At 35.2% G+C, this 72,089-nt stretch overlaps 4 protein-coding genes and 2 pseudogenes across 4 annotated transcripts; 4 read left to right on the forward strand and 2 right to left on the reverse strand.

Moving 5' to 3' along the window:
* Positions 1 to 13,541: 13,541 nt before the first annotated feature.
* On the reverse strand, positions 13,542 to 14,710 carry LOC132637308 (uncharacterized). The gene is made up of 2 exons (XM_060354420.1): positions 14,360 to 14,710; positions 13,542 to 13,982 (listed from the first exon to the last, which is right to left on the reverse strand). The coding sequence occupies exons 1-2, from the start codon at positions 14,708 to 14,710 to the stop codon at positions 13,542 to 13,544; spliced, it is 792 nt and encodes a 263-aa protein (XP_060210403.1).
* An 8,819-nt stretch (positions 14,711 to 23,529) lies between these two features.
* On the forward strand, positions 23,530 to 24,156 carry LOC132637309 (uncharacterized). Its single transcript, XM_060354421.1, has one exon. The coding sequence runs from the start codon at positions 23,530 to 23,532 to the stop codon at positions 24,154 to 24,156; it is 627 nt and encodes a 208-aa protein (XP_060210404.1).
* Positions 24,157 to 26,000: 1,844 nt separating this feature from the next.
* On the forward strand, positions 26,001 to 29,487 carry LOC132638296 (aspartyl protease family protein At5g10770-like; annotated as a pseudogene).
* Positions 28,850 to 33,175, forward strand: LOC132637310 (aspartyl protease family protein At5g10770-like; annotated as a pseudogene).
* A 3,423-nt stretch (positions 33,176 to 36,598) lies between these two features.
* Positions 36,599 to 39,425, forward strand: LOC132635612 (aspartyl protease AED1-like). Its single transcript, XM_060352071.1, has 2 exons — positions 36,599 to 37,184; positions 38,098 to 39,425. The coding sequence occupies exons 1-2, from the start codon at positions 37,043 to 37,045 to the stop codon at positions 39,288 to 39,290; spliced, it is 1,335 nt and encodes a 444-aa protein (XP_060208054.1). The 5' UTR covers positions 36,599 to 37,042; the 3' UTR covers positions 39,291 to 39,425.
* A 4,534-nt stretch (positions 39,426 to 43,959) lies between these two features.
* On the reverse strand, positions 43,960 to 45,017 carry LOC132635614 (putative germin-like protein 2-1). The gene is made up of 2 exons (XM_060352072.1): positions 44,814 to 45,017; positions 43,960 to 44,695 (listed from the first exon to the last, which is right to left on the reverse strand). Exons 1-2 carry the CDS (start codon positions 44,935 to 44,937, stop codon positions 44,133 to 44,135), a joined length of 687 nt encoding a protein of 228 aa, XP_060208055.1. The 5' UTR covers positions 44,938 to 45,017; the 3' UTR covers positions 43,960 to 44,132.
* Positions 45,018 to 72,089: the final 27,072 nt, after the last annotated feature.

Here is a 72,089-nt window from a genome sequence, read left to right on the forward strand (position 1 = left end):
ATTCACACCACTTGCGTATTGAAATCTTTTGTGTCGTGATTGATGTGCAACTTCAAGAGCTTAATGATTGTTTTGATGTAGCGCGTAGTGATTTGGTTCTTGGGATGGGTAGCTTGAATCCAATCAATTCTTTTGCTAATTTTGATAAAGGTAGAATCATGACTTTAGCAAAGTGTTAACCAGATGAGTTTGATGAAGTATGAATTCGAGATTTGAGTTACCAACTCGATACTTTCATATTTCATATACGAAGTGGTAATCCCAAGTTCTCCAACTTGCAAGGAATTCGTGATTTGGCAAAAGCATTGGTTGAGACAAATCTTGTGGATACTTATTCACTTGTTTATTTACTTGTGAAGTTAACTCTGATCTTACTTGTTGCTACCTCAACTGTGGAGAGAGCATTCTCATCCATGAAGCGGATCAAAAATGAAGTGCGGATAGCATTGGTGATCAATATTAGAATGAATGTTTAGTATGTTACATATAGAGTGATGTATTTAAAAATGTAAGTAATGATGTCTTCATTGATCATTTTCAGAAGATGAAACCTTATCGAGGACAATTGTAAATGAATGATGGATATTTATGATATTAGTAATATTATTGAAAATTTTATGCTTTTCTCTTCTGTATATTGCTATAAGCAAATGATTCATCGGAAAAGACGAATAACCCGAATCAAAGCCCGAAAAGATCAATAATCCGACTCGAAGCCCAAATTGATGGAATGATGCATGGCACCCGAATTAACTTTAAATCTTGGATCCGCCTCTATACGCAGATTAGCTGGATTTTATACGTTTTGCAGAACTAGTATTGCTATACTTCGTTAAACACTATGATTGGGAATAAGAGTCATTAATGTTGCTATATATGAAGTGAGGAAATAGAGGTTTTAGTCCCTGAGTTATAGTTATATTTCACTTTTGGTCCTTGTGTAATTTGAATGAGCCTATTTAACCTTCAATTAATATAAACGTGTGATTTTCATCCCTCAAACTAGAGAAAGTTAAAAAACTTAACGAAATCAATATTTAAAATAATTAAATAAAAAAGAGAACAAAAATAAAAAATGAGGAGATTAATAAGTAAGTTTATACTATTTTCAATCTTAGTAGAAATTTTTAGGCAATGAGAAGAGCTCAGTGGGAGCTAGATTCATTTGACAGCTTCTGTCGAATTTAAATAGTCGAAAAGTAAAGAAAGACTGAAGCTTCTTAATTAATCCTTGCATATTAAAATTATTCTTATTTGTGCTTTCTGTGGTGGATCTAACTTATCAAGAAAGAATAATAAATTAGAAAATTGTAACAGAAGGAAATGAATAGAAAGCGGCGAGAAAGAAACTTTTCTGTACCAATTTGATTTCGAGTATCATTTGAAAAGGATGAGTTGACAAGGCGGCCTGGCCTTTCCTAACCTTCTCTCTCTTCTTTTTTTTTTTTGCCTTTTTTTTCAAAATAAGAAATATTGATTCCGTTAAATTTTTAACTTCCGTTAATTTGAGGGATCAAAATCACACGTTTATATTAATTGAATGTTAAATCTGCTCAGTCGAATTATGCAGGGACCAAAAGTGAAATATAGTTATGATTCAAGGCAGGGGCGGAACCAGAATATTTGATAAGGGGGTTCAAGAAAATTAAAAAATAAACATGCGAAGAAATCAAAACAAACACAATTCTCTATTGAAAGTGCAAGTATATTACTACAACTGTACACGACGAGGTTTCATTCCTTGAAATGTTTTTATAATAACATTATTAGAGATCCTATTAAACACATCTTTTTCTACATAAGGCACCAAGCAACCACTAAAATAACTCTCATTCATTCGACTCCGCAAGTCATTCTTGATAAACTTCATTGCCGAAAAAGTTCTTTCAACGGATGCAGTCACAATTTCTTTTTGAATCATTGGAGAAGTCATCAGATCATTTTGTGGAGCATGTTTCAATACAAAATCTTTAATGTTATCACACCTTTCAGAATACCATGAAAGAATTTCAAGAAAATTACCTCTGCTAAGTGATGATTTAGATTCATCATGACCCCAAAATGTCAATCCTTGATTCAAAAGAAGCCTTACAACATCAACTAAAGCAGTTAAGCGAAGCCAATACTCATGCTTAAATTGAGAATCTTGCCTCACAAGTGCAGATTGAATAGATTGTTCTTGTGGCACTAGATCTTCACAATTCTTTCTTGCCTAATTATGAATGCTATTTCCGCCACCAACATGTTTTTTAAGACTCTTCTTTTTTTGCCAACTCCTAAACCCTATGGCCGAAAATACATCACCCCCTCCTTGATGAATATTATCGTTTGCAAATAGATAGCAATTCAAACAAAAGACTGCATCTTTACTTTCACTATACTCTAACCAATTAGAATACTCACTAAACCACTGAGGATTAAAACGACGCATGTCTCTAGAAACTTTTGTTTTAGGATACTCTTTAAGCCAAGGTTGACAAGGACCTCTCGTAAGGTATTCTCTTCGAATGACATCACGATGATTTGGATGAAAGTCCAAGATTTGAGTTCTTTCACCCGGATCATGCTTTAAAGAATTCAAATTAAATTCCTGAGAAGAAAGCAATGGTACTTCTGAGTGGTTGACATTTTCTTCTAGATTAGGTTGATCATGAGAGCCCAAACTTGATTTTGGAACTTTGGTAAAATAATTCTTCACTGACTTTTGAGACTGAATTATAATAAAAAAATTAGTTAGAATTAAAGACACAATGTCAATCTTAAAAGCCAATAAAATAAAGCCTATTTAAGAGCATCTAACTGTGAGAATAAAAACTCAATCTTGTATATAGCAATACAACAAAAAACAATTAGTAACCTTAACTCCTTAAGCATATCCCATTTCAAAAACTATACCAAATGTCTCAATAAGCAAGAAAACAACTTAACCACAATCCAACACACATAAAAGGGAATTGATTACTAAATAAAAAGCTACACTTTGATTCTTTTATTAGCTAAAAATAAATATCTAGAAGACCAATTTTGCAAACAAACAACATTTAAAAATTAAAACAATCAAGGCTTGGGGTTCATGGATGGAAAATGGGTCAGCTACCCATTTCACAAAATGGGTTGATTAACAACTAACAAGAAACAATAATGGATTTATTGTGATTTTAAGTATGGTTAAAAAAAAAAAGAGGGAAAAAAAAGAAATGACAGAGTAGGAGGCGCAGTAGAACAAATGAACAATGTTAACACAATGAAAAAAGTAAAAAAACGTGTCGTTGCCGAGAATCGAACTTGATTTTGGAACTTTGGTAAAATAATTCTTCACTGACTTTTGAGACTGAATTATAATAAAAAAATTAGTTAGAATTAAAGACACAATGTCAATCTTAAAAGCCAATAAAATAAAGCCTATTTAAGAGCATCTAACTGTGAGAATAAAAACTCAATCTTGTATATAGCAATACAACAAAAAACAATTAGTAACCTTAACTCCTTAAGCATATCCCATTTCAAAAACTATACCAAATGTCTCAATAAGCAAGAAAACAACTTAACCACAATCCAACACACATAAAAGGGAATTGATTACTAAATAAAAAGCTACACTTTGATTCTTTTATTAGCTAAAAATAAATATCTAGAAGACCAATTTTGCAAACAAACAACATTTAAAAATTAAAACAATCAAGGCTTGGGGTTCATGGATGGAAAATGGGTCAGCTACCCATTTCACAAAATGGGTTGATTAACAACTAACAAGAAACAATAATGGATTTATTGTGATTTTAAGTATGGTTAAAAAAAAAAAGAGGGAAAAAAAAGAAATGACAGAGTAGGAGGCGCAGTAGAACAAATGAACAATGTTAACACAATGAAAAAAGTAAAAAAACGTGTCGTTGCCGAGAATCGAACCCGCGACCGCGGGCCCAATCACAGGCGCCTTATCCACTGATCCACAATCTCCATTTGTTAAGGGGATGCAAAAATAATATTTGTACATGCATAAAAAAATTCGCAGTATATATATAGTGCAATTTTCCGACGAACGGGGTTCGGTTGCCACCCCTCGCACCCCAGTAGCTCCGCCCCTGATTCAAGGTAACTGTTGTTTGCCCTTATGAAATATTCCCTCTAAATTTTGAATAATCACGGTAAGTATTACTTCTTCACCCCACAAAAAATGAAGGAATTAGAATGAGGGCAGAAACTTCTAATTCTCACTGTAAATTCGTATATTCATTATGAAATTTACATAATTAGAATCTAAACTGTTTATTACAATTTTTCAATTCAAAAATATTTAAAAGGAAAACTGAGACACATGTACTATTGCTAAAAGCATAACCAGCATTCTAGCTAAGGATTAATATTAGCAAGTGTAGCACAAATAAAATTGGAATCTAATAGCCAAATCACTCAAAAAAGGATGGAATTATACGAAGATGTCAATATTCTCACTCATACAATAAGCCATAAAATTCTCAAGGTAGTTCTGCATCGCGGGGAAAAAGCTAGGTCCCTGAAAAGCTCCATTTCTACACATTTTTTGTACAATATTGATTCTATTTTCTATTCTAAAAGTATGTTTCTTTGTCTTTTTAAGTGTGTGGTAGTAGTTCATTAGAAACACCCGGACAAGATTATATACAAAATTTGAGAATAAATGAAAGTAATTTAGACATTATTTGAAGTCAAAATTCAAATATGAAGAATGACACTGCGACAATGTATACCACGTGTGTATGTTGTCTATATCAAATATAAATTTTTCGGATATACATGGGGATAACCTGATACAAAATCTACTAGGCTTAATACCTAAATAGCTCCCTAAACTTGACATGTTTTGTAAGATAAACATATAAACTTATAAAGTGACCAGATAGACACTTAAATTTGTCCAAAATGTAATTTTTAAACACATTTGTCCATCCTAGCAATTCACGTGTTTTGTATTTTGGAATGAGCGCGTGAAACTTTTGCAAAATTGCTGAGTCAACAAAATAACAGTAATTTTTTTTGGCATACCTGCTTTTTTTTTTTTTTTTTTGTGGGCATAATTGTCTCTTTAGTTTCTAACCTTTACACTTGAGAAAAAAAAAAAAAAAAAGGTAAGATCTCATCTAATATAATGATGTACTTTCTACACTATAAACTCAAATTGATTAGATTTTGGTAAAATAAAATGTAATTTAATATAATAGCTTATTCAAACTTTTTCTAAATTTTCTCATAATTTGTTATAGTATTTCGTCTTTCAAAGGTAGGAAATAGAAGTTCAAAATATTTTTGAGTTTCTTAGGAATAAAATTTAAAAATGATGTTGAAAAGAGTGAACAGTTGCTCTCTTTTTTTCTTATAAATAAGAAATACATGCTTGAATTTTTTGCTTTTTTCTAGACGTTTGATGTTATTATTAATGAACAAAGCAAATATGTTATATGTGCACCGCTGGAAAAAATATCAATATACTCTGTCTTCAGTAAAAGATTCTCTAACCACTGAACTACTTCGCTTATTTCTTTCTTCCCCAAAATAATTATTACTATTTCAGTTCATTATTCAAAAAAAGTATACTTTAACAAATCGTTTTAGCTGAAGTTATTACAATTACGAATTAATTACCATAGTTATCAAAGTCTTTCTTGTTTAGATTGAATCTAAAAAGCACTCAGAAAACAATACAAGAAAAATCAATTAGCAATGCAACATTATTGTGCTTTTGAAGCCATATTTTAGAGAACTTAATTTGCCTGAGAAAGGAAGGGACAGCATGGGGGGATGAAGAAATGGAGGGAGTGACCTGGCAGTGGTGGGGGTGAGAAGTGGTTTTAATATTGTCAATTCTTTTGAAAATTACACGTGTCATTTAATAATTAGTGTATTTAACACATGAAAGCAAGTGTACTCCACGCACTAGGCCTTATGTGCATAAGTGTTTAAAAGATACACTTTTACCAAGTTCAAGTGTCTATCTGATCACTATGTAAGTTTAAGTGTCTATGTTATAAAAGGTGTCAATTTTAAGGGGTTATCTAGGTATTTAGCCAAATCTACTATAACCCCAAAAATTCGACGAAAACCGCTCCAATCTTCTCCAAATGAGCTCAATTTCAAATTTAGCTTCCCAAAGATATTTTCAAGCTATTGCAACAACACATGTTCAATTTAAAATTTTCAATCTTCAGACCCCCATTTAAACTTCAATAGCAGAGTTTTTTCAATTTTCCTTCTCTTTTACTCTTTACAAAATATCCGCAACAAGAAAAAGATGCAAATTCAATAGCGACAGAAGAAGAGAGAGATGATTAAGTGGCAAGAACATGCACTTCAAATAGAGAGGGAGAAAAGATGGGGTTTTAGAGTTTGTATATAATTAGCTATATCATATCAATCTTCTTAGTTAAATCGTTGATTTTCTGTTGTATCGTATCAATTTTCGTACTTAAATTGTTAATTTTCTATTGGGTGCCAATTGCCATTAATAGAAAAATGATGGAATTTTTACTGGTTATAGCTTCTTATAAGACATATTTAATGATAATAACTACCATTTTATTTATTTATATTTAGTAACTAATTTACTTTTTTTATTTATCATCTATAACTACATCAGTAAATTACAGTTATTGGTAAATATACACAGTTAAATACACTTAGTAACTGACCGTATTAGACGCTACCATATTCCCATATCCCAAGTTTAACGGATACATCATTATTCAACTTGATTTCTCTCTCATTCTTCATTAATTTTCACCGTTTTTTTTCTCCATTACCTCCTTCACGATCAACATTAGCAAAAGAATCTTCCGTGATTTTTGGGGAATGTATATTTCTTTAGAATTTTTCTTGCTCTAATAGTGTATTTTCATATTTTAGTCTTTTCTTTCCACCAAATTCAAGTCAATTGAAGTATTAAATTGCTAGGGTTTCAAGCAATTGGAAGTTAAATGCTTATACATTAATGGTAGACGGAACAAAATCAAACATGGTTACTCGAGGTATACATTCTACTCTTCAAAATTTTGGTTATCCTTCTTTTGATTTGGGGATTTCTCAACAACAACATGATGTTGTTGCAGGTTCGGCTGAGAGAATCATTGCTGAAAGAAGGACAAAAAATAAGCATGATCCTTCCCACATGCAAAGGCATAAAAAACCGGTAGTCACAAAATCAACAAAGAAAATAGATTCCGGAAAAGAGATGAAGAGGAAAAACGTCGTACAACATGAAGCATGAGAAGAGGAAGAGTTTGACCCAGCGATGAAGGAGGTATTTTTGAACTTCGGAATATTTTTTATGTATGTTATGTATTGATGTATGATATGTAATGGTGTATGTTATGTATTGATGAATGTATTTGATATATGTTATGTATTGATGAAGAGTGTTTTTTCGTATTTTTTGAATGTATGTTATGTATTTAGAAAATTGATGAACTGAGAATCATATTTTGTTTTGTGTATCTTATGTTATGTATTTGGAAAATTGGAAAATTGATGAACTGGGAATCACATATTTGGAAATTTGCTGAGTATTTGGAAAATTGATGAACTGAGAATCGTATTTTTTTGAATGTATGTTGTGTATTTGAAAAATTGATGAACTGAGAATCATATTTTGTTCTGTGTATCTTATGTTATGTATTTGGAAAATTGGAAAATTGATGACCTGAGAATCACATATTTGGAAATTTGCTGAGTATTTGAAAAGGTTGGTGAACTGAGAATCATGTATTTGAATTTGGAAAATTGAAGAACCTGGAACCATTTTCAATGTATGTGATGTATTTTAGAAAATTGATGAATTGAGAACCACATACTTAAGCAATTTTACTGTGTATCTGAAAAGGGTGATGAACTGAGAGTCATATATTTTGGAATGTATACATGGTTATTTAATCATTTGTGTACATATTTGTTGTAGTTATGTATGGTTCACTCTAATTTTCTTCATCAGTTTCATATGATATTCGTATACATATATTCGTTGTGTCTTCTTTTTAATTAACTACTTGTATTTATACAGGATGTTAAATTCTTTGTCCAATATCCTCCCAATCATGCAATACGATATGCTTCTTACATGAACCCGAATGTTAAAAAAGAATTGAAGGACAAGCTTACGGATAGACAGTTTGAACTCTTTTCCGAGACTATATTTGGGAAATACCTCGACATGCAGCATTGTGAAGTTCAACCACAGATGTTCAGGTGTTTTATGGTTAGAGAGCTGAAAAAAGTACCCTACTGCCTTTGTTATTGATGTCAATGGTTTCGAATTGACATTCCAGCTTTTCGATTTTGCATTAATGACTGGGTTGAAGTGTTTTGGGGAAAAAATTGTTGTTAACTCTAAGAAAAACAGACTGTTGGATACATGTTTCGGGGGTTCCAACAAAAGTGTGAAAAAAGGTGAATTGCTTGAATGCTTTGAGGATCAGAATTGGGGCGTTGACGATGATGCAGACGGAGATGCTGTAAAGATTGCATTACTGTATTTTATCCATACATACATCCTATCCGGTGAGAAAAACAATGTAGTGATTCCAAGGCTCCATTTTGACTTGGTAGAGAGTGGGCGGTACGTAGACTATACATGGGGAAAGGAAGCGTTTGATGATTTGGTCAAAAGAATTCACCATAAGAAGGATAAGACAAAACAGTATTATTGCCTTCGTGGTTTTTCGTTTGCTATGCAAGCATGGCTATACGAGTGCTGCTCCAACTTGGGACCAAAATTGGCAGAATTTGCACTCATTATTTTTAATGCAAAATTACATGGATGCTCAAATTAAGACAACGTACTTTTCAACATGTATTTGAATCATAATTATCTATTTTGATAAAAAACACTGAACTGTCAATCAGATTGTGAGTTTTTTTTCAAATGTATATCCACATGTATCTGGAGTATAATTATGTATTTGAACTATGTATATGAAATTATGTATTTGAACCTATGTATATGAAATTATTCATAGGCTCAATATACATGAAAATAAGTGTATATCTACATGTATCTGAACATATGTCAATCAGATACATGTATCTGAACCTATGTCAATTAGATTACTAGTCATTTACAAATGTATAACCACATGTATCTGAACATAATTATGTATTTTCAACCTATGTATATTAAAATAAACATAAGTTCAAATACATGAAAAAAATTCTGAAATATTTGATATTTTTGTATCTGACTTATTTAAGTACGATATTTTTGCAGGACCGTCGTACTTATAGGAATATTGTGCCGATCATCAGTGAGATTGAGGAACTTGGATTGCGTCCATATCTCTTCGGTAATTCTGTCTCGACAGGTCAACAACAGGTGGTAGATGACTATGATGATTTTAGTTCGACACCACCACATGTTTCTGCGGCCAAGCAGCCTCAAAATAAAGGTGTATCACAATCTCCACCTCACAAGAAGCCTAGACAGATACCAATGGTACCATCGCCATTGACGAAGACCGCATCTCCAATTACACGTGTTGGTAGTCATCCGAGTGGTGGACGATTGACCAGACATCATGGGTTTGCATCAACTGGGCATGCTCCAGCAGTGGAAAAGGAATCAGCTCCAATACCTACCCCCCGTCTGCTGTTCCTGTTGACGTCCCATCTACCAGCAAATCCTAGGATATCTCTAGTCTGAGGGAGGAACTCAATGAGTTTAAGTATAAAGTAAGACTTATTATTTCTTCTTTATCATATTTTTTTGTTTGTATTATATTACTGTTTATTAAGGTATGCAGTTTTATGTTTATATTGTTTGAAATTTTAGGTTTACGCCAAATTCAAGGATCTTCACAAAGCCATCAACGACAACTTTGCCAAGGTTTTTGAATATATGAAAGTGAATCAAACTACAGAAAAGGTATTAAAGATCCATACATATACAATTATTTGAAATTTTGAAATACAACGGATAAATAAAAGTTATCAATAAAAATATTTTTATCGGGTGCTGACAGTACGGTCCCGGTTCAGCCAGCCGACGAGTACATTCCACGGGAAGCTGGAGTACAAATGCAAACCGACACGGGTCATGCAGCGTCAACAGAGGTAATTTGTTGGTGAATTCGATGTATTGAAACTGTACATGTATTTTCTGATTGACATAATTGGATTTTTTTTTAATGTTGAGTTGTGTTTTGAATGTATTTGTTTTCCATCAAAATACTTTGTTGTATATCTGAGTGTATTTTATGTATCTGTAAAACTATCCAGTGTATTTGGTTCAAGTTTCTTCTGACATATTTTGAATTTACATTCCATGTATCTGGTTGCCTTTTTTTCAAATACACCGCAATTTTCACTGCGTCATGTGTTTATTGGGTATCTTGAATTACACTTTCATGTACATGGATGTACGTTGAAAATACTTATATTTTATTGATGTATTTTCCTTATTTATTTATTTAATTTCGCTATTTTTTTTCAAAGGGAGTTGCCATGCAACAGTTTGATATGCCTGATATTGGAATGGATCATCGCAACGAAAGTGGGGAAACATTAAAGGCATCTACTGAAGAACTTCAGCAAGGTGGTGATAATTCTGGAGAACAAAAAGAATCGACGGTATGCATAGATCAAATACATCTGACTGTTTCATAATATATATTGTGTACTTAATGTATTTCCATTTCTTGAATAGGAATACATAGTTGAGTTTCCCGACGACACCGTATCTGTCAAATCGCCAGTCGTATCAACAAACTCTGCTGACATAGCAGAGGTACTAGCCGATATTTCTCGCACAGGCTGGTCTTCGGGTCCCTCTCATGACAAGAGTGCTGTATTGCAGGAAGATCGTCATATTTTCGAGAAAGAGCCCAAAGTTGGTGAGAATGTGATTCCCTTATCTCAGTTTCTTTTGCCTGACGAGCTGTTTCCAAGCCAAACTCCCAAAAGAAGAATGGTTTTGCATTCATCAGTAGCCCGGAACAGGCGTCCTAGTAAATACCAAGTTTCCCCTTTCATGGAGAATTACGAGTCTGCTTCAGGAAAGTATATATAAAAAAGCATTAATGCATTTAATTTTTTGTATTGCAAAGCATTTTATATTGATCATATGTATTTTGAATATTTTCAGCTGGTTCAAAACACATCACTGTCCGCATTTTTAAGAAGAAGCATCCATTCGCGGAAGATCCTATGACTGGCCCAATCGACACAGAGCTTTTTGATAAATACTTGGAGTGGATTCGCAAGGGACTGCTTGTCCGGCATGAAAATAAGTATGTTCTTCATGTAATTTTTGTTGATACATTTACTGTTTAATATAAATATCAGCCATTTATTTTCATATTAACTAACTGTATGTATTTTGCATAATTCTTTCGTAGAAAGAACAATAAAGACTGTTACAGAAAGAAGATGGCAGCTTTGGAAAATGATGCAGCTTATACTTATAATTTTGGCATCACAGTAGTAGAGAACAAAAACTGGTTCTACCAGTTATTAATGAGTGGCCAGCCGTGGAATGATGAGGTTCAATAAAGATATAGATACATAAAATACAATATTCCATTTTTTTTAAGATTTATCTTTTTGATGTTTTTAATGTTTATGTGTTTCGATTTTCAGCACATTGACATGATTTTCTACTACTTGCGAAAGAAAGAAAAGTATGACAGAAGGAGCACTTTCAAATACACAACAATTGACTGTCTCTTCATGCGAACAGTTGATCAAACATATCTTGCATACAACAACGGAAACTGGACCCAATGTAGCCAACGAAGAAGACGATATATGTCAATATGTTAAGGGCTACAGATTGCATGCAAATGTCCCGTGTCATTCAGTTGACAATATTTTTATACCTGTCAACATCAAAGAGGACAATCATTGGATTTTGGTCGTACTCTCATTCAATGACAGGTATTTTATGTATATATCTTTTATTAGTTAAGTATTTTCAGTTTCGACTGTGTTTTAATGAATCATATATTTACGTATACTCTTTTCGGATAATCATTATTGGCATTCAGAGTGTACTTTATGTATCTGTAAAACTATCCAGTGTATTTGGTTCAAGTTATTGATATTTTTGGAATTTACATTCCATGTATCCGGTTGCCTTTTTTTTCAAATACAACACAGTTTTCAATCTGTCATGTGTTTCTTTTCGGTACGACAGGCGACTTTATGTGTACAACTCATACTGAGGCAGCGTAGGCCACTATGCGGTTGTTAGAAAGGAAGTGCAAAAGCTTGTTGCCCTCCTGCCACATTATCTACACATAAGTGGATTCTACACTAAAAGACATGGCATAAATTGGCAGAATCACCCAGCTAATACGGACATGACACAGAATGAGAACCTTCAAGTGGAGTATGTAGAAAATCTGCCGCAGCAAGACACTACCAGCATGTACGTATATTTTAATGTATTGCAATTTTTCATATACGGGGTTCATTCTAATAATTCTACTTCTTTTATAACTTTTCAGGGATTGTGGTGTATACGTAGCAGCGTTCGCTGAATATCTAAGCACTAGTGAAGGTATCCCAGCACAAATTGATGCAACAATGCTACGCAATAGGTATGGCGCACTCCTTTGGGACTATGCTACACGGAAGATCGATGAACATCCTATGAGTGACATTGAGGCGCCACCAAAACCAGTTAGGCCAATAGTGGATTATGGCAAAGTTGACAGAATTGATATTACTTAGGATTGATGTAGGAATATTTAATTGTAATTTCAGACTATGGCTATTTTGATAGCAAATATTTTAGATTTAGTTAGTTTAAGACTATCTTATCATTTTACTTAAGTTTTAACTGGAACATTTAAGCTTATTCTAATTTATCAAAGTTGTGTGATTTTTTTTTGGGGAATTTAGATGGATGTGTATATCTAGCTATATCTTGGATGCGGCTAAGTGAGGTACACTATAAATACGTACGCGTATTTAGATATTGAAACAAGGGGGTTATATGTATTTGAAATCGCCAAACCCATAAACATTAACATATTTCAAATACATCTGCAACTTTTTCAGATACACTGTTTAAATTACAAGTATTTGATGTATGTTGGAATCAATACTACATTTTAATATATAGTGACCTTTTTTTGGATGAATGTGTAAATCTGCCTACATTCTAATATACAGTGACCATTGTGTGATTTTGTTTTTTGAATTTATATGAATGTGTATATCTTGCTATATGGGTTATATGTATTTGAATTCGCCAAACCCATTAACATCAACATATTTCAAATACATCTGTAATTAAGATGACAGAGTTAGATACACTTTTTACATTATATATATTTGCAGTATTTTGGCACCAATAGTACATATTAAAATATAATAACTATTTTTTTTTAAAGAACTGATGCTGCCTTTTATATTCATTTGTGAATGAATTTAAAGATAACTATTCAATACAATTCTAAATGAAGATATCACACAAGTAGTATGTGAAACAGATTTCGTTTTTCATTCAAAAAAAAAAAAAATGCAAACCAACAGTGTATTTAGTGTAACAAATCTAAACTTCTACAAACAAAAAATAATTATTTCCTTCTAGGATCATTATTACAAGATCGTCTATTGTGTCCAGTCTGTCCACAAGTACTGCAAGCATGTCTCTTTTTTCCAAGAAGCAATTCAAATAACGGCTTATCACGCTTTTTCTTCGGCCTACCAAGAGGTCTCTTGTATCTTGGTGGCAAAACAACATCCTCTGATATGTATGTTGGAATCTTCCATTCCCGCTCGTCAGGGAGAGGATCCACGGCGACATCATACGTCTTCACCACGGTGTGCGGTTTGAACAATTCAGAACAGTAATCATCAGCCATTAGATTTTTCTTCTTAATGACAACCCATGCATGTGGGCATGGAATTTCGTCTATTTGAAACATCCGACAACTGCAAGTTTTGTTGTCCAAGTTAACGATGAAACGCCTTCTGGCATCATATACTGTGTACAAGTATTCGGTTGATGGTTCGACCTACAACAGATCAGTCAAATTCAACAAAAACATACTTCACGTAAATTCAAATACACATAAGTTCATGATTGCAGAGATTAAACCATTATAGTCATAAACATATTGCTAATTATTTTTCACAGCTGACTAATTGTATTTGATCAATCTAGTCAAATACACCAAATATGTGAAAATATTTGACACATATATCCAGACAACATATAATTAAATACAACAAATACAGTAACGTAATAGAATCAAAATACTTATTCAACTAATAAATACATGTTATCATTTTCATATAGATCTCACAGATTCCATATGATAAATATATCAAATACAACGAACATAACTGAATCTCAATCGACCATACTTAAGCAATTTGAAAAGAAACATACCGTCATACGTAAACATAGATACTCATTTATTGACAACATCTCCTGAAACTTTTTACCGAGTGTTGTGAACGTGTATGCACCATTTTTCCGGTTATTATAATTCCATCTTCCAAACATCTTCCTCACTTCTTCTAGAAAATCAAATATAGGAATCTCTCTTGCTGCTACAAGGTGATGATTAATAAATTCTGCTATGTTTGAAGTCATTGTCCACCCTCGGTTAGCAGTTGCATACACTCTAGCCCACTTCTCTCTTCCAGCCAATTCCAAATACTCTGCCAGCCGAAAATCTACCTTCCCAACTTTCCCCATAAGCTCATCAAAATCTTCCTGCGTGTACGCTTTTGCCATTGCATAAAACACGGGACTCAACACATCATGGCTCTTCTTATACTTCTTACATACGTTACCCAAAGATGTCATATGCATGCATAATGCGGCACATTCTGATAGATTCTAGAAATAACTTTGTTTATGCTTTCATGCCTATCGGAAACAATACACATGTTCTCTCTCACACCATACGCTTCCCTGAATCGCTCAAAGAACCACGTTCAAGACCTGTCATTTTCTGAATCTATTATTCCATATGCTAAAGGAAGTATATTACTTGCACATACCGCGACAATTAAAAAAAATCAGTTCTACATATTCATTCTTTAGTATAATCAAGCTGAAACGTGTATTTGACTTACCTGCACCGTCTAACGTGCTTGCTGAAACGAACGTTACGTTGTATGCTGTTTTGAGGTGGCTCCCGTCAACTACAACAATTGGCCTACAACAATCAAACCCTTTGATGAATACATACAATGCTATAAACAAATACAGAAACTCATTTTCGTCGGATTTTCGCATTCTTATATGTGAACCTGGATACGTTTTATCCAAGATGTATAGGTACCCAGGTAATTTTTTGTAAGAATCTGATGGTTCACCCATTAAATACTTCATTGCTTTTTCCTTAGCCGGCTAAGCGACCATATAGGACACATCCATTCCAAGATCATTTCTTACATCCTCCGCTATATCTTTAGGTGTGTATTTCCTCTTATGGTTGGCTACTTTTGGTTTTACAATTCCACCTATAAACCAACTTGTCGCATGGCGTTGTGAATACACCTTATCTTTTAGCGACATGTATGCTTGTCACGAAACTCCCTAACCCTGAACATTTCCGATTTACCAACGCTCGATGCCCTAAATTTTCAATCACACTCTTCAGACACACATACTAGTGTATAGCTTCAAATACAAACATGAAAACAAATACATTAGTTGACAATATATTAGATAACTACATTAAATTTAAAATATAATAGTTTAGAACATTTAAACACACCTTATAGCATTAGACCTCTCGGCACGAAAATTGAACCTGTTGGAAATTGCATAATTCGCCATAACAGCCTTTAGTGTATCTTTGTCCTTGTAAACTTGATCAACAACAACATCTTTTTGGTTCTTATCTCATATAACCAGATTTGTGTCGTTTTCGAATACAACAACGGCATTGCCACAACTTGAAGAAGCTAAGTCTCCACTCACTACTGTTTCCATAGCATTTGTTTGTTTTATGTAACCAATTTGCAAAACTCCTACTTCAATACAACTTTCACCAGATACACAATTATCAACGCTTTTATCAGTTGTAGTTATGCACAAAGGATACATCGCTAACTGTTTGTTCTCTTTCTTCAATTCCAGATACACCCTAACACTCATATCATTATGTATTTTCATTGGTGTATCGTTACCTTCAACGATATATTTGATGTATATGTTTTTCAGTTGCATGTCTATATTCAGCTGAGTTGCAACTGCTTGTAATAAATCTATATATGTCGAATATTCTCTGAAAGCCACTGCATCGATTTTGAAATTCACATAGCAGTTTTCATTGTTCCAATTACCCGAGTGTCTTAGCAACGACGATACATTGGACATTCTTTTACTCAAAATGAATGAATTAGTTGAGATTGATTACAACCTGAAATACATTATAAAATAATATACAAAATTAATACAAAAACCAACTACATACATATTTTCAAATACATTAACATTTATGCATCTGAGATAGGTAAAACACTATCTCAGATACATAAATACACACAGACATATATACATATCTGAAACATATTTCAAGCAGAAACTGTGTTTATCAAATATGCACATACATTCAAATACACCAGTACATATGATAATGAACACATGAAACAGTCTACCAAATACATAAATACCTATAGAATTATATATATAGCAATCCATTCTATACATTATGCCAAATACATTAACACTCGTGACAAACACAAGAGATATACAATACACTGTCTCAAATACAAAAATACATACAGAGACATCGTATGTATTTATGTATTTAGGATGGGAAAACAACAACATAGCAAAAAATCCAAGAATTGTGTATTCACAAATTGAAACAAACTATATAAATACGAAAACTGAATGTATATGTTTTCAACACACAATTGATCACTGGTCAAATACCCAACCAAGATACAACACAAAAATACTACATTCAGTTTTTTTTCCGAACATATAACACATTTATTTGAAGCTCGTCACTGAAGAGGAATTCAAAGACGAAGGAACTTAGGAAGGTTTGACAAATAAGAAGTAAAAAAAACTACAAAAATCAATGGCAATATGAAATACATTTTCAGTGTTTTTATTAAAAAAAAAACCACGTACTTTCGAATTACCATCAGAATGATCGTATTTTGCTGTGTTGTTGTTTTTCCTCTACAGTTGATTGGTTTGAATTTTTGAATTTTACGTTGCATTTGAAAAAGAATGGTGGAGAGAAGGAGAATCGTGAAGAATATGGAAATGGAAGCTAAATTTGTGGATCAGATTATGAAAGATGTTATTATGAAATATATTTTCCTATTTAAGACCAAATTAAATGCCTATTTCTAAGGGATCTGTTTTTAAAGATACAACTTCTGATTCTTTTTACTATACCGTAAATACATGCAATACATATGGTAATTAACTAAAAAGGTAGCTACGAAATGTAATAAATAAAATGGTAGTTACCAATGGTAAGAACCTATAATAAGGTAGTCATTCCTGTAAATTTGCCAAAATTGATACTGCTACCATGCCAATTGGCCCAACAGCAACTATCCTCAATCCACTACCAAGAGCCCGCTTGGATTGACTTATAAGTTGGTCAAACCAGTTTATAAGACAATTTAACTTATTTGGGTGTTTGACAAAAATAGAAAACAGCTTAAATTAAGTTAAAAAGTCTTTAAAATAAGCCGAAACCAAGAAGTTGCTCGGCCCCAACTTATTTTTTTTGGGCTTAAAAGTCATTTTGGTTTGACCAACAACTTTACCCTTTTATTCCTTATATTTTCTGTTAATTCCAATACTACCCTTACTTGTAAAAATCCTTTAAGCACTTTTATCCAAAACGTAACTGCTTATTTATAAAATAACTTTCAATAATTAAAAAGTACTTTAATCACTTATGCTTAAAAGCTACTTTTTTTCCAGCTAATCCAAACGGGCTCCAAGTCATTTGATATAATGATGAGGGATATGAACCCTCAAAATAAAATGTGAAATTATCTTAAATCGCGTTTGGTTGAATTTTTTACTCCGATCTCCAATATAAGCAGTATTAGGATTATTCATAGCATATTTGAAGTATTATTGGGTGGCAAAACTAGTCCAAACCCATTTGATCCGCCCAAATTTTAATGGGTTTCGACTAGAGTAATTTTGAAGAGGAGCTGATTTGGACTAGCCCAACTTGACTCATTATAAATCATCAACCCAAGCTGACCCATTAAATGAGCCAAAACTGACACATCAATTGCCATTTGTTCAAAAGTATAAAACCTACAAAACATGATTTAATCTTTTTTAATCATTTTTTTTACATTTTTAATTTTTTTAAGAATTATTTTCTTATAATTTTTATTTTTAAAATTTAATTTAATTTTTAAAAAATTTTATTTCTCTATTTCCAAAATTTATTTAGATATCATTTTCAAAATGTCGTTTATTTGGAAAAGCATGAGCGAGAGAATATTTGCAGTTAAAAAATATCAATATTTAATGTTTCAAAATATTTTAAAAGTGGGTTAAGTTGGGCGGGTTGGATTATGCCCCATCATTTAGCCCATCTTGATCCGGCCTATTTTAGCCCAAAGAAGCTTTGAGCAGAGTTGGACATTTGCCCATCTATTGTTTCAACCATCTTGACCTGCCCAACTTTAGCCCAAACAGCCCATGTGTCAGACCTTACACTACACTCAATGTGAGATATTATTAATCGTAGGATAAAATAACAAATGATAATTTGTTCTTCTACAAAGCAAAGTCAAAGTTAAAATTGAAAATACAAATCTATCTTTTTTTATTATTTTTTATAATAAAGCAGCCACTACATTTTTTTGCACGGATTTCCCTTCTTTTGGGGTGGTCTTTAAATTTTGCCCCTCATATTTGTGTTCTTTAAGTTTTGCCCCTCATATTTGTGTTCTTTAAGTTTTGCCCTTCGCTTGGATACCTGAGGTTCTGGGTTCGAACCCCCGCTCAGACATAAAATAAAAAAATAATTTCGCAAGGCAAGGCTGGGGGGAGTGTATGCCGGATCCGGCATACAATCCTTAAGGAAAAACTAATGTTATGCCGAAGGGGGCAGACTTTGCCTTGAGACATTTTTTTATTTTATTTTTATTTTTTTTTACTTTTCAAGGCAAACTTTTAATTATGCCTTAAGGAAAAGTTCCGCCTTATGGGGCATACTTTTATTTATGCCTTAACTAAAAGTGTGTCCCATAAAATATAACTAAAAGTATGCCCCATAAGACGGAAATTTTCCTTAAGGCATAACTAAAAGTTTGCCTTAAGGAAAAGTTCTGCCTTATGAGGCATACTTTTGGTTATGCCTTAATTAAAAGTCTGTCCCATAAGGTATAGTTCCTTAAGGAAAAGTTTTGCCCCATAAGGCATAACTAAACTATGCCCTGAGGAAAAGTTATGCCCCCTCCGGCATAACTTTAGTTTTTCCTTAAGGACTTTATGCCGGATCCGGCATACAATCCTTAAGGAAAAACTAAAGTTATGCGGGAGGGGGCAGACTTTGCCTTGAGACATATATTTTTTTTTTTATTTTTTACTTTTCAAGGCAAACTTTTAATTATGCCTTAAGGAAAAGTTCCGCCTTATGGGGCATACTTTTAGTTATGCCATAACTAAAAGTGTGCCCCATAAAATATAACTAAAAGTATACCCCATAAGGCGGAACTTTTCCTCAAGGCATAACTAAAAGTTTGCCTTATGAGTCATACTTTTGGTTATGCCTTAATTAAAAGTCTGCCCCATAAGACATAGTTCCTTAAGGAAAAGTTTTTCCCCATAAGGCATAACTAAAATTGCCTTGAGGAAAAGTTATGCCCCCTCCGGCATAACTTTAGTTTTTTTCCTTAAGAACTTTATGCCGGATCCGGCATACACTCCCTTCAGCCCTGCCTTGCGAAATTATTTTTTTATTTTATGCCTGAGTGGGGGTTCGAATCCAGAATCTCAGGTATCCAAGCTAAGGGCAAAACTTAAAGACCACAAATATGAGGGACAAAATTTAAAGACCACCTAAAAGAAGGACAATTCTGCGAATTGGCCCAGCCACTAAGCATACACTTAGTGACTTTTATTTTATTCATAAATAAAGTGGGTCCGGTCCTTACATCAAAAGCCAAGAATCTCAAATAAGCAACTACACAAACACAACACCCAACCCGACATATACAGAGCTTCAAACAAAAATAGGGTTTCTTCATCTTCAAATTCGCTTAATCTAGATGGTAACTCTTCAATCCAGCAACAAATCTTTCAATGAATCAACTCCGGCTGATGAAAAACATAGTTCGTGTGACAGCAAGGCTCAGACGAGTGGTTTATGACCTCAAGAAACTCATTCAAAACGTACTTGTGATTCTTTGATTCCTCTCCTAGCTTATGAAATTGATTTCCTGTGTTGTAAACATACTTGTGCTAGCTACAAATCTTGAAAAATCTCCTTTGAATCTCTGCATCTGCTCCGATAAAGTGCTGTTATTTGTTGTGTTTCGAATTTCTAGCTTTTCCATCTTGGGTCTCAACAAATCAAGAGTATCCCTGTAATTTAACAGATTTCATGTGTCTTGAGTAAGTAGTAATCAGGTAGCCTGTGGTCGACCCCATATATATGTCCCTCTAAGCTCTCACCAGAGACATGGTTAACAACCACCTCGAGATTTTCTCTAGGCGCTGAAAATTAACTAAATAAACAAGATGACAATTTTCTGCATTCGACAGGGATGGTACTGTGCTAGAAACTAGAGAAATAGGATTCGGAAATTAAAACTAAGACCTCTAAATTACAGTGCAAGTTACTTCCCAACTATTGCTAACCCTTCAATAGGATGAGCCATAGAGCTAATACCACACATTGAAATGTTGTCAATAGATAGGTTGCTAATTACACTTATAATCCATTAGATCTGATAGCTTTAGCATTTCTAATCCTCAGACTGGGAATTTCCTGCTGGTCCAAATTAAGTATTTTCCTCCCTACACAAGGTAATTCATTAAAAGTAGAAAACTTCGATGTACATGCAAATTCAAAAACATAGTTAGTTAAAAAATTAGCCAAGTTGTTCCCCTCTCTATATACATGTTGTATTTTCACATTGAAGTTGTCCGTTAGCTTCTTAATTCAATCCACTTCTGTGATAATACACCATGGTGGCTCCCACTGTCCTTCCACCACCTTCTTTAACACTAATGAATCAGTTACCAAAATCAAAGGGTGATACTCATTCTCTACACAAATCTTCAGCCCTTCCAATATTGCTTTTGCTTCTGCCATCACATGTATTTGTAGAAGATCCTATTTCAGCACATTGAGCAAAAATTAAATTCCCTTGCCAGTCCCTCACACAAAACCCATAGGAACTAGGTCCAGGGTTCCCTCTTGATGGCCCATCTGTATTACACTTGTACCACCTTTCCAAAGGCATCTTCCATTGAACAATTTTGTGATTATCCTAGGCTGAATATTTTCCAGATGGTTGACCAACTCAGGCCATATAAATGGTAAATTATTCAGCCAAGGATATTTCATTCTAGTGAAATAATACAAATTATTGTTCACCTCATGCACCACCCTTCTAAAGCTCACATATCCTCCCATGCCTTATTGTATTTCTTCTTTTCCACAGTTCCCAAGTAATCATTGCTGGCATAGCTTGAATTATTGGTTTGACTTTTTCATCACATTTTACTGCCCACACTGCCCTGATAGTTTGTTGTAGTTGCACCATCTTAATCTGTAAGCCTGCTGCCTCTAAGAAAAATCTCCATACTCCCACTGCAAAGTTGCTTGTTAGGAAAAGGTGTTTGCATGGTTTCCTGATGAGGACTTGTACAGCAATAGCACCTAGAAACTATAACAATCCTCATCCTTATTAAATTATCATCTGTAGGAATTATCCATTTCCATAGTTTCCATAGAAAAAATGAAATCTTGAAAGGAATTCCTTTCCTCCACAAATGTTTAAAATCATCCTGAACATGCCCCTTCTGTCTTAAGATTTCCCAAGCACTGTTCCCAGTAAATTTTCCTGTGCTTGTTGGCATCCACCAAGGTCTGTCCCATACCCCATTAAGCTGCTCTATATGAATTTTAGACTTGATGTGCTCTACAATATCTGCTGGAAATTTTGCTGTAAAACTCCATCTTTCCACCTACCTTCCTCAATCAATTCTGAAACATCACCCATGGATTCATTAATTGGATAGTTATTGGGTACCACATAGTGTAATCTACTGTGTAATATAACACATATTTTATATTATATTCCGTGTATTTCATTTTAATCCAATAAATCAAACATCTATCAATAGAAACCTATTACCTAAATAATCCCTTATTATTTAAGCCTGCATAAAATTCTCACATTATAAACCCAATATAACCCATTCCCACACCAAATTACCCTTCAAAAACTTCCCTCAATGCCAAAGTCTTCACAAAATATCCTCAACGTCAAGGAAAGAAAAGGACAGAAATATGTAGAATTGTAAATGGCAAATTTCCACCATGCAAATTAACGTATGTTCTGGTTTCAATGAAAGACTTGGACTACTAGTGGACTGACCTGGTATTCAATTAAAATTGGGTCGTCAAATGTTTTCTAGCCAAATTACTTGATGTGGATAATTTTATAACATAAATTATCTTGATATTTATTTCTTTATTTTCCAATTTCCTTATATGCGAATGTAAATAAAACTTAATTTAATAGTTATGTTCAGGGCTAATTACTCGCTCACTACCTATTTTTGGTGGAGCTTCAGCTTAATAATATGTAACTAGTGCTAACTAATTATAACATAAGTGCAGGGGCGGAGCTATAGTTATATAGGGGGGTTCGGCCGAACCCCCCAGGTTTTTCGTAGACCCTGTATTTGTATTAGAAAAATTAGTAAATATAGATAATATTTACTTGCAAACCCCCATATATAAGCAAGCAAATGGTTCAGTGGCTGGGTAGTGCCTAGCGAAGTACTATCCCACTCGTGATGCAGGTTCGAATCCTGCTAGCACCCATTGCTTTCTTTTTTGTTTTCTTTGATATAAAGCACTGCTTTCTTTTTTCCCTTTTTTTTTTTTAAATAAGGCCCCAAAAGGGGTTGATTTTATTGATATTAAAACAAAGGGTCCACAAGACAAAAAAAACAAAACATAAAGCAAAAAAAACAAAAGGGAAAGAGCAGTTCAACGAACCACAAAAAAATGAAATCTAAATCTATAGAAATTCTCCCATCTAAGCTCAGCTATTTGAGTTTCTTTCTTCAAGCTACTCCAGATCGGTACCCATTTAGCTCGAATGTTGCAGCTGAAGAACCCATTTTGCGTTTGTGTCATCCAGATTGTGCAAATATCCAGTACTGTATCCATTGTTATCTTCAATTTCCTCTTGTTTCTCTTTGAAATTGTTGTCTTATCCAGCAATTGTTGTTCCCTTGTTGTTTGTTGTAGCTCCGAATTCCTGAATTTGACATGTATCAGTATGATATTTATCTACATGTATGATATTTATCTGCATATAAATTGTACCAACATAGAGTGCAATATGTTTCCTGAAATGAATGAGAAGTATGGTCTTGGAAAGTCGAAGCGTAAAAGCTTAAGTGTTATATATTCTCATCATTTGCGTGTGGAAGTTTTTTATGCTGTTATTGATTTGCAACTTTCAGAGCTTAACAATCGTTTTAGTGAAGTGAATACTGATCTACTTCTTGGCATGGCTAGTTTGAGTCCCGAGAATTCTCTTGCAAATTATGATAAAAATAGGATCATGAAGCTTGCTACTTATTATCCAAATGAGTTCGGTGCTTCCAAGCTTGATGATCTTAGTTTTGATCTTGACAATTATATTTACTATGTGAGAGAAGTGGACAAAGCTTTTTCAAATTTGAAAGGACTTGGAGATCTTTCGATGGCGTTGGTTAAATCAAATATGCACAAGACATGGGGACTTATTTATTTGCTTGTGAAGTTAAGCTTGATATTACCTGTGGCTACTGCAACAGTGGAAAGAGCTTTTTCCTCAATGAAGTTTATTAAAAATGGCTTGCGAAGTAGAATTAGTGATGGCTTTTTGAATGATTGTTTAGTTTATTATATAGAGGATGAAGTATTTGAAAGTGTACCTAATGATGCGATCATTGATCGTTTTCAAAAGATGACAACTCGTCGAGTGCAATTGTAATGATAATGCTTATATTTATGTAGTGTATAAGTAGTTTGTCGCCTTTTTGAATATATTAAATACCGATACTTATTCGTTAGTTTAACGGTTGTTATACATTAGCTTGAGGTCGTTGTCCTGTCTTATGATTCGAACCCCTAGACTTGAAATCCTGGCTCTGCCTCTGCATAAGTGCCTAATTGCTACTTAAACAATTAGATGTATATTCTGGTCTGATTCCAGTGACCATCTGTCAGACAAAAGAGAGACCCCATTGATTTGGACTACTAGTGGAGTGACCTGGTCGTAAATTATAATTAGGTTAAAGGTTCTCTAGCCTATCACTTTGCATGATAAGGTTTGTATCAGACATTTTCGGTTTATTTTTTATTTTTTTAAAATTATGTGTGTTTTCAAGTGTCCATTACGTAGATAAGTTAAACCTCTTAAAATATGTAGCTTTTTTTTTACTATATGTATTAGCTTCAATAAGTCATAAAACCTCAGATTTTTTCCAATTCAGGTTGATGTGTGAAATGACATATTTTAAAGAGTTAACTTAATCACCAAATAAACGCTTGAGAAAACGCGCAAAAGTTTTTTCAAAATTTGAATCGAAAGTGTCTAATAATATGTATTTATGTGCTCAATTTGAATAAATTGTAATACGATTGTCTAAAAAAAAAGGGGGGGAAAAGGATATATATGGCCGGGCAGGTGAAACTTATTCCACCTGGTGGCCAAAGTCCTTCTAAACCCAAATTATACCCACTAAACTAATTTCATCCATTAGCCAAAACTTAAATAAGACAATTCTCAAATAAAAATACAAATACAAAAATGTTTGAGGCGATTTTTATATATAATATGTGTCATTTGTGTATAAAATATGTATTAGTACCTATCTGTAATGTATATAAACTGTATAAAATATGAATCACTAAGGTATGTACCATTTTTGTATATAATGTGTATCATTTGTGTATATAATGTGTATTAGCACAGTGCAACTGCCCTGTATAGAATAGAACATTGTATCATTTTTGTATATAATATGTATCATTTTTGTATAGAAAGTGTATATATAATTCTAGCATGTGTATATAAATTGTATCAGTCTTGTATAGAAAGTATACCATACGTACAAAAATTGTATTATAGAAACCGTATCATTGTGGTATATAATATGTATCACTATCGTATATGTAAAAAAAATCATATAATTATTGCATAATATGTGTATAATAAATGTATAATTAACGTATAATTTATGTATAATAAATGTATGATTAATTCCGGCATATGTATATAAACTGTATAATTCTTGTATATAAAGTGTATATATAATGCAAACATATGTACATATGTTGTAGCATCCCTTTAGTCGCGACTTAGTCGCCACAAAAAGTCTTTTTTTTTAAAGTGCCTGGGCTGTTGGGCCGGCTAACCTTGACATTATTTTGGACCGTCCGACTATTTTTTGGCATTAATTTGGGCCGACCAGACACCTAGTGAAATTAAACCCAAAAAGTAATTAAATGTAGGATTAGTTTGGCTGAAAAAAATTACTGAGAAATTTAAGGGGGTTGCAGATGTATTATGCCGAATTATTTCAAATTAAATGATATAGCGTTCAAGGTAATCTTCCAAAGAAATCCCTCACCTCTCTCCGCCTTGAAAACGATTGAAGATTGGTCAATAACGGGTGACGCTAAAGCTAACTAAAAGTGAAAATACTAAAAAGAAAAAGAAAAATAGAATTGTGAAGACTTGAAGTCGTCTACCCGCAGCATTGACTTGTTCTTCTTTTTTAAGTATAAAAATGTGGGTTGATCCTATAATAAATTAAAAAGTGTCAAGAAGGAGAACACATAACAAAAACCTACAAAATTCTACTTTGAGATTTATTCTATGGCTTGGATAAATAAACATATTCCTCCATGTTTATTTTTGGTGTATTTTGGCTATTACTACTTAATAGTAGTGCCTATTCTTGGAGAAAAACTCTCAGCATCACCCCATTTTCAGGTGGTTAATGTCAGCTCGTTGAAGCCAAACCTTACTGCCAGAGGTCTAGCTCAGGTAAAAATCAATTTTTATATACAGTAAATTATTCTTAATTGGGACACATGTCCCATTTGCACGTGTCTAATGATTTGGAGTCCCTGGAACATCATACTCCCTCTGTACTATATATGACACTTTTTTTTTTTAAGTCAGTTAAAAAAAAAACATAACACTTTTCTATATTTAGAAAAATTTAATGTTAGGAGATGATTTACCGTCACAAAAATATGTAAGACTTATTTTGGACAAAAAATTTCACAAGTTTTCCTTCTCTTTTTAAATTCCGTACTCAGTCAAACATCTTCATATAAAACCATATATGACCATCTTTCCTTTTTAGTCAATAAAAAAAGAATGACATTTTTATAAATTTGGAAAAATTTAACGTTAGGAGATGATTTACCGCCATAAAAACATGTAAGACCTGTTTTGAACAACAAATTTCAAAAGATTTCATTCCTTTTTAAAACTTCATGCTCAGTCAAACACCCTCATATAAAATGGTCGGAGGGGGTACTATGTGTGTGTATATGATATAGTTAGATTAAAGGTCCGCATAGCTAGCGAGATTAAGCTCGAATGTCACTGCGTGCAAAGACGTATCTAGCCTTGTATGATGGGTTCAATTGAACCCCAAACTTTTGATGCGGAGCATAAATTTATGTGTAAATATGAATTTATAACTTAAAAAATATACTGGGTTCAATGCTAAAAATCTTAAGGCTGAACCCACAGAATTTAAATTGTGGATCCGCTTCTGACTGCGTTCGTGACGAAGGCAAGATTTTCACTAAGCAAATTAAGTAAACACACGTGAAGTCAAGAAAATTACTATTTATGTATATGTAGAGAAAAACAAAAAAATTTGACCTTATATACACAGGGTTTGAATGAGCCCCCTTTCGGCAGGCAATGGCGTCATGCCCTCCATTTTAGATTGTCACATAGATATCAGTTAGTTTGAGCTAAAATCTTGCGCCAAATATCAACAACATAACCAGTGTAATCCTGCGCCAAATATCAAGCTCGAATAAATTTTGGCACAACGTAAACTGTAGCTATATATTTGACTTATTCATTTAATTATATCAATTTGCTTTGATTAGTGTTGATGTGATTATGGTTTCGTATAGGTCCAACAATTGGATCGCAGAAATTGGAAATCGTGTCCAGATATGGACCTTGCTTTCCAAATGCTAAAACTCCAACATCCGATCAACTCCTGAATTGGGATCAAGTTAGAGTTCGTTCAATCAATAATAAAAGACTTAAAAGTCCACTTGGTCCCATTAATGAAGGCAATTATGATCATGGATACTATATTGTAAAGATAGGTCTTGGCACACCACGAAAAGACTATAACTTAATGGTGGATACTGGTAGCCAAAAGACTTGGGTACGTTGCAAATCTTGCACCAAAGGTTGTAAGTCAGACAATCCTTTGTATGATCCTTCAAAATCATCGACATATACAACTAATAGAACTTTGTGCAAAGGTCCATTTGGAGTCGATTATGGTGATAAATCCTCTACAAAAGGCATCTGGGGATGTGATACTCTCACTGTAGATGATCATGATCTTGGTGCAGTAATGAACTTCCGATTTGGTTGTGGCCATGAAATGTTGGGTCGCGATAACTTTGGTGATGCAGCTGGAGTACTTGGACTTGGCAGAGGGGATTCCTCTTTGCTATCTCAAAGTGCTAAATCAATGCAAATGTTTAGCTATTATATCCCATTAACAAGTAGCCTTAAGGGAAATCTATATTTTGGGGACAAAGCGAAAGCGCAATCTAACACTTGTTCAACCCAATTTACACTGTTGGTACAAGGGATTAACGAATCAGTAAACTACTATCTCGACCTAGTTGGTATAAGTGTAGCTGGAAAGAAACTCAAAGTGCCATCGACAACATTTACTTCTCGAGGAACAGTTATAGACAGTGGAACGGTCATCACTCAATTGCCACAAGTGGTATACTCTGCACTTCGTGCTGAGTTTAGAAAACACATGTCGAATTACCCATTATTATCAGAAAAAGTCGATGGGATTCTGGACACCTGCTACAGCATTGAAGACATTGATCAAGTTGTTTTCCCCGTGATAACATTCCATTTTGGAAAAAGAAGTACTATTGATGTGACTTTGTCAACCTAGGGAATTATATGGACTCCACATGATAATAAAACAGCAATAATGTGCTTGGCTTTTGCTACAGCAGCGGATTTCATCATTATTGGTAACGTTCAACAGCGTGGATTGAATGTGATCTATGATTTGGAAGGGAAAAGAATTGGATTTGGCAGTAATTGTGCTAGCTAGCTGATCAGAGCCAGAGCCAGAGCCAAAGCCAAATGTTTGTTTTTCATGTTTTTAGCGTAAGTACTTGTGTAATCATTTTAATTGTTATTTATATAATAACAACTTGTTGTAGCTGACCGCTTCTTTTGAAGGGTAAAAACTTACTTTCATCGGATGTTTACACCAAATTAACTAATAAATGTATGAAATGTGTTTGTACGTAAACTGCTCTTTCTTCGACATATTGATATGATTTAAGCACCTCTGGAAAGGTTACATATGCCAATTGAATGCTCTAACTTCCCTCAATTTATTACCCATTGGCTTTTAATCGCGACTGAATCAATGAAATCAAGGCCAATGAGAATAATTACTACTGCTCAAGCACAGGAAATGACACAAAAAAGAAGGTAAACGAAGGTTCTGTTCGACTGTCAGGTAAACGAAATCAAGTCACCTTACATCATGTCCTTTATGTGCCTTATTTACGTTGCAACTTACTCTCCGTCCCCCAACTTACTGATAATTTTCATACTATTGTCTCTTTTAATTCTTATATGTGTGCTATTCAGGACCCACTGAAGGAGCTGATTGGAACGGGAGTTAGGAGGGACGGACTATACTATTTTAGCAAACCGGACGTGGTGCAACATGTGTCTACTGTCGTGGCAACGTTCGCATTGGAATTGTGGCATCGACGATTGGGGCATCCTTCCGAGAGAGTAATTAAGTTGCTTCCTCATGTCAATAGTGATAAGAGTAGTTTACCAAAGGATTGTGAAGTGTGTTTACGTGCTAAGCATCCTAGAGACAAATTTCCTTTAAGTGATAATAATGCATCTAGAATATTTGAGAAAATACATTGTGATTTGTGGGGCCCATATCGCCATGTTTCCTCGTGTGGAGCTCGTTATTTTTTAACAATTGTTGATGATTTTTCCCGAGCTGTTTGGATTTACTTGTTGGTTGATAAAACAGAAGTGTTTCCGATATTTATAGCTTTTGTTGCTATGGTTGATCGACAATTTAACCAAACAATTAAAGTTGTACAAAGTGATAATGGTACCGAATTTAATTGTTTGATCGATTATTTTTCCGCCACTAGTATTTTGTTTCAAACCTCTTGTGTGGGTACTTCGCAACAGAATGGGAGGGTAGAGAGGAAGCATAAACATGTGTTGAATGTTGCGAGGGCTCTAAGATTTCAGGCCAATTTGCCTATTTTTTTCTAGGGTGAATGTGTTCTTGCTGCATCTCATCTCATAAATCGTACTCCCACACCCAAATTGGAAAATAAAACACCTTTTGAAATTTTATTCAATAAACCTCCTTCTTTTGATGCTATTCGTACTTTTGGGTGTTTGTGCTTTGCTCATAATCAAAAAACTCAGGGTGACAAATTTGCTAGTCGGAGCAGAAAGTATTTGTTTGTGGGATATCCATTTGGTAAGAAGGGGTGGCAGTTGATTGATCTTGATACGAAGGAATTTTTTGTCTCTCGTGATGTAAAGTTTGTGGAGGATGTGTTTCCTTTTGCTTGTCCGGAAGATTTTAATATTTCGTCTAGTTTTTTTGATGAGGGTGCTGAAATTGATCGTGATTTTATGGTGTACGGGGATGAATTAGGGGGCGAAGTTGATAGTTCGGAGGCTGCCGAGCAGCAGCCGCAAACCACTGCCCAACCAGCGACTGTCCAGCCCGCTGGGAACCCAGCGCCAGCTGGCAGCAAGGCTGAGTGGCTGCCAACAGCCACTGCACAGCCCGCTGGCAGCGGGGGGGGGGGGGGGGGGGCAGCAATACCATACTCCAGTCACGAATGTGGAAGGTGGCTTGGGGCGTGATTTTAGGGAGAAATTTCCCTCTATTGTGCTTCGTGATTATGTGACACACTTAGTTTTTGCTAATAGTCCGTCCCCTACAACTCCTGTTAACAATCAATCCTCAGGTACTCCCTATCCTTTGTCACACTATATTAATTGTGATAATTTTTCTGTAAATTATCGTAAGTTTCTTGCAGTTATTATTTCGGGTAAGGATCCTAAGACCTTCAAAGAAGCCATGAAACACGAAGGTTGGAGACATTCAATGAAAGAAGAGATACGTGCATTGGAAGACAATGGTACATGGACTTTGGAACATCTTCCTCTAGGTAAGAAAGCACTTGGTAATCAATGGGTGTACAAGACCAAGTTTTTGTCAAATGGAGTTGTGGAACGACTCAAATCGCGCTTGGTTGTGTTGGGAAATCATCAATAAGCGGGGATTGACTACAATGAAATTTTTGCTCTGGTTGCCAAGATGACTACTGTTCGAGCCTTCTTAGCCATTGCAGCATCCAAAAATTAGGAACTTCACCAAATGGATGTTCATAATGCCTTTTTACACGGTGACCTTGATGAGGAGGTGTATATGAAGCTCCCTCCCGGGTTTGAAAGTCCAGATCCTACGTTGGTGTGTCGTTTGCGCAAATCGCTGTATGGGTTGAAGCAGACCCCTAGATGTTGGTTTGCAAAATTGGTGACTGCTTTGAAAGGGTACGGTTTCCTTCAATCTTATTCTGATTATTCTCTTTTTACATTTACTAGAGGGAATATTCAGATTAATATCTTGGTTTATGTTGATGATCTTATTATTTCTGGGAATGATTCCGCTGCACTTGCAACTTTTAAAGCCTATTTGAGTGATTGTTTCAAAATGAAAGACCTTGGGTCTCTCAAATATTTTTTGGGTATTGAAGTAGCTCGTAGTTCATCAGGGTTGTTTTTGTGTCAACGCAAGTATACTCTGGATATTATCTCTGAAGCAGGATTGTTAGGTGCAAAGCCAAGTGGGTTCCCTATTGAGCAAAATCATAAATTTGGCCTTGCAAATGGAGATTTGTTGTCGGATCCGGAGGTCTACCGTAGATTAGTCGGGAGTTTAATTTATTTAGGGGTCACTTGATCGGACTTGGCATATATTGTTCATATTTTGTCTCAATTCATGCAAGAACCCCCGATTGAACATTGGGAAGCGGCCTTACGATTGGTCCGTTATTTGAAAGGCACACTAGGACAGAGTATTTTGTTACGTGCCAACAGTGAGTTGACTTTGCAGGAATGGTGTGATTCTGATTTGGCGGCTTGTCTTCTTACTCGTCGTTCGTTTCTAGGTCGGCTAGTATTTCTAGGTCGACTAGTATTTCTAGGTCAAACTCCCATCTCTTGGAAGACAAAGAAGCAGCACACAGTTTCTAGATCTTCTGCAGAGGCTGAATATAGGTCCATGGCTGCGATCACTTGTGAGTTGAAGTGGCTGAGAGGTCTGTTGTTGATTTTAGGTATACAACATCCCAAGGCGATCAAATTGTTTTGTGATAGTCAGTCCGCTTTGCACATCGCAAATCCGGTTTTCCATGAACGAACAAAGCACATTGAGGTAGATTGTCACTTTGTTCGTGATGCAATTAATGAAGGTTTTATTTCTCTGTCACACGTTTTAACATCTTCACAATTGGCAGATATTTTTACCAAAGCTCTCGGCAAAACTCAGTTTGACTTCTTGCTTTCCAAGTTGGGCATTTTTTATTCCCATGCTCCAACTTGAGGGGGGTATTGCAGTATAATATCTTGATATTATTTGGTAGCATATTTGTAGGGAAATAATTACCATTTATTAGTTAGTTTCCTTGTTTCACTGGGATCTTAGTTTCCTTGTTTCACTAGGGTTCAAGATTGTATCCTATATATATTCTCTCTTGGTGAATGAATGGAACAAGTCAAGATTGTATAGTTTCTACAAAGTCAGACAATCCTTTGTATGATCCTTCAAAATCATCGACATATACAACTAATAGAACTTCGTGCAAAGATACATTTAGAGTCGATTATGTTGATAAATCCACTACAAATGGTAGTTGGGGATGTGATACTCTCACTGTAGATGATCATGATCTTGGTACAATAATGAACTTCCGATTTGGTTGTGGCCAAGAAAATGTGGATCGCGAAAGCTTTGGTGGTGCAGCTGGAATACTTGGACTTGGCAGAGGGGATTCCTCTTTGCTATCTCAAAGTGCTAAATCAATGCAAATGTTCAGCTATTATATCCCATTAACAAGTAGCCTTAAGGGAAATCTATATTTTAGGACAAAGCGAAAACGCAATCTAACACTTCTTCAACCCAATTTACACCGTTGGTATAAGGGATTAACGAATCAGTAAACTACTATCTCGACCTAGTTGGTATAAGTGTAGCTGGAAAGAAACTCAAAGTGCCATCGACAATATTTACTTCTCGAGGAACAGTTATAGACAGTGGAACGGTCATCACTCAATTGCCATAAGTGGTATACTCTGCACTTCGTGCTGAGTTTAGAAAACACATGATTACCCATTATTATCAGAAAAAGTCGATGGGCTTCTGGACACCTGCTACAGCATTGAAGACGTTGATCAAGTTGTTTTCCCAGTGATAACATTCCATTTTGGAAAAAGAAGTACTATTGATGTGACTTTGTCAACCCAGGGAATTATATGGACTCCACATGTTAATAAAAAAGCAATAATGTGCTTGGCTTTTGCTACAGCAGCGGATGTCAGCATTATTGGTAACGTTCAACAACGTGGATTGAATGTGATCTATGATTTGGAAGGGAAAAGAATTGGATTTGGCAGTAATTGTGCTAGCTAGCTGATCAGAGCCAGAGCCAGAGCCAAAGCCAAATGTTTGTTTTTCATGTTTTTAGCGTAAGTACTTGTGTAATCATTTTAATTGTTATTTATATAATAGCAACTTGTTGTAGCTGACCGCTTCTTTTGAAGGGTCAAAACTTACTTTCATCGGATGTTTACACCAAATTAATTAATAAATGTATGAAATGTGTTTGTACGTAAACTGCTCTTTCTTCGACATATTGATATGATTTAAGCACCTCTGGAAAGGTTACATATACCAATTGAATGCTCAACTTCCCTCAATTTATTACCCACTGGCTTTTAATCGCGACTGAATCAATGAAATCAAGGCCAATGAGAATAATTACTATTGCTCAAGCACAGGAAATGACACAAAAAAGAAGGTAAACGAAAGAGGGTAGATTTCCATAATTAAATTAGATGTATCTATTGGTTGCAATGGCTTGTTTTAAAGCGAATATTATTCCCTTTTCTTTTTTCATTCTATTAAATTCAATCTCCTTCAACATGCATATGCCATCTGTCAATAGAACAAACTCCATTTGTTATGTTGAGGCCTAATGATAAGAAGTTAGAGCTCAACTTTCACCAATTAATGTCGAGCAATTTGCACGATTGCCTTATTCGGGGATGGTCTTTAATTTTTGGCCTTCAAATTGGTGGTCTTTGATTTTTGTCCTTCGCTAGAATCCCTTGGTTTCGGGTTCGAACTCCCGTTCAGTCAAAAATTAAAAAAAATCGCAAGACAGATTTTTGACTTATGCCTGAAGGCAAAACTCTACCTTAAGGTAGATGTTTGCAATAAGGCAATTTTTTTTTTTTAACTTAGTTGGAATTTTGCAAAACTCTGCCTTAAGGCCTAACTTTGCTACAGAACTCTGTCCTCCGTTTTTTTTTAATTACTGAGCCGGGGTTCGAACCCAAACCTCATGGTATTAAGCGAAAGACAAAAATTAAAGACCATCAATTTGAGAGACAAAAATTAAAGGGGTCATTTGCACGATTACCCTTTGGCTAATGCCATGAGGTCTAGGGTTCGAACCCCGGCTCAATAAAAAGAAAAAATCGCAAGGCTTTCGTAGCAAAGTTAAACCTCAGTCAGAGTTAAAACCTAGAGTTTTCTGCCTTGCGAATCCAAACCTCTGTCTTATGAATTTTTTTTACTGAGCTGAGATTCGAACCCGGAATCTCGGGATATTAAATGAAGGGCAAACATTAAAGACCACCAATTTGAGGGGCAAAAATTAAAGACCAGTTACTTTAAAGAGCAATCCCCTCCCCCCGCCAACACAAAAAAAAAAAAAAAAACCAGTGAATTTGAAGGACAATCCACGCAAAAAAATGATTAATGTCACGAAGGATACCCTTTGGGCTTTGTATCTATTGCCTCGCTATTTTGCGACGTTCTTTATAAATAAATAAATGACATGAAAATTTTGGTGAAAGGGCAAAGGGTCAAATTTACCCTTCAAGTATGGTTTATAGTTAAAAGTTGAGATCACATTTGCCCTTCGCGTTAAGATATTTGATAAATTTGCCCTTGCATGGATGAAAGTGTGATTTGGACTTTACAACACAAAGTAATTAGCCACGTCAGATTCATGTAGGCTCCACGTAAGCTCCCAATGCCCAACAAATATCATTCCATGATTCTAGTTAGTTTTGTGAATCATATCTTTGTCAAATACAAATAGAACTCCCACATAGATCTAGTGCAACATCACCAACGCTATTCTCATGCACAAAGTCAATCTCCGAGCTAACAAAAAAAAATCAAAATTTAAATTCAAATTAAACTATGGCGTTAATCTAAATACACAAAAATAAATGGATTGGAACAGTAAAAACGGAAAGAAATAGCTACCAGGACCGGAAAGATAATTGGCGTTAACTAATTGATGTTGTATTTTTTATAAAGGTCTTCTAATAGCGTATTAATTTTGTTATGAACTATGACTTGCTAATTTGGTAAGATTGTATAAGAATTGAGAAAGTTTTGATAATTTTCACAACTTGTGGGGTTTTTATGTTTATAAAAAAAAATACAACTTAAGAAATTCAAATTGCATATCCAAACATGATTTCATTTCATGGTTTCAAATTATGTCCAAACAGCTCCTAGCATTTGTCCATGATATGAAATCATGATTTCAAATCAGCATTTATTTATACAATTTGCACAAAATTTCAACTTCAACTTCATATCATGATGTCAAATCCCAAATTCTCCTAAAAGGTATGATTTAGGATTCCAAATCATAATTTCAAATTATTTTAAATGTAAATTTTGACCCATAAATTAATATTTTATTAAAAAAAGACCCATAAGTTAGTAAATATATTTAACAACCATGTTTACCAACCATTTATATCACATGTTAAAAATTCTGTAAGTTGGTAGTACATTTATAACACATTTACTCTTATCAACCATTTACTAACTGCATGTACTTACTAGTAACGTATTAATTTTGTTATAAACTATGATCTGCTCATTTGACAAGATTGTATAAAAATTGAGAAATTTTTGATGATTTTCACAATTTGTGGGGGTTTTTATGTCTATTAAAAAATACAACTTAAGAAATCCAAATTGCATGTCCAAACAAAACTTCAACTTCCAATCGTCACGATTTCAAATCATTAATTTCATATTACGATTTCAAATCATATCCAAACGGCTCCTTAACGTATACCGACGATGGCTATAGGATTCGGGGGTGAATAGTTTTTAGCCATCTCTAACTAAAATGTTAAGACCTATAACAAAAAGGACACACGGTGAAAATTTTCATTGTAAAAGGGTAAGTTTCCTTCTTTTTTTTTTTGGGGGGGGGGGGGGGGGGTGTGTTTACAAAAAGGGCAATTTTCCTTCTTTTTTTTTGGGTACAAAAAGGGCAAATTTCCACCACGAAATTAGAATTTAGACGTATGTTCTGGTTCCATCGACTTTGTTTAAGACAAAAGAGACCCTATTGATTTGGATTACTAGTAGACTGACCTGGTGGTCAATTTTGTTTGAGTTAAAGGTTCTCTAGCCCATTACTTGATGGAGACAATTTATACATTACAAATATTATGACTATTTATTTTCTATTTTTTATATATCTCCTTCAGTAAATAAAACTTAAATTCAAGTAGTTATATATTGAGGCTTAATACTCCCGCTGTCCCAATTATGTGAAGATGTTCGGAGTATGAGAATCAAAATAACGAACTTCGATTATGAATTCGAATATAATTTTTTCAAATTTCTTGAAATACAATTTACGTAAGTACATAAAAGTACTGGAGCACAAGTTAGCATGGCTGATTATTCAAAAAATAAAATAAAATGATTGAGAAAAATAAAGTTAAAGAAAAAATTGTTAAAGAAAATGTGTCACGCCATTAAAACATTACACAACACAATTTCGTAAGTTGAACTTATGGGCAGGGCATTTTCGGTGGACTAGCCCACTTCCCATTATCCAACAGGGCAATTCCTCCCACATAATTAAGGAAGCCATTGAAAGGTGACTAAAACGCTAGAAACGGGACTACCCGAACTTATATCTTCGGGGTACATAATATAGCTTTCAAACTTTTAAAATAATCTTTCAAAGAAGTCCCCACCGTGAAATCGATAAAAGATTGGTCAATAGCGGGTGACACTAAAGCCAACTAAAACTGAAAAACATTAAAAAGGAAAAAAAGAAAAGAAAAAAAAGAATAGGAAAGACTTGAAGTCGTCTAGCATTGACTTGTTCTCCCTTTTAAGTATATATGAATATGAATAACGGGTTGATCCTATAAACAAATTAAAGGAGTCAGAATACACAACGAAAACAAAAAAATCTGTTTTGAGTTTCATTCTACATATATGGCTTGGAGGTATAAACATATTCCTACATGTTTCTTTTTGATGTATTACCTAACAGTTGTGACTATTCTTGGAGAAACACTCTCAGCAACAGCTCACTCTCAGGTGAAGCCAAAACCCAACTGCCAGAGGTCTAGCTCAGGTAAATTCTTAATTGGTCCTCCCATTTGCATGTTTCTCACGGTTTGGAGTAGCCTGCAACTTCTGAATTATTAGCAGCGGATTAGTAACAAATTATCAAAAAAAAAAAAAAAAGTAGCTCCGAGCAATTTAGCAATTGATCATTAATGAAGAAAATTGTTTTTTTTTCATATAGTGTTTATTGTCAAATGAGGTACGTGTTTTGGCCATGCGCAAAGCGCGCACACTAAACTAGTATGTGGATATGTGTATCATGATTTAATGGAGTTGAGGGTTCGCTCAGTGGGGATTAGGCTCGTATGTGCTTTCGTAACCCTTCAGTTTTGGATTGTGACACTAATATAAATTAGTTTGAGCTAAAACTAGGGGGGTGTCAACGGTTTCTCAAATATTGACTGAACCCAATCGTACCGAACCGATTAGTAGATTTTAATAAAACTGTAGGTTTCTATATAAACCTATAACAGATTGAATAATTAGGGTAGACTTTTTATTTTATAAGATTAAATCGAAAAAATGGCGAATCCAACCGAATCATTGACGCCCCCACCCCCACCCCCCTACAGCCAGATATCACAAGTTTTGGTAAATTAATAGTTTATCGTAAAAATGGCGCGGTCTCATGACCAACTTCTGGTCTGCTTATTAATGTTCGGCCATCGTTTAAAATGTAATGAAAAAATGGTCAGTTTTTAGTTACAGTTTACCACTTTATATGCATTGTTATTCGTTTTTATAATCCAATTATATGTTCTCTTCTTACTTTTGTAATTTTGACCCTGCAAAGTTTTAGCTATTTGCTATTCACCCCTCTTTCGAAACTTGAATTCTGACTTTGTAGCTATATTTGCCTAATTCATGAACTTGTTTTCATAGTGCATTAGTGCTTATGAAGTTATTATGGTTTTATGTAGGTCCAATAATTGAATCGCACAATTCGGAAAGAGTTTCTAGATTTGAACCTTGCTCTCCAAATGCTAATCAAATGAAAACTCCACCATCTGGAAAACATCTAAACAGGAATCAAACTCGAGATCGTTCAAAAAATAAAAAACTAAATCGCCAACGTTATGGTAATAGTCCTCTTGATAATGGACTTGATCAAATTGATTCTGATTATGGTTGGTTTACTGTGACGATAAGTCTTGGCACACCACAACAAAATTATAACTTAATCGCGGATACTGGTAGCCATTTGACTTGGGTACGTTGCCAACCTTGTTTCCAAGGTTGCACATCAAATGATCCTTTGTATGATCCTTCAAAATCATTGTGCAAAGATACAATATCAGATCCCTTTAATGTCACTTATGCTGATAACTCGTTTACAAAAGGTATTTGGGGATGTGATACTCTCACTATAGATGATCTTGGTAGAATAATGAACTTTAATTTTGGTTGTGGCCAAGAAAATGTCGAGAGAGACAATTTTGTTGGTGCAGCTGGAATTCTTGGACTTGGCAAAGGAGAGTTCTCTTTGACATCTCAAAGTGATGCATCAATACAAATGTTCAGCTATTTTGTCCCAGAAAATAGTCATGATGGGAATTTACATTTTGGGGATAAAGCCAGGAATATATTTAACACTTGTAATTCAAACCAATTTACGCCATTGGTAGAAGGCGATGATCCAGTAAAGTACTATCTTGACCTAGTTGGTATAAGTGTAGATGGAAATAAACTCGATGTCTCATCTACAAAATTCACATCTGGAGGTACAATTATCGACAGTGGAACGATCATCACTCGATTGCCACAGGAGGTATACACTGCACTTAGTGGTGCTATTAGACAGTCCATGTCTAATTACACATCATTAGAACATGTCGATGGCCTCCTAGACACCTGCTATCACTTAGAGGGAAACGAACCATTTGTGCTACCAGAGATTAAATTCCATTTTGGAGAAGAGAGTACTATTGATGTGACTTTGTCAAACAGTGGAACTATATGGAAGAAAAATGATACAGTAAATTGTTTGGCTTTTGCTGCAACGGAAAGCATTAATAGTAATAGCATTATTAGTATCGTTCAACAACGTGGAATCAATGTGCTTTATGATTTGGAAGGGGAAAGGATTGGATTTGGCCGTAGTTGTGCTAGCTAGTTGATCAGAGCCAGAGCCAAAATTTCATTTTTCATGTTCTTAGCATAACTTGTGTAATCAAACTTAATTGTTATTTACTATTAAGTTTATCAGTGATGATAAGCTTTGTATGTAAATCACTGATTTTGTGTTTCATTTTCGCATGTAAGTTCGTTGGTTTCGAAGAAATTGCTTTCGTTTAGCCTTGCATTTTGCTGAGATATTGTCGAAGCTTGTAGTGCCTTCTTCTCCTCTCTCGATAAAGGTACTTTGCGATTTTCAAATTTCAATTTTTCAGTTCAGTTGATATGAGAAGCCATAAAGCTTAGCATCTGCCATTTCAGTGAACTTTTCATAGTGAGATTGTTTGTAGAATTGCTTGAACAATTTTGTTTGAAATTGATCTTTGTTAATTCGCTTTTAAAATAATTGTTTCATTATCGTGGATATTACGGATTGAAATTATTGTCGAAGGTGATTTGATGTTGTATTAATAGAGCTCTATTAGCTATAACCAAGGAATCTGCTAGTATTATTTAGTTATTGCTTTATATTTGTGTATAAAGCAAATGGTAGTCAAATGTTTGTGTATTCTTAATTAAGTTTCTTGTCTGAATTTTGAATATTTGACCAAAATAATAGATTATGAATCCGGATATAGCAAATACAATCTCTACTGATTTGGAGTTTTTAGCACGGGGTCCAATGACAGTCTGACAGATGTAAGAAGGTTCACTTCTTATAACATTAATGGATTCATCTAGAATCTGAAGCTTTGAAGATTTATCTGATTTGTGAGTTCTCGTTCCTCGTTTTCACGCCTTTTCGATCGGTAAATCAATTGAGTTGTTTTTAACTTTGAATTGCTTTACTAATCATTTTCTTTATATTTGTTTACATTTTTCCTTTACTAATCATTTTCTTAATTACTTGCTAATTACCAAGGCTTATATTTGCTCTGATTGTGGATGGTTCATGGATACTTGTAACCATTAAAAAAAAAAAAAAGCTAGATCATTGGGATTTCTGGTAAGATTGTTGGTTCATTTGAATCTCTGATTAGCGTCTCAAATTGTTTCTGTGTGTTGGTTCTCGTTTTATAATTAGATTTGCCTTGTCTTTATGCAGTTCCAAAAGTGGTTTGATGATGCAATGGCGACAGGCTTGAAGGAACCAGACTTTACCTCTTCCCTCGCCCCTTTCTCTCTTGCATTATCTAATCATTAAGAAATTGTGATGAGAGCTATATCTTGTAGATATAACAATGGTTCTGCCTCCTTGTCTTTCCAATGCCCTTGGCTTGCCAAGCAAATAGAATATTGTCCATCTGCATTGAATGGCAAGTGACTCTAATTTTCTCATTTCTTAACTATATAAACCAACTTTGTGATACTTGTAAGTTGTAACCATAATAAAAAGCTAGATCATTGGGATTTTTGGTAATATTATTGGTTCAATTGAATCTCTGATTAGCATCTCAAATTGTTTATATGTTGGTTCTCGTTTAATGCTTAGATAAGTTCGTTTATCTCTTACTTGGACCATAAACTTAAAGCATTTTATGACTGTTTTTAAACTGAAGTTCATCGAGGATCATATTGCTGAAAGGGTTTGACAAGGATGGCTTTGTCCGATTAGTTCTGCTCTTTTGTATGGTAGTGCATACTAAAAGTCATTCAGAAGACACTACCTATTTCAAGTCTCTATAATTCTTAGCCTTTTGGTGGAATATGGAAAATGAATATGATATTCATACTTTTAGTTGCCTGCCAAATTAAAAGGAAAGGTTTTTGTAATTTCTAGTGCTTATATATATTAAGCATTCATTTATGAGTAAAAGTTACCTATTAAAAGAAACTCAAATCCATGTGAAGTCTACATTGGTTGTTGAATAATATGACATGGTTGTATCTCCTGCTGCTGATAATTACTGTTATTGTTTATAAAAATGTTTTTTTTTTCTCTTTTTCTGAATGAATCTTAAAACAAGAATGTGGTCTCTAGGTAAGAATCGAAGGGTCTGTGCGAAAAGTTTCTGATGAGGAACCTGAGCAATATTTTCACAGTCGTCATCGAGGAAGTCAGCTTGGTACCATAGGTAGCCAGCAGGTCTGCCAGTTTCTTAATCTAATTCTTGAAGATGTTTCTTTAACTTTGTTTTTTCAATAACTTTCTTTTATTTGCCCATATAATTTGCAAATATTTGTCGCTTGCTTTTTCTTAGAGCACTGTTATTCCTTGAAGGAAAGTCCTCCTTGACGAATACAAACATTTGGAGGCAAAATACTTTGATGGGTTAATATCTAATCTAACTAATCAACTGCCTTAGAATGCCAAAGCCAAATGGAGATTGTTCCGCAACGTCTACTTGTAAAGTGCCTAAAGATCAACAGCCCTGTTTGGGGAACAAGTAAAGTGGCAGGAGGCTCGTTACGTATATATTCGAATTAAGTACTGTGTATATAGAGAAGGTGTATTAAAATTTTTTCCTCAATTCTTATCTTATTTGGGCATAAAGGTGTACCTAGAATTTTGATGAGTTGTGATTTTGCTTATATTTTTATGATTCAAATAAATAGTGATATTTCTTATTATAAAGATACTTCTGAACAATGATTTGGTAGGTCTCATTATGCAACTATGCTCTATATGTACATTAATTGTAACTTAATTAATAATTAAAAAAATTGAAAGTTATAATCCCTACAAAAGAAATGTAAAAATAAATTTCATAAAGAATTGCGGAGGTTAGAACCCCGCAAAAATGAAAGCAAATTTTTTTTGTAAGAAGCAACTTGAGGAGGTTAAAACCGCCGCCAAATGACCAACTTGACCGCCGCTAAAATATTACAGCGGTTCTTTAAAACCTCCCGCAGTCGAATTGCGGCGTACGTTATTGCGAGGGTTTTAAAAACAGCCGTGAAAATAAATTGCAAATTTAACCACCGCAATTTGAGCCTTTTAAACAGGAAAACTCCACCATCTCGAAAACATCTAAACAGGAATCAAACTCGAGATCATTCAAAAAATAAAAAACTAAATCGCCAACGTTATGGTAATAGTCCTCATGATAATGGACTTGATCAAATTGATTCTGATTATGGTTGGTTTACTGTGACGATAAGTCTTGGCACACCACAAGAAAATTATAACTTAATCGTGGACACTGGTAGCTAAAACTACCCCTTAAAAAAAAGTTGTCCAAATTTAAAAAAATTCCAAGGTTTCAGATTTCTTTTTAAAAGAATAAATCAATTTTTCAGTAATAAAATGTCATGTGCAATTTAATTTTAAAAATAAAAATAAAAAATAGTGTTGTCCGTTAGTCAAGGGGAATAAATGAGCCAAAAAGTTGAATTGAGGGGTAGTTTTAGCAAAATAGATGAATAAAGGGTATTTTTATACCTTTTCTAAAAGTTCAGGGGCATTTTTGTTCTTTTCCGTTAAATTTATTTGGGATTGTGACTAAAAGTGCGCCACTTATGCAAACATAATGTACTATTAGTGCACCATGTGAAAGAATATGTATGATTTTGATCCAAACCCAAACATTATGGATGATTTTGGTCCTTTTCTCGGTTAATATCTAATCTAACTAATCAACTGCCTTAGAATGCCAAAGCCAAATGGAGATTGTTTCGCAACGTCTACTTGTAAAGTGCCTAAAGATCAACAGCCCTGTTTGGGGAACAAGTAAAGTGGCAGGAGGCTCGTTACGTATATATTCGAATTAAGCACTGTGTATATAGAGAAGGTGTATTAGAATTTTTTCCTCAATTCTTATCTTATTTGGGCATAAAGGTGTACCTAGAATTTTGATGAGTTGTGATATTGCTTATATTTTTATGATTCAAATAACTAGTGATATTTCTTATTATAAAGATACTTCTGAACAATGATTTGGTAGGTCTCATTATGCAACTATGCTTTATATGTACATTAATTGTAACTTAATTAATAATTAAAAAAATTGAAAGTTATAATCCCTACAAAAGAAATGTAAAAATAAATTTCATAAAGAATTGCGGAGGTTAGAACCCCGCAAAAATGAAAGCAAATTTTTTTTGTAAGAAGCAACTTGAGGAGGTTAAAACCGCCGCCAAATGACCAACTTGACCGCCGCTAAAATATTACAACGGTTCTTTAAAACCTCCCGCAGTCGAATTGCGGCGTACGTTATTGCGAGGGTTTTAACAACAGCCGTGAAAATAAATTGCAAATTTAACCACCGCAATTTGAGCCTTTTTTTGTAGTGATTTCAAAACGATAACTAATTTGATATAACTATTCTTAAAAATCACTCTACATAATTTGAGACGCAAATTTTGTATTCTAAAAGCAGTCAACCCTGTGTTCACAATTGAGTCAACAACTGCTCGTTTTTAGTTAATCTTTATGGAGTTACGTGGCCGCTGCTTAACTAATTCCCTTTTTCATTCTTTCTTGAATTAATAAGCCAAAAATAAAGAACCAAAATAACAGTTGTTTACTGTTTCTTTTTCTAATAATGGACTAATGCTCTTTGCAACTCGTTTATACGAGCAATAATCTTTTGGTATCCAGAAATGCCTCACTTGTGTATCATAAAAATTGCACTAACAGTGTAGACAAATTTAAATGTCACAAATACCATGACGTGTTTTAATTTGACACACGTCTATGGTCTTTCTGAGAACAAAACCACAGCAAATGATGAACGTAATTTTACTTAAACACATCACAAGAAATCCTCGCTTAGTACATAAAATACAAAGATCAGGGAAGACTAGTCCAATGGACTAGATCCTATTTTTATTTATGATTCTTAAATTCCAAAAACAGCCACAAATAATGGCACCATAGTATTATTTGGCTTATACTGTTTTAGTTATTGTCCCACCAGAATTGTGCTTGAAGGTGATCGATAACTTTCTTATCAACTTGGAATGCTTTGGCGAGGACATCGTCATTGATTGGTGGGTCTGAGCCAAATACTGCATTTGCAATAGTGATAACTCCTGGATTTTGACTACTCAGTCCAGCAAGTGCAATAGCCTTAGTCTTTCCCACGTTAAATTGAAAATGAATGAGACCTATCGGGAAAACGAACACGTCTCCAGCATGTAGAATCTTGGTAAAGAGTTTATTCTTCATATTTGGACCGGGGTTGGAAAGGACAAATCCAACATAGAGCGTGCCCTCTTGGACAACAAGAAACTCAGTTGCTCGGGGGTGTGTATGAGGTGGGTTGAGACCGTATGGTGCGTAATCAATACGAGCTAAAGAAATGCCCAGAGTGTTGAGTCCAGGTAAGTTGTTGACGTTTACAGCAGTTACAGCAGATCCAAGTTGATTTGAAGTATTTCCAGGCATATTTAGACCTGGTCTAAAGAAGTCATCAGCACTGACATCCTTTGGATCCTTGCAGAATTTTCCATTCACGAAAACTGTATAGAAATCACAATTAGAAAGTAAAAATAACAATAAACACAAGTAAAGAGGAAACAAAATAGGCATGAAATGCGAAAGCTGTGATTGAAATAAGTATCAAATGTTGTGGTTTACCAGCAGCCATGGAGTCATTAACAGCAACACAAAAATCTTGCAAAGGACTAGGATCAGATGCATGGCTTATTGGAGTCACCACGGCCAAAATGGCAATGGTCAAGGCAAAGTACTTGAGAGCCATCACAAATTGATTAAAACTCTGTATATATTGAAATAATCTAATTTGTTATTGTTCTCTGTTTATATGTGATCAATATGATAAGAGAGGTATGCCTATTTATAGAAAAAAGATTGTTTGAATTAGTCGTCAAACTTTCCCTGAGCAAAGTTTGAATTAGGCTTATGCATTACCAAGTCATAAATGGTAAATTATTAAACATTTGAGTTGTGAAGTTGGTCAACAACTATGAGGACTAATTAATGTTATAATTGTCTTAGAAGATACAAACAGTTTATAACAACTACAAATAATTAAATACTAAATTATATTTGTAGAGTACTTATTACTGGAAATGGTCATGATCATGGACGATTTTCCTTCTTTTTTCTGTCTTTCTCCTTCCTCCTATCCCCCCGCTCTCCTTTCTCCTTCCACCATCTCTACTTCTCTAATTTGCTATCATCAATTCACTACCGCACGGTATTTCCACCACAGCCATTATCTCCACCATTTTTGAATCACCAAAAAGGTCGCCATCTGCCAAATGGAAACCACCGAACCCAATTCCCCCATTTTTGATTTAGCATGTATCAAAAATTTAACAAAAGTGAAAAACGACGAAACCAGCGAAATTTCATCCGCAAATACCTAATTTGAACTGGGGAAGTTACATGGGTCCAATTTCACCATATTTTCGCACTCCAACCAAATACAAACTTGAACAGAAACAAAGTTAAATACACTAAAATTCAACTTCATAGGAAGATCAACAACTCAATTGAAGATTTAAAAAAAAAAAAAAAAACTTATTTTGATAGTTGGGATTTCATTAGTGATTCTTCTTAAAGATTGATATATCCTCTAGTACGTTGCTGAGTCATTTAAAGGGTAGCCATGTAATTGGTGCCGCACTAATCACATCCCTAACCTTTAAACTCATCTTTGAAGTTGGGGAAATTTCAAAGATGAGCAGGGGTGGTCGATGGAGTAACTGTTGTTTTTCTTTGGGTTTGTGTCTCCTGGAGAAGAAGAGCAACGTTTTTTTCTTTTTTTCTTTTTCCCGCTAACATGCTCTTTTTATTTGGTCTTTTCCCATGCCTTCCGCACTATCTTCACGCGTTTACATTTTTGGGTTAGCTATTTTTGAGGGGTTTAATTGGTGAAACTTCTAACAAAATAAAGTGTTCCATAGGAATAAGGTTTAGCTGAGTTATCTAAATGGAAAAAAGAGACAAGTTTAGGAGGATGCACATGTGTTCAACCAAATAATAACCAGAATGCATAGGGATCCCAACAAGATGTAGACTTTAGAAGAAATATATAAGCATGATAAAAAGATGTTTTCCTTATCAACACCCAAAGCTACAATTCCTTTTGCTATGTTCGGAAATTATCAATCAATAACCATATTTGTTAAGCGGTGTAATTGAGATCACTGGTAACAATACAACTTGAGCTTAAGCTCAACAATGGAGTCTAGATAAGTCAGTGAAGGAGAGAACATTAGAGAGAGAATGGAGGAGAAATGAGTTGGTGAAGATGGGGAATGAAAAACTACTTCATTCATCTATGTTTGTTTACATATATACACATCACACACATTGACAACTCACGCACAGCTAAGATGAGCTCAAAATATCTAAACACTAACTACCTATCCTAACATAATAACTAACATGCTGACTCAACATTTGTACAAGATATTTTAACTATCCAATCTTCAATAGCACCCCCCCCCCCCCCCAAGTTGGAAGGGAGGGAAGCACTGACAACTTGCTCATAACATAAGAATAGTTGAGTCCAGTAAGAGCTTTTGTAAGTACATCAGCAAGCTGTTGTCCAGTTCTAATATGATGCAAAGAAATCAATCCTTCTTGTAGTTGAGACCTAACAAAGAGGCAATCCACCTCTATACGTTTGGTCCTCTCACAGAACACAGGGTTCTTAGCAATGTGCAAGATTGATTGGCTATCATAGTACACAGAAATTGGTCTAGGAAATGGAATTGTAAGCTCAGTAAAAAGTCTACTCAGCCATACCAGTTCACCAGCAACCTTTCTCAAAGCCATGTATTCTGCTTCTGTTGAAGAAAGAGAGATAGTTTCTTGTTTCTTTGACTTCCAACTAATAGGGCTATCCTCAAGAAACACAATGTAACTTGAAATTGATCTCCTAGTGTCAGGGCATGCAGCCCAGTCTGAGTCATAATAAGCTCTTATAGTGTAGTCAGGTCTGTTGGACAAAAATACTCTCAAAGTTGTGTCTGTTTTTAGGTTCCTCGACATAAGTATTGCTGCTTGGTAATGATGTTGTCTGGGGTCCTGCATAAATTGACTGAGTTGTTGTACTCCATAGGCTATATCTAATCTTGTATTAGTGAGCAAGTTCAATTTCCCAACTAACTTTCTATACATGGAAGGATCATCCAAAGTTTCCCCTTCTTTGGCTTTCAATTTTATATTTGGATCCAAAGGAGAGCTTAAACATGTGTAATGATGGCAATCAAACTCCTTCAGTATATCCAAAAGGAACTTCCTTTGTGAGATTACAACACCATCACTCTTGTACAGTATTTGTAGGCCCACGAAGTAGTGTAACTTTCCAAGATCCTTGATCTTAAAAGTGTCATCAAGGAACTGTTTGAGATCGTTGATCTTATTTAAATTAGTTCCTATCAATAAGACATCTTCTACATATATAGCAAGGAACACTGTAGAATCACCTTTCTTTCTGTGAAATAGGGAATAATCATACATGGAGTGAGTATAGCCTCTAGAATTTAATGCTTCAGTTAGCTTCTCACACCACTATCTGCTGGCTTGCTTCAGGCCGTATAAGGACTTGTTGAGTTTACACACCACCCCTGATATGCTTGTGTCTAGTCCTGTTGGCACACACATATAGACTTTTTCATGCAAGTCCCCATGGAGGAATGAATTATTGACATCCAATTGGTAGATATCCCACTGTCTCTTCACAGCAAGATTAATAAAAGACCTGATTGTTGTCATTTTTACAACAAGAGAAAATGTCTCTGTGTAGTCCACCCCTTGATGCTGAGTATAGCCCTTCACTACAAGTCTGGCCTTGTATCTTTCCACTGATCCATCTGCCTTATGTTTGATTTTGTACACCCATTTACAACCTATGGGTTGCTTTCCTGCAGGAAAAGACACTAAATCCCATGTATTCTTAGAGTGAAGGGCCACAAATTCCTGAGTCATAGCTAGTTGCCATGCAGGACATGTTGCTGCCTTCTCATAAGAAGTTGGTTCACCATTATGACAGATGTTTAAAGCAAAGAGCTGACTCTCATGACTTAGATCATCAGAGGAAATTTGATTAGATAAAGAGAAAGAAACATGTGGAGAGGATCGATACTGAGTAGGTGTGCTAGATGTTGTATTTGACTTTAGGTTAGGAACTGCATAGAGATAATCTTGAAGGTAGGATGGGAGCTTGGGCACTCTATGGGACTGTCTAGTTGGTTCAAGCTGATAAGGAGAATGAACTTGAGGTGATGCAGGTGTAATGGTTGGAGGAGAATGAACTTGATGTGATGTAGATGTATTGGTTATGGTTGGTTCAGTTGAATTAATGGAATTAGTAGGTAAAATGGATGATGAAAGAGGTATGGTGTTTTGTGGAGAGGATGATAGAGAGGGATTTGTGACAGTATCACTCCTGTGATCATGCAATGTATGAGTATTATTATTATTATTATCATCATGAAGAGAGATAAAATCAGGAATGACAGAGTTCCGAGACTTATTATCTGGGAAAGAGAAAGGAAATGTGCTTTCACAAAATATGACATCCCTATGTATCTTCCTTGTATTCAGATTTAAGACTTTGTACCCTTTTGTGGCATAGGGATATCCAATGAAGACATAAGGTGTAGTCCTAGGTGCAAATTTATCTTTATGTGGTTTGGGTAATGTAGGATAACACAAACAACCAAATCTTTTCATGTGTGAATAGGTAGGTTTTGATTTATGAAGTAATTCAAAAGGGGAAAGGTTCTTTAACAGAGTGGTTGGTAGTCTATTAATTATGTAAGTGGCAGTGAGTACATATTCTCCCCAATATTTCAAAGGGAGTTTGGACTGGAATAACAGTGTTGTGGCTATTTCAAGGAGATATTTGTTTTTTCTTTCCACTACACCATTTTGTTAGTGGTGCATATGGGCAGGTTTTTTGGTGTATAATGCCCTTGCCATGAAAGAAATCTGTGGCATCTTTACTAGGTCCAAGCCATTATCTGTTATGAGGAGTTTGATAGTGGTTTTGAATTGGTTTTCAATCATACGGATGAATGTTTTGAGCACATAGTCGTGCATTGCTTTTGCAGCTAAGGAGATAAATCCAAGTTGACCTACTATGATCATCTACTATGGTCAGAAAATATTTATATCCATGACGTGTGGCCACATGATATGGACCCCATAGGTCAACATGGACAAGATAAAAAATCTCCTTTGTCATAGTAGTCTTATCTGGAAAGGGCAATCTACTTTGTCTTGCCATAGGACAAATTGTACACAGGAAAGGTTGTTTGGAAGAAAATTGGACTAGTATTGAGTGTATCCCTTTTATTTTATTAAAAGGTACATGTCCAAGTTTGATGTGCCATAACAAGTCCACATTATCCTTAGGAAACACATGAGAATGAATACTGTCTTTATTAGTATGAAGAGAAGTATGTACAATGTGGGAGTTGTAGGAACGGGAATGACTCAGTACATCATTTGAAATAGAAGGATGACACAGACAGTGTGACCTATTTACAGAACTAGAATTAGAGAAATGACATGAATTTGCTCCCCTCTCAAGCTATGCAGTCGTTCTTCTTCAAACAGTCTGAGCGGAGGAAGTATAAGCCATCATGTATCCTACAAATCTCCAGAGACCTCTTCAGTGGAGGGGCCTGTAGAAGACAAGAGATATTAGAAAATGATACAATGCACTTGAGATGCATGGTCAGAGAACTGATGGAAATTAAATTGAACTTGAAAGATGGGACAAATAATACTTTGTACAAGGTGATCTTAGGTGTTAATGTCACATTTGCAACTTTTGTCACCTTTACCATATAGCCATTGGGCAGTTTTACTAATTGAGGATATGGCAAGGTTGTGATACTCGTGAGTTGGGTTTTACTAAAGGTCATATGATGTGAGGTTGTGATACCTTGACTCAAGTCATTTATTTCCTTCTGAATTTGGTACAACTTAGCTCCGTTAGTTTGATCATACCTATCTTCGAATTCACTCCAGAGTTCTACAGAATTAACAACATATTCTAGACCATATCGTCACATCTCTCCCATTGTCGAAGCTTTGGAGATTGTCAATGTGGTCTTTTGCACTCTCCAGTGATAAAATTATTTTTCACCGATAAGGATCTTAATACACTACGCTTCCATGAACGATAACCTATCTTATCAAAAGGTGTGAGAACTAACACAGAACTGGAATTATCAGAAGGATGGATGTAAAGAGGGTTACTTACATCAACCGTACTGCTTTCTCCTGCTGTGTTCACAACATGTTCAATATTTTTTTCAATCGGAACTTCAATTGCCATGATTGAATTGTTAACTGATGAGATTTATGATTTGAATGAGAGAAAAATGCTTCGATTGTTATCGAATGCGATTTGTGATGCTTAGAATGCAAAATTGAATCTACACTTCAAATTCTCAGAGAAAAAAAAAACCCCCAATAATGACTCTAACAGAGGTAATTTTCAATCGATGAACAAACCCTAATTGATCGAAGAACAAAACCTAATTGCGATTGAATTTCGCAACAGATTCTCGAAATTTCTTAGTCGAATCGAACCTCTAGGGCTCTGATACCATGTTTAGCAGTGTAATTGAGATCACTGGTAACAATACAACTTGAGCTTAAGCTCAACAATGGAGTCTAGATGAGTCAGTGAAGGAGAGAACATTCGAGAAAGAATGGAGGAGAAATGAGTCGGTGAAGATGGGGAATGAAAAACTACTTCATTCATCTGTGTTTGTTTACATATATACACATCACACACATTGACAGCTCACACACAGCTAAGATGAGCTCAAAATATCTTGTCCTCCACTGATGCCACTCCCACCTTATCTCGGATATCTTCATTCCTAATCCTATCTCGCCTTGTGTGCCCACACATCCATCGCAACATTCTCATTTCCGCAACTTTCATCTTCTAGACGTGAGAGTTCTTGACTGCCTAGCACTTCCGCCCCGTGCAACAAAGTCGGTCTCACTACCACTTTGTAGAACTTGCCTTTAAGCTTTGGTGGCACCTTTTTATCACACAGAACTCCTGAAGCGAGCATCCATTCGTCCACCCTGCACCAATACGATGCGTGACAATCATCGTCAATATCCTCATCTCCTTGTACAATAGACCTAAGATACTTAAAGCTTCCTTTCTTTTTGATGGCTTGGGTACCCAACCTCACTTCCACGCCAGCCTCATATGTCTCGTCACTAAACTTGCACTCCATGTATTCTGCCATGATAAAGCAGTATGAGAAAACAGAAACAGTAGCTACCATAGATAAATACGATAATCGTGGTACACGGACTAACATATGGTTGCACAAATCAAAGGACAAGAAAATGAAGATCAACACTGCGACTACTAGTAAAACGGGATACTAGCCTTCTACCCTAATCTGAGTCCTCCATAGCCTCCTATCTAAGGTCATGTCCTCGGTAAGCTAGGACTGTGCCATGTCCTGTCTAAGCACCTCTCCCCAATACTTCTTCGGCCTATCTCTACCTCTTCTGAAACCGTCCATAGCAAACCTTTCATACCTCCGCACTGGGGCATCTGTGTCTCTCCTCCTCACACGCCCAAACCATCTCAGCCGCGCTTCCCACATCTTGTCCTCCACTGATGCCACTCCCACCTTATCTCGGATATCTTCATTCCTAAGCCTATCTCGCATGGTGTGCCCACACATCCATCGCAACATTCTCATTTCTGCAACTTTCATCTTCTGGACGTGCGAGTTCTTGACTGCCCAGCACTCCGCCCCGTGCAACAAAGTCGGTCTCACTACCACTTTGTAGAACTTGCCTTTAAGCTTTGGTGGAACCTTTTTATCACACAGCACTCCTGAAGCGAGCATCCATTTCGTCCACCCTGCACCAATACGATGCGTGACATCATCGTCAATATCCCCATCTCCTTGTACAATAGACCCAAGATACTTAAAGCTTCTTTTTTTTTGATGGCCTGGGTACCCAACCTCACTTCCACGCCAGCCTCATGTGTCTCGTCACTAAACTTGCACTCCATGTATTCTGTCTTGGTCCTACTTAAATTGAACACTTTAGACTCCAGAGTTTGTCTCCAAACCTCTTGATTGCCCAGCACTCTGCCCCGTACAACAAAGTCGGTCTCACTACCACTTTCTAGAACTTGCCTTTAATCTTTGGTGGCACCTTCTCATCACACAACACTCTTGAAGCGAGCCTCCATTTCGTCCACCCTCACCAATACGATGTGTGACATCATCGTCAATATCCCCATCTCCTTGTACAATAGACCCAAGATACTTAACGCTTCCTTTCTTTTGGATGGCCTGGGTACCCAGCCTCACTTCCACGCCAGCCTCATGTGTCTCGTCACTAAACTTGCACTCCATGTACTCTGTCTTGGTCCTACTCAACTTGAACCCTTTAGACTCCAGAGTTTGTCTCCAAACCTCTCGACTGCCCAGCACTCCGCCCTGTACAACAAAGTCGGTGTCACTACCACTTTGTAGAACTTGCCTTTAAGCTTTGGTGACACCTTCTTATCACACAGCACTCCTGAAGTGAGCCTCCATTTCGTCCACCCTGCACCAATACGATGCGTGACATCATCGTCAATATCCCCATCTCCTTGGCAAAAGAAGCTCCAAAAAATTAATTACTATTGATTTCCTTACTTCTATGAGAATTACATCGTACTTTTCTTTCAATCTTTATCTTCATGTTTGTTTTTGTTTTTTTTCTATAAGATGTAATATTGAATAGCTTTTCTTCTGCGTAAGGGTTTATTTACAAATCAGTTTTTGCACTTAAAGTACTGCTTCTTAAACACGTAACCATCTGAATTGAAGTGACAAATATTGTACTGCTTTACATGAACGGCAAAATTATTTGTCCATAATTTAACGTAAAGGCAGGCTATTAATGGAGTACATTCCTTCATTCTCTAGTATGAAGTTAAATCAGAAATCTTCTAAAATAAGAAAATTGAAATGCGTGTCTCCTATTTTTCGCTTGTATGTAATAATGGAAACCAAGCTCGGAGTACATGCAAAATGTGAAAGAAAGAAACGAAACAAAAAAAAAGATTGAGAAAAAGAAATAAAAATACATAGTCTGTATGTTGTGACCGAAAATTAACCTTTATTTTCTTAGGCAGCCTAAATCTTCTTCTTTACCTTTGACACTGCCTATGGTGTTTCACTGTTTCACCATTAGTCTTCGAATTCACTCCAGAGGTTGTGATACCTTGACTCAAGTCATTTATTTCCTTCTGAATTTGGTACAACTTAGCTCCGTTAGTTTGATCATACCTATCTTCGAATTCACTCCAGAGTTCTACAGAATCAACAGCATATTCTAGACCATATCGTCACATCTCTCCCATTTTCGAAGATTTGGAGATTGTCAATGTGGTCTTTTGCACTCTCTAGTGATAAACTTATTGTTCACCGATAAGGATCTTAATACACTACGCTTCCATGAACGATAACCTATCTTATCAAAAGGTGTGGAAACTAACACAGAACTGGAATTATCAGAAGGATGGATGTAAAGAGGGTTACTTACATCAACCGTACTGCTTTCTCCTGCTGTGTTCACAACATGTTCAGTATTTTTTTCAATCGGAACTTCAATTGCCATGATTGAATTGCTAACTGATGAGATTTATGATTTGAATGAGAGAAAAAAGCTTCGATTGTTATCGAATGCGATTTGTGATGCTTAGAATGCAAAATTGAATCTACACTTCAAATTCTCAGAGAAAAAAAAAACCCCCAATAATGACTCTAACAGAGGTAATTTTCAATCGATGAACAAACCCTAATTGATCGAAGAACAAAACCTAATTGCGATTGAATTTCGCAAGAGATTCTCGAAATTTCTTAGTCGAATCGAACCTCTAGGGCTCTGATACCATGTTTAGCAGTGTAATTGAGATCACTGGTAACAATACAACTTGAGCTTAAGCTCAACAATGGAGTCTAGATGAGTCAGTGAAGGAGAGAACATTCGAGAAAGAATGGAGGAGAAATGAGTCGGTGAAGATGGGGAATGAAAAACTACTTCATTCATCTGTGTTTGTTTACATATATACACATCACACACATTGACAGCTCACACACGGCTAAGATGAGCTCAAAATATCTAAACACGAACTACTTATCCTAACAGAATAACTAACATGCTGACTCAGCATTTGTACAAGATATTTTAACTATCTAATCTTCAATGATATTGATTGCTAAATTCTTGAAATTAAATATATTAAACTGATAAAAAGTTAATTTTAAAGCAACATTTTTAGACTTCTAGACCATCTGGAACTCGAGATTCGTTATTATACATTTTTCCTAGTATTTATTACAGCTTAATATTTAGTGGATGAAATTCAACTATTTCAATGTGACGAAAAATACTTTTTGTGGCTAAAGCCAATTTAGTGACCATGTATACTTTCTTTTTTTCAATTTTTTTAATTAGATCCCTACGTGACCATGTATACTTGAAAGTAAGCTCATGCGTATTTAGAAAAAGTCTATTTTGAATAATGAAATTATTCATGAATATCATACCAAGGTGACAATTATCGTCAAGTCTACATCTCTAGTGGTTCCAAGCTTTTTCCTTTTCTTGGAAAGTCGCTATATATTTTTTTTTTAAAGTTTCATCCTAATCTTTTTGTTTTCTTCCTGTTCCTCGTCATTTTCAAGACTATTTCAAATGGACAGGAGGATTAATTAACTGGCATAATTCCTATGAGAATAGGTTTAGTCTTTGTAGTTGTTGAAGAAACCTTCACGATTCAAAAGATTGAAAAATTCACCATTCGATGACTTGGTAATGCGGCAGAGGCCTAATCCACATGACTTTGTTTAGCTAGAATCAAATTTCTATCTAAGGGAGTTCTTAATTGGTTCTCTAAAGTTATAGCAATATGATGCACCGATTTTATCGTGGAAGATATATGATTTATTGCGACACAATAATTTTAATCACAGTTGCGCTGATGATTATTAGTTGATGCTGTGCGCTTTTTTAATACTATGATCTTAACTTTGTGTAATAGGGGTTTAAATGATGAACCATTGAGAAGTAACTCAAAAAGAAGGAAAATAAAAGAAGAAAGGATCAAACATTCATAATCTGAAAGTTGCTAGCTAGAGTTAGAAATGAATATTTCTGGATAACGTAAGAATCATCAAGGGGTTAGTCACATGTATGATCTTTCAATTTTCACTTTATTAATGTCAACGAATGACTTAAAAGTTGAATTTAGAAAGATCAAAATAGGTTGAGTTAATAAATGAACGAGTTATTAACCTGTCCTAATGGTCACCTGAGTTGAGATGATGAGTTGTGTCAAGATAGACTAAACAAGAGATCGTAGCCCAATCCATTCAATTCTTACCAAGTTCTAATTGTTTTGTTTGTTTTCTTCTCATTTGTTTAGTTACTAAATAAATTAATAAAACATTTCTTTTTTTATGTCTATATATAGAAAATATTAAACAAAATAAAATTTAGAAAATATTTTGATAAGGTTTCTCATGGGTCAATCTGAACTGCTTATTTAGCTCAAAGCAGCTCAACTTTTATATGAGATGAATTGAAAGGGTTAGAACGAGCTGAGTTAAAAAATGGGCGAGTCATTAACCTAACCTGCTCAGACTTGGGAGGGTTAGGGGGTCATGTTTTCATACACGCACACGTTTCTGTGTAGCATGGCGGAGTTAGGGGGCGCAAGTCGAAAAGTTACACTGCATATACTAGCTCAAAATTATTTTTATGTGTGTGTGTGTATATATATATATATATATATATATATATATATATATATATATATATATATATATTAGTAGATGTTGTATGTCTTTGACTTCTTCGTGCATATATTTCTTTATATTTTGAATCACTTTAGTTAAAATTCTGAGGATTGATGTGTGACCGTGTGTATTATTAGAAGCCGCCCCCCGTCCCCACTAAAGTCAAAGTAACAAATATCATGTAGTGGAGTTTTTTGCATTATTACAGGACTCTTAAACTGCATGCTCTAACTAGGGAAATTATGTTCCAGATCATAGAAAGAAGAAATTGTATATTATTGAGGCCAAGCTTACATACGTATATATAGTCAAACCTTTTTATGACATCGTCGTTTGTCCAAATTTGTTTTGGCAGCGAGTAATGTTGTTATAAGAGAACATATAATTAATATAACATCATATAAAAGTCGGCTCCAAAATATAATAAAATGTTGCTATCAACGATGATTGTTATATTGAGGTGTGTCTGTATATAGCTATTTTCAATTATTACTCCTTTTCTAAATTAATTACAATGACAAGCTTGTAAATATGCATGGTGTTTTTTTTTTAATAATAAGAAACCATTCCAGGTCTTCATGTAATCATGTTGAGATGAATGAATTTTCCTCTCGCGTGCTAACCAACGTAGTCATCAGTTTAATAAATTTTAGTAACTTTAATAGTACTGTGGTTTAATATGTACCAATGAAGCTTTTAGACTAATTAAATCAACAGATTAATGTACACATTATTTATTCAACGACGACAACAACAACAACATACCCAATGAAATCCCACAGTGTGAGGTTTGGGGAGGGTAAAATGTACGCAGACCTTACCTCCATCTCGGAAGATAGAGAGGCTGTTTTCTGAAGACCCTCGGCTCAAGAGAAAACATGATGAGAAAATGTCAGATAAGCAGGAACAGTTCAAAGCAATACCAAAATGAAACTAACGAAAGCGAAAAAACCATGATAAAGCAGTATGAGAAAACAGAAATAGTAGCTACTATAGATAAATACGATAATCGTGGTACACGGACTAACATATAGTTGCACGAATCAAAGGACAAGAAAATGAAGATCAACACTGCGACTACTAGTACGACGGGATACTAGCCTTCTACCGTAATCTGAGTCCTCCATAGCCTCCTATCTAAGGTCATGTCCTCGGTAAGATGGGACTGCGCCATGTCCTATCTAAGCACCTCTCCCCAATACTTCTTCGGCCTACCTCTACCTCTTCTGAAACCGTCCATAGCCAACCTTTCACACCTCCGCACTGGGGCATCTGTGTCTCTCCTCCTCACATGCCCAAACCATCTCAGCCGCGCTTCCCGCATCTTGTCCTCCACTGATGCCACTCCCACCTTATCTCAGATATCTTCATTCCTAATCCTATCTCGCCTGGTGTACCCACGCATCCATCGCAACATTCTCATTTCCGCAACTTTCATCTTCTGGACGAGCGAATTCTTGACTGCCCAGCACTCCGCCCCGTACAACAAGTAGGTCTCACTACCACTTTGTAGAACTTGCCTTTAAGCTTTGGTGGCACCTTCTTATCACACAGCACTCCTGGAGCGAGCCTCCATTTCGTCCACCTTGCACCAATACGATGCGTGACATCATCATCAATATCCTCATCTTCTTGTACAATAGACCCAAGATACTTAAAGCTTCCTTTCTTTTGGATGGCTTGGGTACCCAGCCTCACTTCCACGCCAGCCTCATGTGTCTCGTCACTAAACTTGCACTCCATGTACTCTGTCTTGGTCCTACTCAACTTGAACCCTTTAGACTCCAGAGTTTGTCTCCAAACCTCTTGACTGCCCAGCACTCCGCCCCGTACAACAAAGTCGGTCTCTCTACCACTTTGTAGAACTTGCCTTTAAGCTTTGGTGGCACCTTCTTATCACACAACACTCCTGAAGCGAGCCTCCATTTCGTCCACCCTGCACCAATACGATGCGTGACATCATCGTCAATATCCCCATCTCCTTGGCAAAAGAAGCTCCAAAAAATTAATTACTACTGATTTCCTTACTTCTATGAGATTTACGTCGTACTTTCCTTTCAATCTTTATCTTCATGTTTGTTTTTGTTTTTTTCTATAAGATGTAATATTGAATAGCTTTTCTTCTGCGTAAGGGTTTATTTACAAATCAGTTTTTGCACTTAAAGTACTGCTTCTTAAACACGTAACAATCTGAATTGAATTGACAAATATTGTATTGCTTTACATGAACGGCAAAATTATTAGTCCATAATTTAACGTAAAGGCAGGCTATTAACGGAGTACATTCCTTCATTCTCTAGTATGAAGTTAAATCAGAAATCTTCTAAAATAAGAAAATTGAAATGCGTGTCTCCTATTTTTCGCTTGTATGTAATAATGGAAACCAAGCTCGGAGTACATGCAAAATGTGAAAGAAAGAAACGAAACAACAACAACAAAAAAAAAGATTGAGAAAAAGAAATAAAAATACATAGTCTGTATGTTGTGAACGAAAATTAACCTTTATTTTCTTAGGCAGCCAAATCTTCTTCTTTACCATTGACACTGCCTATGGTGTTTCACTGTTTCACCTGCCAAAGGTCCTAATTTTTCTTTGAACTCTTGATTTATAAAAGGTACCAGACAAGCTAGATATTTCATTTACCATCGTGGATCACTTATGCAGTCTCTCACTAAAATCATCATAAAAGCATTGACAATTAGTCTGCTTCCTTTTAGTAACCTCGTCCTAATACTGGGAAAACCACAAATTCTCCTGAAATTCAAATTGAAATATCAAACATAAATATTATGGTTGGAAGGTTTATTTTCAAAGTTTAAAAGAGATAAATGAAAAGTAAAGCTGAGAAAGATCTGGTACAACAGCCAATATGATTGGAATTTAATTTCTTGGTGAATTTACATATACGTAAATAAACAGATATGAGAAGGAATATATTTTACCAGACAATGGCGAAGTTTGGAGAAGAATACCAGACAGTGAAGGTGTCACCCTGCACCGGACTTTGGATAATTATTATGTGTACATCTCTATCACTCTCGACAAACTGTAAAGTGGGAGAATAAGAAAATAAGAGATACATGCTCTTCACTTTATACTACTAACGAACAAATAGTTAATGAAAAAAACCACTCTACCATATTGGGGGCGTACTTTCACAGACCTTTACATCCGCTTTCACATGTTTCATTGTGTTTTTTCTCTGAGTCTGCCATGGAATACAAATTGCTCAAGCAGTAGCGGATAACAGCATTTTATGAATATTATGATATATTTACTATCTTATTATCCTCACCTATCTTCTTGTTTGCTACTTCCATTCGAAGGAGTTGGCAGCGAACTCCGCATTCCACCAGCGTGTCATTGATGGAGATTTCACGGACACTTTTGCATCACTTTCTATAGAATTTAATTAGTGCTAACAATCTATTATTAAAAGCCAACGAAAAAAGCACCACATTCAGCCAAGTGCATAAGCAGACTTTGACTTCCGTCACATTTTAAGACAAAGCTCCAAAACATTTGGAGTTTGAAAATATTAAATTAATAATAAATATCCGATACCCACGATTCTCCTCTTCCAGCCACGTTCAATGAAAAATCAAAGCTATCTGCACTGCTCAAATAAAACTGCTAAAATTTAGGAGATTAAGAATTAAGAATTCTATATAAAAAAAAGAAAAAACTGGGACAGTTATAATCGTGATCTTTAGTTTCTACACGTTCTCTCATGATTTTGATAACTGACCCAATTGTCCGTAGAAACTTCCTTTCAATTCCTCTCTCTGTCGCCTTCTCTCCGTTTTCTCCTCTCTCTCCTCTTTCTCAATTTAATTTCTGTATTAATTTTCTTTTCTTATTCTCAAAATTTCATCACCTTCTTCCTCTGGTGTTCATCTTAGCCGTTTGTTTTGGTAGTTTTTTTTTTTTTTTTTTATAATTTTTTACTATACTTCTTTTGTTTCTAATCACCAGTTTTTTGGGTTAGCTTCTTTTTCTGCTCAGAGTTTTTGCATATATCTAAAAAAAAACGATTTTCTTATGCATATTTGGATTAAGATAGCAAGCGCATGCTTCTAGAAATGGTTTAATTTAATTTGATTCTACAAACTTCTTTCAATCCCTCTCTTTGCCCCTCTTTTTTTCTATGTGCAGTGTGCTTCCCCGGTTCAAAGCACAAATATTAATTCTTTTTCTTTCCAGGTAAATTCAATTCTCCTTCTTTCTTTACCCCATCATTTTCATTTCCATATTATTTTTTCTTGTGCAATTAAGTCAGATTTTAATTCATGAAGTACTTTTCTTTGTTGTGTTGGCTTCAATTTTATTGCCTCAAGTCCACGATGGTGATGGAATATGATTTTATTGGTTTTTCATATGGTGGAATTCCTCCTTTATTCTACTGCACAACATTAGTGAATAATATGTGTGTTATTTATGGTTGTGTCCAAAAAATTCATTTGACGTGAAATGTGTATAATTTGTTTGAATGTGGTTCAACTGAAGTATCACTTTAACAGGGGGTGTCAAGAATGAGGAAATGAAGAATATGCAACTCCAACAACATATAGAAAATCATGGTATTCAACAGTCACAATTTAGATGCTAGATGATGAAAACAGATTACACTCCATCGATTTAGGAAGTTAAATCTATTTCAGTTGCATATATGATCACTTGTGATCTGACTTTGGATTTATATATTCTCTTCTCTATTTTTTCATTTTTTTGTATGTGTTCCTTCATTAGCTACAGAACTAAAGCTATGATTCCAATAAAGACCTAAGGGTGAAGTTTATTGGAAAGCACCAATTGCAGAGACACCTATCGCAGTTGATGCCACAACTACAGGTTGTTATTTCTGTAACACCTCGTGCATTCGGGCTAAGATTTGACTCATAAGACGAGGTATAATGAACCCAATTTTAGTAGTGTATAAATGGTGTTTGAAACCCAATCAAGACATGAGAAGAGTCCTTGAGCAAAGGAAAGTCGGAAGCTACCCTACATAGCGTGTTTTCAAGTGAGTTTGCACCATGTCTCAATTAAAATGAGTATATGGAAAAATAGTAAGGAATTTGGGAAAATTTCCTTCTTGAAAGTTGTAGATCTTTGAAATACCTTTCCAACGGTATATTACGGGGGTCAAATAGACATCCATACAAAACGTTATGCCCGTTTTACAAAAACAGTATTCTGTCGATTTACGGTGGAATATATGGGCCGTGAAAATTATACGGGCCGTATATACCAACCGTAAAATTGGTCCAGAAAGCCCAAATCACTGTAATTGAATTACGGTGGGATATACGGTCCGTAAAAATTTTATGGCCGTAAAATAGGGTGTAAAATGGGTCCGACAGCAATTTTAAAACTTCGTTTTCAGGCTTTTTCACTTCATTCTTCACACTCCCAAGCCCTAAAACGACCTTCTATTCTCTCCCATCATCAAGAACACTTAGGTAAGACTTTTCTAATCATTCCAAGTCAATTATAATATATATCCTTGTAATCTAAACAAGAATCATCATTCCTAACCTAGGGTTTTCAAGAAAACCCATCTCAAGGTTCAAGGTTCAAGATTCAAGATTTTGGAAATCTTCTTCAAAGCTAAAGTCTTTAATTCAAGTTTGGAGCATTACCAGGTATGTAGAGTTACTATCTACGTGTGGGAACATCATTGTTCTTCCCCACACCTCATAATCCATAAATTATGATTCTTTACGAAAACCAGGGTTTCTATACCATGCTCATGATAACCCTAGGTCCATGTCCATGATTATATTATCTATGAATTGTTATAATTCCATTATTGAGTTCTTAATATTTCTTTGTGATTATTAAGAATCTGTCCGTAATCTATGAAAAACCCATATATCTCAGTCCATGGGTTCATGCATGCTAGTTTATGATATATTATGCTATTTTAAGAAAATACTATACATGTTTTACAAGTTTATGCAAGTAAGCTATAATTCATGATATCCATGTACAAGAAAGTTATATTCATGAAAACCATGGGCAGCAAGTGCCACTTATTTTACATGCTCATGTTTTTGGGAGTTGCTTTAATTACCTAGGAGGGCTTCAGATAACCTGAAACTACGTAGCCACCGTAGATGAGGATCGCTCCACCCATGTCCCGGACGATCTCTCATAATGAATGGATCCTTTCATATTTTATTAAATCTCATGTTCCCTGGCAAGGATTGAGTGTTCTGCTGGCGGGACGCAAGCACCAGACCTGGGTCGGTTATAAGTTATCCCTACTTATGATATTTTTACCATGTTATATATATATATATATATATATATATATGTATTCATGTTCATGACCAGGTTTCAGTTCTTATCATTATTATTTCATGTCCCATGTTATTTCTTTCAGTTGCTTTACATACCAGTACATTCAATGTGCTGACGTCCCCTTTTATTGCCCGGGGGCCTGCATTTCACGATGCAGATACTGATTTACAGGACGATGCCTCTGCTCACTAGGATCTGCACGTACCAGCTTATTGGTGAGCCCCATCTCATTCGGGGTTTAAACATTGTCTTTCTTTATTTAGTTTTGCATCTAAAGGTATGCTGGAGGCCTTATCCCAGCAAGTATGTTACGTGTTTCAGACTTATGTTAGAGGTTTCATAGACAAGACAAGTGTTATAACCCGCATTTTGTACATTCGGATAATTCAAGATAATTGCGGGAAGTTAAGAGCAAGGCTATATTTTGATCTTGTCTAACACACAAGTTGCTTATGAAAATTTTGATGTGGAAATATTACGAGAGGCTAGGGGAAAACAGGGAAATTCGCAAGATGGCTCATAGAAAATATGGAGGAAGGCTAAGGGCAAATTTGGAATTTGGAAAATAAATTTTCATGAATTACAAACAACAACAAAAAAAAAAAGTGAGCTTGAATTAAAGGGGCCATTTGGCCGTCCAAAGTAAATGGGCCAAGGCCCACATGGGTAAATTATATATGTAACTCCCTAGTTACATTCGTCATCTTATCACTTGGAAATTTTAAGAAGTTTGGAGAAACCAAACAAAGAGGCCATTCGGCCATACCCAATCCAACAAGAACCTTGGAATTTTTTTTATCAAAAATTATTTTCTTCTAGGTAAACAACCAATTGAAAGGTCCCTAGCTAAGTGAAGTGGTTATTGGAGCAAATAAAACATCTATTCTTGCAAGCTACAAATTCTAGCTAAGTGAGAAGTTGAGGGAAAAATGTAAGGTTTAATCCTTTTCTTATATGTTATGGATGATTATGTATGTTGTAGTATGTAAAAGTGGATGAAATTCATGAAAATATGGATGTTATATGTGGCCGTGTATATGTAGTGTGTGGCCGTGTAGATATGGTATGGTGTGGAAGAGAACGAATCAATTTTACTTAGTATTTTGGTTGTTGTTGTAATGGAATCTATGATGGGAATGAAAGTTTAATGATTCTAGTGAAGTTGTAATGGTTGGAGAGTTGTTTTAGAAGTTAATGTGATTTGAATATAGTCTTCTTGTATTTATGGAAGATAATGTTGTTAATGTTTGAATTGTTGGTGTAGTTCATGAATTTGAAAGAAGGAAATGTGTTGTTATCGTTCTTGTTGCATTTGGAAGGTTTCGGGTGGAATGACATATTGGTTAGATTATTTTGAATATTGTTTGAATGGTTTTGGATTAGTATTTGAATATGCAAGCAATTATGAATTGAACGTAAATGAAACGTCGTCGAAGTTGTAGAAAGAAGTTGCTAACGTTAGTATGCGTTTTGAAATGATTGTTGATATTGTTATAATATCATAGCATCATAAACATAAACATAGACGTGTCCCGGCCCTTTAATAAGGGACTCGGTAATAGGGAATATGCCCTCCTGGCCACCATCTCCATATCATCATGTCATCATATCATCACATCATCATATCATCATATCATCATATATATATATATATATATATATATATATATATATATATATATAACGTGTCCCGGCCCTCTAGTGAGGGACTCGGTGATTAATATAGTAAATATGCGCACGAGAACGTGTCCTGGCCCGGGACTCAGTGAAGGATATAGCGGTAAGCACGAGCAGAATAATAAGCAACCACATATATGCAATTCATCTTTTGAGACTCAATAGATAAGCAACTAACCAGCTCTAAAGTATTGGGATAATAATCATATTCAATTCTTTTCAACTTTCATTATAAGTTATAGCAAGGAACGTTTCAGCTTTCATGTACATGTATCAATTTCCATGATGTAGTTTTTGAAAGTCAAGTATGCTTCTGTTCATGCCATTCTTTTAAGAGTAAGAACTTCTATACATCATTCATTAGTCAATCATGTAGTAGGCTCGTGACAATAGCATTAAGGAAATATAGAATCATAAGTCATGCATGGAACTAGAGAATAGAATTTACCCCAAGGTTCATATCATTTCATACTTACGTCTAGGACATGCCAAAAGAAAGAAGGAATAGGCTTTACATACCTTTAGCGTTTAGCCGTATTATAACTTGTACTTGCTTCCAAAAAACACTTATCCTATATCAAGATATCAAGAGCTACAATTAGTCTACAAAGGAATTTAATACGTATTTTGACGCTCACAATCCCTTTCTAACATTTAAACGACGTTTCCTTCGCATTCAAAGCAACTAGTGCTACAAGCTATCATTGCTAATCATTCTTTCATATATCAATCCAAACTTGTTTAACATGACTTAGGGGAATTTGGACAGCTTGCACATCATTCAAATCAGTCCCAAACTCACGGCCAAACAACACACATAACATTTCCATTCTCACTTAGCAATTTTCCAGTTTTAACTTACAACAACAACAACACGTTTAATGACATTACTTTCATGATTCTTGGAACTGTTTTAGCACCATTTCCATTCTTACAACATCCCACAAATCATTCCAATTTCGACCTGAATCATTGCACTTCACTTTCACTAAACGTTCACAACAAGAATCAACACTCAACACATACAAATTCACTTCTAGCACTAAAACAGTCCACTGTTTTGGACTGCTTGTATGCTTCAACATAATTCATTTCTTTAACACCTCAATTCACATATTCAACATGCATAAAATACACCACAATGTCCATAACAACAACAATCAAAATGTGACACAAAACAGTCCATAATCTCCCCTAAAACAGTCCCCTCACACGGCTACAACACCACTCCAACAACTTCACGATTTTCATCCATTTATCCATACTACAACACATTCAATCCACTTCCAATACATGTACAAGAATATTAAACATGATTCCATTAAATCCTACAACTCACGGCTCATTTCAAATTCAAGAAAAACAGTCCAATACCAACATGCAACATTATAAACAAACATCTACAATCTTTGTTCATTTACATATGTTGACACACATTCAATCCACCAACAATACATGCAAAATGAGACCAACCATGACTTCACTAAGCTCACGGCTCACCCCCTAACTTCAACCACAACAACAATCCAACAACAACATGCACGAATTGTACCTTCAATTTATCATACAACACAAGAAAAATGATCATTCTTACCTTGTAACTAACTTCTTCAATCGGCTAGCCCCTCAAACTCTCTTCTTGAATTTTAACACTTGTTCTTTCTATATCAATGGATTCTACACGTTAATATACCTTCAATGGAGTTGAATTGCTTAAGAAAACTATTTTTTTTTTTTCAACTTGGAGAACTCAAATCTGTCCGTGAGCTTATAGGAGCATGAATGGCATGTTTATGGTTTCTTCTTCACTTGAAACTTAATGGTGAATGTGTAGAACACTTTAGGGGTTTAATGGAAAGAAGGAACATAGAAGGCTGGCTGTTTTTGGTGGTGGAGCTGCCATGGCCGTGGCTCTCTTTCTCTATTTGGTGAAGATGAAAGCTTCTCTCTCTTGTTCAACTTGTGGCATTGAGAAAATGAGTTGTGGCATGCAACTTTGGTCAACAAGGAGACCATTTTGCTGCCCAAGAGGGTCTTACACGTCCCCCAACTCAAGCATGGGCTAAAAATCTGATTTGTTATGTGCTAGTGGACCCCACACGGCCACTAGTGCAAACTTTGTGAATATTTAAGTCTTAATACTCAGCCCAACTTGCATCGTCCATATCTCCTTACCCCGATATCATTTTGACGAGCGGTTTGTTGCGTTACAAACTAGACTCGATGAACTTAATCTTAGGCTTTTGAAACACCTTAAAACTCATTATATACTAGGATATATGCCCCCTACAATATAGGCTAAAATCGGGTCCGAGATTTTACTGAAATTGTTCCGATTCATTTCGTTTAACTTCTAATCCTCTTCCAACCTCATATAACCTTTTCAGACTTATGTTAGAGGTTTCATAGACAAGACAAGTGTCATGTTAGACTTCCAGAGTTGGTTAGCCGGTTTGGCTCATTTATGATATTGTCCGCATTCATGACTTAACCAAGTACTTATGTTTAATATTATGACTTACTATGTTTTATAAAAGCTGTTATACCCCATTTTAACCGGATTAAATTAGAGTACAACATATTGGTGATTCTTATTTTTGCTTAGTTTTAAGGAGTCTCCACCTAATTGATTTTAAGGTGAATTAGGGCCCCTAATTTATTAACTAAGGTAAAGCTAACTAAACCCCGTTAATGGTCTGCTTAAGTTTTAATTCTAGGTAAGGGTCCTATATTATCCTAAAGGGAAGGGATTAGGCATCCTTTAGGATCCGTTAACTACGGTTATCCGGTCAAACTTATGTTAATTAATTGGGGCTAAAGACGCAAATTAAAATTTAAGAAAATAGTTTGTAAATACTGCTAAGGTTTAAAAGAAAAATGTAATGCCATTTAAAATAATACTTATAAATATTATTAAGGCTTTAAATAAAAAATACTATTTAGAATAAACTTATAGAAAAAATATAATAATGTACATAAAGGGGGACCTCAAATGCCATTTAAAATAAAACTTATAAATATTGCTAAAGCTTTAAATATAATGCTATTTAGAATGAGGTTTGTAAAAATTATGATAATTTGCGTAAAAGCGATAGCTTTTTAAGGAAGGATTTAGCAAATTCGAACTTTGGATAAGTTAAGTTATAAGAATATAGCAATGTAAAAAAAATCTAGGCTTATTATAAATAGGATCCAAAAGGAAGTGAGTTTTCTTTCTTTCTTTTTTATTTAACTATACTTAAAGAAACGCGTGATTAAGTCAAACTTGCGATACCTAAATTCATGTTTTACGTACTCGCGATATTTCCAATTTTTTAAGATGATAAAGAAACAAAAGTAGTTCTCTAATTCAAAACATGTGTTCTCATTAGTGAAAATTAATGATTCTAATAAAAATAAATATTATAGATATTATAACTAATTCTAACGTAAAAAGAAGAAAAATGAATCTTATGAAATTAATTATTAGTTTTCCCTTAAGTCAACTAGCCATTACACTAAGACTAAACCTATCAATTCATTAAGGCTCATCTAAGTTAACAAACAAAACAAACAAAGAGTTAGTTGCATAATACGAATTAAATGCACAAACTAAATCGAGGAATAGATAATTTAAATGGGCTCAGCCCATTTTTTAAAAGAAAAGCTGCTGCAATCAGGCATGGGGCTCAACCCATTTTAAGGCTGCTATGACCAGTCCACTGTTGGGAGTGGGCTCAGTCCACGTTTTCTAAGAAAATGTTGCGTTCAAGGGCTGCTGTTGGGCTTTAGCCCCATAGCAATTTTTTTTGATATATGGATTGCTGCTGATGACTGATGGAAGATGACTCGAGGAGATTATGTTGGGCTTTTAGCCCAACACCGAATACGGGAGAAGAGCGAGTCCCTCGGACTCGTATGCGGAGGTCATGCAAAAATGAAAGGAAAAGGATTAATACGTAATCAATAAGTTAAGCTAAACATATATAATGCAAATTCAAAACAAACAGATCAGCGACTTGTATACATGCTATGTATATTTGAGTATATTCCGTATATACATTCATAAGGAGGCTTAGAGGGTTAATATCGGAAAGCTTTTGCCCCCGTCTTCCCGATGTTGCACAAGTTCCAAGGGATTTCTAGGAATCCCAGGCATGGCTAACACCGGGGAGGGTTCAAGCTTAATCCATAATGACCAACTAATCTCCCCACAAACATATTAACTAAAGTACACTGGTCATATACATACACATGATTCAACAAGGCATATTTACTGACACGATAACATACAGGACTCAAACAAAATGCATTTCACACCACCCAGCGTAGATATAATTTAGGCAAAACATACTTGCAATTTTGGGCACACACAAGACCGAATAAAAACATGTTGTTATCTACAACATATACAGGACTCAGCCAAGGTACACTTACAGGAAAGAATCAAACTAAACCAGAAAAGGAAAGCAAAGCATGACAGTGGCTAAGTTTAAACAGGAGTAAAGGGCATTCTGGTTCCGCAGTATTTGGATCTATTTCTAACACACTGTCGAAGTATAGATCTCATGCAAAGTATCAAGGGAAGAAAGTGTTTCAGTTTTAGGAAACACCACGTCCTATTTCAGGAGATTTGTTTCCCCTTTTTTTAAAAAAAAAAAAAGAAAGAAATCAGACATGCTCCAACCAACACTGAGGCATGCCAAACCTTAAAAACCTTATGTGCAGATCATGTATACATGTTGGAAGCATGAGACTCTACCAGCTGGGAGTGGATGACACTTCACCATACACATAGTCTACTAAGCACATCAGCAACCAATTTTCAAAATGCAACAGTTTGAAAACAAGTGCAACAACCCAAAACGCCATAATGTTGAGCAAAGATAGGTAGCAATAGATACCAAACATAGCTCTTGTTAAAAGGAGGAAGAACTAAAAGAAACCAACCCCATTAATTTGAGCAAGATTGAAACTTACATGAAATAGAATTAAACTCCTAACTCATGCTAAATTTAAACATATGGAAAACAGATGAGGGAAGATGATTAAAATGCTGGATGTATACAACACTTGAGAACAAACGTCATTTTGATCCTAAACACCTATCTTTATAAAAAGTGAAGTCAAAAGAAAAATAACATATCCGACATGCGGAACACAATCTTAACAACAATAAACTCAGTATAAATGTACAAGGACACGTTGAGAGAAGCCATAAACAGGGCATGCTTTACGAAAGCCAATAGTACAGCTAAAACAACTACGAGGCTGAGTTAATTCATGCTGATAAACCTTAACAGATCATGCTGGAATTTAAACATTAACTTCAACTACTTGTGTAAAGGTTCTGAAAAACCGAGACAACAAGGCACTCTCCGCGTATGCCCTAGACCGCCTCAATTTATCTTGAACAGTTCGCAATATGTGCCTTATCCAGTTTCGCTACTAAGGCTTTGTAACACTAATACAAGTCAGTTAATCAAGCTTCTAACATCATTTGAAGTTATTAACCACCTAAAGCATGCTAAATATAAGTCTATGTTTTAGATGGGATGAGCTTAAGTGAAACTAACAGTGGACTTCATGCTTTAACTAATAGGCTAATATATCTTTTAAGATTAGATGTCGTTAGATTATTACCTATGCACTACTGTTTAAACAAAGCCTAAGTAATATCGTTCGCGAGTACTCAAGCCATTATTGTGAAGTTTTTATAACCGAATATCATTATACTAAGGGGGTAAACAGCTAAACAATGATTCGAATATCGGCTAGGCAATGCTCAAACATTGTCATGTTCATACCAACAAATCATCACTTTAAATCTGATATTCAAATAAACATATATCAACACACATTAAGGCTAAACTAACTAACTTAATTTATACATTAAACATCTATAAACCTATACAAACCAAGTCTAAGCAGACACTGGTACAATCATTCGCTACTATCAACAAATACCAGAACAAACAACACAGAACAAACAAGCCTAAAATAAAACAAGAAGACGCGAAGGGGAAAAGGAGAATCACCTGCTTCGGGTGCAGCGAACAGGGTGCGGGGGTCTCCGATTTACGCTCAAAACAACACAAACTCCAAACTCTAGTCACTCAGATTCGAACAAATGACAAAGGCAAAAACAAAACAAGAACTTAGTGTCTTGAGATGATGTAAAGCAGGTTAAAAACTAATGTTTTTTTTTGCAGGGTAATTTAAGAAACTAAAGATTTGTATTTTTTAGGGTATTCCAGACGGCTCAAAAAAACCTTGTATTATTTAAGGAATTTTTCGCGGCTAAAAACCAACTCCCCTGAAAACTCCAGAACCAGATTACATATAAGAAACGTCTAGGGTTTTGTGAGGTTCAAAACTAGGCGGGAATTGAGATTGGGATTTTGGTCAAAGATGCCTTATTCAAAATCAGAACGTTCGGATTTTTGCAGGTCTGTCCACCATCCGATCAAAAAAAAGGAAGAAATTGACAAAATCCTTTAAAGCTTTGTACTGATAAAGACAGGGATTTGGGCTTGCAAATGGACAAAACTTCATTAAGGTTTTCAGAATAAAGAAGAAAAAGAAAAGGGAAAATCACTTTACAACGTTTGAAATCTGACGGGGAGGGACGAGCATTAATTTCCCCTCCCCAAAACAAACATGCCGTGTCTGTGGGGGAGAAAATGCCTCTGCAATTTTCCATATCCGTCGAGAAAGAGAGAGAGAGAGAGAGAGAGAGAGAGAGAGAGAGAATAGAAAGAAGAGGAGAGAAGAAGGGAAAGGAGAGGAGAGAGAGTGGGGGTACGGCGTTGGATGAAAGAGAGAGTGTACCCTAGCTGTTTCATTTCTTGAAATGAATTGGGTCGGGTCGGGTAGTGTTTAGGTCGGGTATTGGGCTGGGTTCTTTTGGGCTACTTATTATTTCGGGTGGTAATGGGCTGGTCGAGTAGAAAAAATAAGGGGTTGGGTCGGGTGGTTGAATAGGGGGCCTGATTTTATGAATTGGTCCGAAAATAGTATGAGTTGATTGGGCTCGGCTTTGGGTTAGATGAATTAAAAATATGGACTGAAATGAAAGAAATAATTTGGGCTTCTGAATTTAAGTAAAGACCTATTTTAGTCAATTATATGCTAACGCGTGTTAAAATATTATCTGATATAAAAGTACATATTTATTAGTAATCAGATAAAAACAAAATCATATGACGTCGTAATAGTTGTGCAATAATATTTGAAAGTCAACGGTAAATAAATGTTGTTATTTAGTTGCGCAAAATAAATGCGATGCATGTGCATAAGGCGGTAAAAATGCTGAAATGATAAAAGTGCGGGTTATCTTAATACCGACAATAATAAAATAACAACAATAATAATAATAATTATAATAATAATAATAATAATAATAATAATAATAATAATAATAATAATGGTAGCAGTAACAAAAATAATAACAGCTAGTGAATGAAAACGTCGGTATTGATAAGAGGCTGATAATTATAGTAAAAATATAAGCATAAGTAAATATTTTGGGGAAGACGGGAGAAAATTGCGTGTCAACAAAAGCTCATCATGCACTTCACGTTAGATTTCCGCTCATGTATGCCCCATGATGATTTAGCAAGCCATGTGGTTCGCTCGATCACATGCAGTTATGCACCGAGTGTCGTGTTACGCCCAGGCCATGGTTCGAGGCGTGACAAAGCTTGGTATCAGAGCCTAGGTTCAAGTGTGTTTACGGAGTCTATGAAACCGTGTCCAGTGGGGTCACTTTTGTATGTGTGAGGGCCCCATACATATAAATAGTTGACCACCAAGACATTCAGGATTGTCTCACTTCTTTCATACTCTAGATCGTGCAGTTAGAACAGTACTTCAGGAATCTTTCTAACTCGTGTGAATTTCGTATTTCAGAAAATGCATGCAAAAAAGAAGTACACCAGAAAAGCCACAGCCACCAGCCAGGGGGCCACTGCAGAGGCAACTCGCGAAGAGAATGTTCTGACTTAAACAGCAGCCCCCACTGCTCCTACAACTACACCTCCTAACACTTCGGACATGGATGTTAGAGGAGCCATCCAGCTGCTTACTCAGATCGTTGCCAACCAGGCACAATGA

Source organism: Lycium barbarum, chromosome 4 (genome assembly GCF_019175385.1).
Source record: "Lycium barbarum isolate Lr01 chromosome 4, ASM1917538v2, whole genome shotgun sequence".
Classification (NCBI taxonomy): Eukaryota; Viridiplantae; Streptophyta; class Magnoliopsida; order Solanales; family Solanaceae; genus Lycium; species Lycium barbarum.

Excerpts from the sequence above, each read along its gene's own strand:
- LOC132637308 (XM_060354420.1), bottom strand. The coding sequence starts at position 14,710 with ATGGCAAAAGCGTACACGCAGGAAGATTTTGATGAGCTTATGGGGAAA. Across the intron at positions 13,983-14,359 it reads ATCTATGTTTACGTATGACG|GTCGAACCATCAACCGAATA; the intron begins GTATGTTTCTTT and ends GATCTGTTGTAG.
- LOC132637309 (XM_060354421.1), top strand. The coding sequence starts at position 23,530 with ATGAATGAGAAGTATGGTCTTGGAAAGTCGAAGCGTAAAAGCTTAAGT.
- LOC132635612 (XM_060352071.1), top strand. The coding sequence starts at position 37,043 with ATGGCTTGGAGGTATAAACATATTCCTACATGTTTCTTTTTGATGTAT. Across the intron at positions 37,185-38,097 it reads CTGCCAGAGGTCTAGCTCAG|GTCCAATAATTGAATCGCAC; the intron begins GTAAATTCTTAA and ends GGTTTTATGTAG.
- LOC132635614 (XM_060352072.1), bottom strand. The coding sequence starts at position 44,937 with ATGGCTCTCAAGTACTTTGCCTTGACCATTGCCATTTTGGCCGTGGTG. Across the intron at positions 44,696-44,813 it reads TAATGACTCCATGGCTGCTG|TTTTCGTGAATGGAAAATTC; the intron begins GTAAACCACAAC and ends ATTTCTATACAG.